This window comes from Lactuca serriola, chromosome 5 (genome assembly GCF_051521515.1).
Source record: "Lactuca serriola cultivar US96UC23 chromosome 5, Lser_US96UC23_V15, whole genome shotgun sequence".
NCBI lineage: Eukaryota > Viridiplantae > Streptophyta > Magnoliopsida > Asterales > Asteraceae > Lactuca > Lactuca serriola.
In genome coordinates, this window is record NC_136412.1 from 199657026 (window position 1) to 199729114 (window position 72089).

Genomic DNA, 72089 nt, shown 5'->3' on the forward strand with positions numbered 1-72089 from the left:
AACGGCAGAATCGTTCGAGGGCGGATGACTTAATGTAGTATCGTAACAATTGAATACATAGTAAAGAACGTAATACAACCATCATATATATAATTTAAAATTTTACATTGTTGAAAGGTACTTGTTTCAAAACAATTTACAATATGATGTCAAAATGAAACTAAACTGATGCCATAGCGTCACTTATTCAAAAGCTGTTTGTTTACCAGTTTTATTGAATTCCTGAGAAATACAAGTAGTTTTAAAAGAGCAGATCAACATTTAAGCTGGTGAGTTCATAAGTATTAATAACAATGTTTGTATGAAATAGAATGAAATGGTTTGTACATGTTTGAATGTTGCTAGAAAATCCCATATTTTCTACTATAGTAGATGATAGTTTAATTGTTCCAAAACTTGTAATGCAATAGTGCTTTTCATGCCTAATATAGTAGGTTTATGCATAATTCGCTAAGGCATTTGAAGAACCCCGTAAATCATTGTGTTTTTAATATTCCATGTGAGTCTTATAACCATGCTATTTGACCAGGATGCCTATAACAACGTTATTCAAGCATTAGAAAGTTATGACGTTTGTCACCCTAGGCCTGCCTGCCTAGCTGTTGCTAACAGCTCACGTGTGCGATTGTCAATCCCATATAGATCTATACACAAGTATCACACTCCGCCTACAAGGGATTTTAGTATATAATATAGGACTTAAAATACATACTCGAAAGTACGTGAAATGTCTCACAAAACTTAGTATAAAACAGATTTACATATGAAAATGTCCATTTGTTCTTGTGTATGAAAATATCTCTTTGATACAGTGTTTCTAGTATGTAAATGTTCATGATTTTCTCGTCAAGTATACCTATTATAGTTTTTCAAAGTGTGTGTTTCGTTTGTATAATAAACCCTAGTGTAATGCTCACTTGTTATGTAAAGTAAAATAGTTATAGTGACATAAGTGATCACATATACTTAAAGTATAAATAAAGTGCTTGATTCGTGTATATATATATAAACATGTTTTATTTCAAAAAGCCAAGATGTAATCGAGAATATATATAGCATACGAAAGTTCTCATGTAGTAGTTATGAATCACATATGACTTACTTGATAAAAAGAGTATATAGTGAAACTTTATGTTACACACGATAATAACCGTGTGTTTACTTGTATTCCCCCCTTAAAAGTGTATCAAAAGCATTGATAAAACATTTGAAAGTGTAGTTTATAGGGGTATGAATTCACTTGATCGATTGAAGAAGGTAAGACGAAAACCGAGTAGAACTCTGACTCGAGAAAGTGGATCTTTCTCAGGATTCTCAGGAATCTCGGGAGCATAAACTTCCTTTGGGGCTTGTATATGAAAACCGGGGCTTCGGGATATTTCTTGCATGCAAAACGGAGTAAAAACTCAAGAGAAAGAGAGTAAATGAGCAATTTTACCCGGAACCCTCACATCCCTTTTATAGGGGCTGAAGACCCTCGGTACGTTGGGCGTATGGGGTTATGCGGGGTGTACACGTAGATCATGCATAACCGCATCCTCGTCTGCTGGAGCTCGGATGGGACAGGACGTAGAGACGTAGAGGGTGGCGTGGACGTTCTGAGGCCTAGCACCTGAGTACGATGGGCGTACGAGGGTACACTGGGCGTAACTCGGATCAGTCCGGTGACTCCTCCTTCGGATAATATCGAATTTTGAATTAAATTTATATTTTAATTATTTAGTAAATTTCAAAAATTCATATCTTTTTCATACGAACTCCGTTTTCAAGGTTCTTTATATCCACGCATAGGTGAGACTACGCTCTACAACTTTCGTTTAGACTTCATCGGCAAATTTTGAAATTATTTTTATTATTTATTTTTAAAAGGCCGGGATAGGAACAAGTCCGTTAAAAATCCATAACTTCTTCATCTGATGTCTATTTTTGCCAGACTTTTTACCATTGAAATACCATTGTCGAGACCTTCGATTCTCACTTAGGTCATTCCAGCCAAAAGTTGCTCGATCTATGTTTCAAGTTTTTTGTTGTCTACCGCTATACCAAACTTCGAAAATTTATAACTTCCTCATATGAGGTCAGATTTGGGCGTTCTTTTTATGTATTTTCATGGTTTAATGATAACTATGAGCTTTATTTAAATACCTGAGGCTAATAAGTATTTTATTGAAATTTCTCGTTTTACGTTTAACTGTAATGATGGTTTTTGTTGTGAATCTTTGGTTTGTCATAACTTCTTCATTATGACTTGGGTTTCGGTGTTCTTTATATTTCTGAAAATCTTGACATGATAACTATTATTTTAGGTAACCCAATAGAGCCTTTTGTACATTTTATTTTCGAAGTTAATTTCATTATTTCAAAAGTGGTTACAATACATAACTTTTTAGGTCATTACATAGAGTCGAAATATCGGTTTGTCACATCATCCCCCCATTAGAGGGAATTTCGTCCCGAAATTTAACGTAAGAAAACACTTGTGGATTAGGGAAAAAATGTGGGTACTTGTGTTTCATCTGATCTTCGCGTTCCAAGGTGTATTCAGGTCCTCGCTTTGAATTCCAGCGGACCTTCACGATGGGTATGCGACTTTTTTTTGTTCTTTTAATTTCCCTATCCATGATTTCAATTGGTTCTTCTATAGAGTGGAGACTCTCGTTCATTTCGATTTCGTCTAAAGGGACGACGAGGGTCTCATCGGAGAAACATTTCTTCAAGTTTGACACATGAAAGGTAGGATCTCGAATGGTTTGTATGCTACCGGATCGATCCATGCAAGGATCTCGAATGGTCCGATATACCTTGGGTTTAGTTTCCCACGTTTTCCGAAACGTATTAACCCTTTCCAGGGTGAGACCTTTAATAGTACTCGGTCCCCAACCTGAAATTCTAAGGGCTTCTGTCTTTTCTCTACATAACTCATTTGTCTGTCTCTTGAAGCTTTTAGTTGTTCCCGAATCTGTACAATCTTTTCAGTTGTTTCTCTTATAATGTCCGGGCCGGTGAGAGTGTTGTCGGGTACTTGTCCCTTGGCGAGTTGCGTGTCACCCACTTCAGCCCAGCATAGTGGTGATCTGCACTTGCGGCCATATAGGGCTTCGAATGGAGCAACTGTAATCCTGGAGTGATACCTGATGTTGTATGAGAATTCAACTAGTGGTAAATGGGTATCCCATGCTTTACCAAAATCGATTACACAAGCCCTCAACATATCTTGCAAGGTTTGTATTGTCCTCTCACTTTGACTGTTGGTTTGTGGGTGGTAAGCGGTACTCATGTCTAGTTTCGTTCCAAGAGATATTTGTAGCGACTGCCAAAATCGTGAAGTGAACCTACTATCTTTGTTGTAGATAATGGATATTGGTACACCGTGTAGTCGTACAATCTCTCAGATGTATGTTCGAGCTAGCTCCATCTTGTCGGTTTCCTTTATGGGTAGGAAGTGTGCGGATTTTTGTTAATCTATCTATGATTACCCAGATGGTGTCTAGCCCACCTGCTGTCTTGGGTAATTTGGTTATGAAGTCGATAGTTATCTGTTCCCACTTCCACTCGGGTATTTCGGGTTGGTGTAGCAATCTCGATGGCTTTTGGTACTCTACCTTGACTTTGGCGCAAGTCAGACACTTGCCTACATAGGTAGCGATCTCTTCTTTCATGTTCGGCCACCAATACAGTTTCTTGAGGTCCAGATACATCTTATCCGAACCTGGGTGTACGGAGTATTGAGTCTTATGAGCCTTATTCATGACCACGTCTCTGAATCCCCCAAATTTCGGTGTCTAGATCCGATCTATGAAGTAACGAACTCTGTCACCCTTGACTTCAAGATTCTTATCCATTCCCCTTAAGGCTTCACCTGCCACGTTCTCTGATCTCAAGGCTTCCCTCTGAGCTTCCTTGATTTGTGTGGACAAGTGTGAATGGATCGTCATGGTTAATGATTTCACTCGGCGGCCCGATTATTCCTTTCGACTAAGAGCATCAGCTACTACATTCACTTTTCCTGGGTAATAGCGAATCTCACATTCGTAGTCATTCAGCAGTTCAACCCAACGACTTTTCCTCATGTTGAGTTCCTTTTGATTGAGAATGTGCTGAAGGCTCTTGGGATCGGTGAAAATTATGCATTTCGTGCCATAGAGACAGTGTCTCCAGATCTTTAATGCGAAAACGACTGCTCCTAGTTCAAGATCGTGTGTAGTGTAACTGACCTCGTACGTCTTGAGTTGTCTTGAGGCGTAGGCGATGAAATTTCGTCGTTGCATTAAAACACATCCAAGACCTTGATTAGATGCATCACAGTCGACAACGAAGTCTTTTGTTCCTTCTGGTAAGGACAATATAGGTGTGCTACATGGAGCTTGCTTCAGTGTTTGGAATGTTGCGTCTTGTCTTTCTTTTCAATTGAAAGTAACGCCCTTTTGGGTCAGGGTGGTAAGTGGTTTCGCAATCTTCGAGAAGTTCTGTATAAACCTTCGATAGTAGCCAGCAAGGCCCAAGAATTTTCGGATTTCCGTTGGGGTTTTGGGAGCTGACCAGTTCTCGATTGGCTTGATTTTGTAGGGGTCCATGTGTATCCCATCTTTGCTAACCACGTGACCTAGGAAATCTACTTTCCGAATCCAAAATTCGCACTATGAGAATTTTGCGTAAAGCTTTTCGTTTCTTAGAGTTTCCAAGATTTGTCGGAGGTGTTGACCATGTTCTTCTTTATTCTTTGAATAAATGAGTATATCGTCTATGAACACGATCACAAATTTGTCCAAGAATGAACAACACACTCGGTTCATTAAGTCCATGAACACCGACGGTGCATTTGTTAACCCAAAGGGCATCACTACAAACTCGTAGTGACCATAATGAGTTCAAAAGGCTATTTTGGGAACATCTCCTTCTGAGACTCGCAACTGATGATACCCAAATCTCAAATCGATCTTCGAGAAATAACTCGCTCCTTGGAGTTGGTCGAACAAATCGTCGATGCGTGGTAAGGGATATCGGTTCTTGATAGTGAGCTTGTTGAGTTCTCGGTAGTCGATGCACATGTGGAAAGATCCATCCATCTTCTTTATGAACAGCACTGGTGCTCCCCAAGGTGAGAAGCTTGGCCTGATGAATCCTTTATTGAGCAGTAAGTTTAATTGGCTGGATAATTCTTGCATCTCAGTTGGCACCAGACGATACGACGACTTAGCTAATGGCGTAGCTCCGGGAATTAAATCGTTCCTGAACTCGACTTGTCATTCTAGTGGGACTCCTAGGAGATCTTCAGGGAAGATATCGTGAAAATCGCAGACTTTCGGAATGTCTTTGATGGCCTTCGTTTCTTTTTCCTTATCTACCATGTGGGCTAAGAAGGCATGGTACTCCTTACGTAGGTATTTCTGGGATTTGAGGCAAGAGATGATTTGTAAATTGGTACCGGGTTTGTCACCATAAATGACAAGAGTTTCGCCGCTTGGCAGGTTTAGGTGAATGGCCCTTTGATGACAAAGAATATCGGCATGGTGTGGGCTTAACCAATCCATACCGATGATGACATCAAAGCTCTTTATAGTGATTGGCATTGGATCGATTTGAAATGAATGTTCGTTTAGAGTTAGTGTGCAGCCTATGTACATATCATTTGTGCTTTCTGTTCTACCATTTGCCATTTCTACTGTGAATATCTTATTGATGATTTAGTGTTCTGTTTTAGTATGTGATTGAATTTATGACTCACAAAACTCCTCTCCGCAACATAATCAAAGAGTATGCATGCATAAGCACTCTTCCCATGCTGCCAACATTCCTTGCCTTAGGGCAGTCTCTCTTGTTGTGTCCATCCTCACTGCATCCGTAACATGCCTGACCCACCCTAACTCCAGGGACTTGGGTGATTGGTCGTGCTGGTGCCTTATAGAAACGGGCAGTGTGCCCTTTCTTGTTGCAATTGTTGCAATGCATCTCCTGACAATTTCTGTTGTGATGGAAACTACATTTGCTGCACTTTGGTAGGTTCCCCGTATATTGCTTCGTTACTATAGGGGTAACTGTAGCAGCAGTGGGGGTAGTAGCAGCATGGACTGCCACTATTTGTTGCCTCTTGGAAGGTTCCTGTGAAGATTGACCCTTCTTCTTGTTCCAAAACTTCTTCTTGTCGTTGTTGTTGGTACTGATGTTGTTGCTGTTGTTGTTTCCTATGGTTTGCTCCAAGACAGCAGTTGCGAAGCCTTGAGAGATTCCATGGTCAACGAGAGCTTGTGCCAACTGTTTGGCGCTATCGAAAGTGACTGGTTTGGAAGCTAGCACACTTCCTCGAATCTGGTGTGATAGTCCCCAGATGTATCTTTCGATCTTCTTTTTCTCTAGAGCAACCATCCTTGGGCAAAGGATTGCCAAGTCACTAAACCTATTGGTATAGGTCGTGATGTCCGAGCCTACCATAGTAACGCCCCAAAGTTCCTGCTCTAGCTTTTGTACTTCGCCCCTTGGATAGTACTCTTGCATTAACAGTTGTTTTAGATTCTCCCAGCCCATATAATTTGCCACTACCAGGGTTAGTGACTTGACGTGTCCATTCCACCACGTCAAGGCTCTCTCGGAGAATATACAAGCGGAAAATTTTACCTTGCTCACTTCCAGGCATGCACAGATCTCGAAAAGTGCTTCTGTTTTCTCTATCCATTGTAATAGAGCCATTATCCCTCTAGGTCCGTTAAAAGTCATGGGCTTGCTATTGGTGAAGTCCTTGAAGGTACAATCCCCTGAACGACCTGGACGTTGGCCATTCGTAGAGCTATTCACTCCTCCTCCTGACCAATTATTACTCATCTGTGCCATTGCTGCTGTTACTGCAGCTGTTACAACAGCAATCAATGCGTCATTTTTCATTGATGGAGGTGGTGGTGGTGGAGGTATCATGCCCGATCTGGGTCTTAGGTTTGGACGAGGAGGCATCGTGCTGACAAGAAATAAAAATAAAAGATTATAAGTTTTGACGGTCGAGAGTTGAATGATAACGAGTTAACTATCTTTAGTAGTTCAAGAATTTGGTTTGACCAACACAGGGCTTTGAGTTTGATTCACCAATGGAGTTTGAATAACAATAAACAAACTCGTGAACTCGAATGAAATGCACAGAATTAACACACAAAAGAGGTATCCCTATATATATTAAACATATGGTTGTGTTACATCCGAAGTTAGAAGATTTTGACCTTTCTAAAGGTCTCTGATTTCAGAAAGTTAAAGAAGGTAAGACTTTTAGCCGATGGTCCTCCGCATCCGATTTCTTGGCTCCCATGAGACGCCTGTCAAAGGCAGCTTGTTGCTCCCTCAAATCTCTCATTTCGGAGAGAGCTGCGGCTATTTGTTCCTAGAGGGAGTTGGTGTGGACTTGAGCATTCCCTTGTAGCATGTCTAGGTGACGGATATCAGCTACGTTCTCTTCCATCCTTATGTCAACCTCGCGAATCCGGTTTGCTTGGACTCCGGATTGATAAGCCTGATTGGCAAGTTCGCCTACCACATCTGGGAGTGCTCGATCAGCTGAACTTCCTCCGCTAACATCGTAGAAGTCCCGACACATACCGCAAGGAGGATGCATTCCTTACTGCTGGCTCCAATGGTGGATGTGGGTTCCCTAAACGGGAGTCTGTCCTTGAAATCCCATCCTGAAAGGAGGTCAAACCGATGGAGGTCGGACGGTTGACCGATTGATTACCTTGGGCTCTGAAGCTGAGCTATCTGAATCTTCCTCTTCCTCGTCTTCCATGGGTTCCTCCTCAGGGTCGTCTCCAATCCATCCTTCATTACCTTGGTTGGTGTAGTAGGGGTTGTCGGGGTGATGAAATCCAGCCATTGAGTCTATACGTGAATAGGGTTAAGAATCGACTAAAAGCTAAAGCTCCTAAAATTTACCCCTAAGTTTGACGGTCGAAGATAGCCAAATACTCGCATATTATTCTTAATGATATGCTCTTGGTAAGTTTTAAATTTGTTGTCCACTGCAGACACTCCCTGGCATACGTTAGTCGGCTCTCGGACAAATATAGTTGATCAGGCTATATTCATCCCAGTTCCGATTACATATCCCAAGGCACACCTGCACTGGACAATTTATTTATAATACTTTTATATTGCTCTATGTATGAAAATAAATCGTTGTATGCATGTATTTGTGCTATTACGACTCAAATATTTTAAGTTAAAATGAAACACGGTTCAGGTGTAAAAATGTTTTGTCAAAGACTTTGAGTCCCTATGCATTTATAGTTTGTATATCTTATGTGGTTTGATATACTTAGTTTACTATAAAGAATGCTCTGATACCAATCTGTCACACCCCCAAACCAGAACGGCGGAATCGTTCGAGGGCGGATGACGTCATGTAGTATCGTAACAATTGAATACATTGTAAAGAAATTAATACAACCATCATATATATAATTTAAAAGTTAACATTGTTGAAATGTACTTGTTTCAAAAAAAGTTACTATATGATGTCAAAATGAAACTAAACTGACGCCACATCGTCCCTTCTTTAAAAGTTGTTTGTTTACCTGTTTTACTGAATTCATGAGAAATACATGTAGTTTTGAAAGAGTTGATCAGCATCTAAGCTGGTGAGTTCATAAGTATTTAGTAACAATGTTTGTATGAAATAGAATGAAATGGTTTGTACATGTTTGAATGTTCCTAGAAAATCCCATATTTTCTACTATAGTAGATGATAGTTTAATTGTTCCAAAACTTGTAATGCAATAGTGCTTTTCATGCCTAATATAGTAGTCTTACATACAATTCACTAAGGCATTTGAAGAACCCTGTAAATCAATGTGTTTTAATACTCCATGTGAGTCTTATAACCATGCTATTTTACCAGGATGCCTATAACAACGTTCTTCAAGCGTTGGAAAGTTATGACATTTGTCACCCAAGGCCTGCCGGCCTAGCTGTTGCTAACAACTTAGGTGTGGGATTGTCAATCCCGTATAGATCTATACACAAGAATCACGCTCCCCCTATAAGGGATTTTGGTATATAATACATGACTTAAAATGTATACTCGAAAGTACGTGAAATGTCTCACAAAACTTAGTTAAAAACATATTTACATATGAAAATGTCCATTTCTTCTTGTGTATGAAAATATCTCTTTGATATAGTGTTTCTAGTATGTAATTGTTCATGATTTTCTCGTAAACTATACCTATTATAGTTTTCAAAGTGTGTGTTTCCTTCGTATAATAAACCCTAGTGTAATGCTCACTTGTTATGTAATGTATAATAGCTATAGTGACTTAATTGATCACATATACTTAAAGTATAAGTAAAGTGTTTGATTCGTGTATATATAAAAACATGTTTTATTTCCAAAAGCCAAGATGTTATCAAGAATATATATCGCATACGAAAGTTCTCATGTAATAGTTATAAATCACATATGATTTACTTGATAAAAAGAGTCTATAGTGAAACTTTATGTTGCACACGATAATAACCGTGTGTTTACTTTTATCCCCCCCCTGAAAAGTGTACAAAAAGCTTTGATAAAATATTTTCAAGTGTATTTTATAGGGGTATGAAGTCACTTCATCGATTGAAGAAGGTGAGACGAAAACTGAGCAGAACTCTGACTCGAGAAAGTGGTTTTTCTCAGGATTCTCGGGAATCTCGGGAGTGTAAACTTCCTTCGGGGCTTGTGTATGAAAACCGGGGCTTCGGGATATTTCTTGCATGCACAAAGGAGTAAAAACGCAAGAGAAAGAGAGGAATTGAGCAATTTTACCTGGAACCCTCGCATCCGTCGGTACGCTGCGCGTACGCAGTTACGCACGGCGTACATATACGTCATGCATGACCGCATCCTCGTCTGCCGGAGCTCGGATGGGACGGGACGTAGAGGCGTAGTGGGGCGACATGGATGTTCCGAGGCCTAGCACCTGAGTACGCTGGGCGTAACTCGGATCGGTCCTGTAACTCCTCCTTCGGATAATACCGGATTTTGAATTAAATTTATATTTTAATTATTTAGTAAACTTCAAAAATTCATATCTTTTTCATACGAACTCCGTTTTCGGCGTTCTTTATACCCACGTGTAGGTGATACTACGCTCTACAACTTTCGTTTAGACTCCGTCGGAAAATTTTGAAATTATTTTTATTATTTATTTTTAAAAGGTCGGGGCAGGAAAAGGTCCGTTAAAAATCCATAACTTCTTCATCCGATGTTTGTTTTCGCCAGACTTTTTACCGTTGAAATACCATTGTCGAGACCTTCGATTCTCATTTAGGTCATTCTGGCCAAAAGTTGCTCGATCTCTGTTTCGAGTTTTTAGCTGTCTACCGCTATACCGAACTTCGGGAATTTATAACTTCCTCATATGAGGTCAGATTTGGGCATTCTTTTTATGTATGTTCATGGTTTAATGATAACTACGACCTTTATTTAAATACCTAAGGCTAATAAGTATCTTATTGAAATTTCTCGTTTTACGTTTAACCGTAATGACGGTTTTTGTTGTGAATCTTTGGTTGGTCATAACTTCGTCGTTATGACTCGGTTTTCAGTGTTCTTTTTATTTTTGAAAATCTTGACATGATAACTATCATTTTAGGTAACCCAATAGAGACTTTTGTACATTTTATTTTCAAAGTTAATTTCATTATTTCAAAAGTGGTTACAATACTTGACTTTTTAGGTCATGACATAGAGTCGAAATATCGGGTTGTCACATTAATCAATAATAATCAAGGTTGATTGGATTAAGTGAGTGATAACGGGCAACACCTCTAAGGATCGTTCGTAGTTTGTAGTTATAACTAGTCATTATCATGCATGGTTATAACGACTCACAACCATTAATTAATCCAATACCATCTGAGTAATCAAGGAAGAGTAATCAAAGTCATTCGTTGTGGCGGTATAGAAATTTGAAAAACAATTATATTTATGTATTCGGAAAACATCGGGTTTTTCGAGGAAATCAACACCACTCGCTTGTATTTTTCTATAACTATAATACAAAACTTACTTTTTATACACATTTTGAAATCATTCATGCATCGACTTATAGATCTTCACACTTTGGAAAACAAATGTCTTTTCAGAAAATATCGGATTTTCTGGGTTTTACAAATTACACAATTCATTTTATCACAACCCTGCTTATGAACTCACCAACATTTCATATGTTGATGTTTTTCAAAATAACTTGTATTCTCAGGTAACAGGTAAGCTGAAGGGTAATATCAAGTAATGTTAGGATGTTATGTTTCTTTTTGAAAATTCCCTAACAAATTATGATATGGATGTGTAATATTTAAAACAATGTATTGGATGTGAACAATATCAGTTGTAATGTATTGATGCAAGGTGATGTTTATGTTATGATTCATGTATATTCATTGTGATGATATTCAATTTAAGTCGCACGATCCCTCGAAAGTTTCAACCGTTTGGTTTCGGGGGTGTGACAATACCTGAAATTCTGGATGTTACACATAAAATATCTCATAAATGTCTCTTAATACAAAAGTAAGGTCATTTTGGGAAATCACCGTTCGGGCTCTGGCTGATTATACACACTGCTCCAACTTGTTTTCTCTTAAACTCTTTCTCATTTTTAGAAAATTTATCTCTTTTGAAAATTGTCACACCCCCAAACCAGAATGGCGGAAACACTCGGGGGTGGACGATGTAACACCAACAAAATTAGGTCAAAAATAAATTTGTTCACTAACCATAATTGAGTATACTAAGTGGTAGATGTCGTAACTAGGTTTCCAAAAATATAATGAACACTAAAATCCGAGTTATAACGAAGAAGTTATGACTCATCGAAGATACACAACAATACCGGTAAAACACTGTTAAGCATAAAATGAGAAATTTCAATAAAATACTTTTCAACCTTAGGTGTCTAAATGAAAGTCGTTGACAACCCAAAACCGTGAACATACATAAAAAGAACGCCTAAATCTGACTTCATATGAGGAAGTTATGACTTTTTGAAGTTTTAGACATAGCACTAGACAGCTAAAAACTCGAAATCGAGATCTAGCAACTTTTTGCCAACGTGACCTAAACGAGAATCGAAGATCTCATCAATGGTATTACAACTGTAAAAAGTCTGACGAAAACGGACATCGGACGAAGACGTTATGGATTTCTAACAGAGTTTTCCTGTCCCGACCTACTAAAAATAATATATTAATAATATATTTAAAATAAATTCAAAATTAGCCAACGGAGTCTAAACGAGAGTTGTAGAGCATAATCTCACGTACGCGTGGATACAAAGAACATCAAAAACGGAGTTCGTATTCGAAAGTTATGAATTTCTGAAATTCGGGTGCGAAACCCTAAAATTGTCAGTGTTCATGACGTGAAAATAGTGTTCACGACGTGAACTGACTTCTGACACCTTCTGGAGCCTGACAAACGCAAGTTGCGATGACGCACCTGATGATGATTGAACTCACGACATGAATATTTCAGATTCACGACGTGAGACCCCAAAAATGACCCTATAATTAGAAATTGAAGGTCTCGGGTTTAGGCTGCTCATATCTCTTCTTCTGGCCACTTTTACTCATTATTAAGCCTCCCGAGACAACCCCGAAGACCCGATAGCACCTCTAACACACGACGCAAGTCATGAAGTCCCTAAGATCCCGAGACACTTGCTTATTTTTAGTCGAAGTACTACTCGAGTTGAGTCTCTTCTTCTTCAACTCACCACTTCTATCAGGTGAGTTCATACCCCTATCACTAAGTTTTCAAATGATTTTTAAATGCTTTTAAACTCTTTTAGGGGGGGGGGGGGAATACAAGTAAACATTCAGTTAAACTCGTGTGAAACTCAAATCTTTTGCTATACTTTTCATACTGTTGTTTTACCTATCTTATGAAATTATAATCATGCAAAACATCATAGATCGCAACTTTACCCTCATGGGGTACAATATGTTTTATAGATAAAAATATGTTTTATTTATATATCTGCATACTACATCATACCTAAGGGTAACCTTTTCAACTACATCTTCATGGTTATTTAAGAAATCACAACTAGTTATTATGCCTTTCTTAACACTATAGAAAGGGTAATCATTTCATACAAAAGGTTTTTCATCATATTACTTGTGAACTTGTTGTTAGAAATCATGTGATGTCATATGGGTTTGATTGTACCAAACGAAAGTCCCCACCTATAACTAGAGTCACCTGGAGGGAGAGCGTGACAAGTGTGTATAGATCTATATGGGGCTGATGACTCCGCACCCTGACTGTTAGCTACAGTCCCCAGGGTGACAAATGTCAACACTAGGTACTGCGTCTAGTATGGTTATGAGGAACTCACAACACACGGAAACAATGACCCATGCACGTAGTAATACATAACCCAATCATTCTCAGGGGGTAATAACTATATTATAGGGTATGATCAGCTTGTTCAGAATTCAGGGTAAACACTTCCACAAATAGGTTGACTTAATAATAAAACTATACATCTTCATTTCTAAGCATGGCATATTTTCTTACAAAATCATAGTCTTGGACATTTGACACTACTCTCCACTGTTAGGAAAATATAGGATTTTCCTTGTTCAAAAATTCACTTTATACATCTTCATTTCTAAGCATGGCATATTTGCTTACAAAATCGTAGTCTTAGACATTTGAGACTACTCTCCACTATTACGAAAATATAGGATTTTCCTGGTTCAAACATTCACTTTATACATCTTCATTTCGAAGCATGGCATATTTGCCTACAAAATCATAGTCTTGGACATTGGAGACTACTCTCCAATATTAGGAAAATATAGGATTTCCCTGGTTCAAACATTCACTTTATACATCTTCATTTTTAAGCATGGCATATTTGTTTACAGGTTACAATCTTACTCATTTAAGATTGCATCTCATTTAGGAAAATATAGGATTTTCCTGGTTCAAACATTCACTTTATACAACAATGATCCACAACCCACTTTATTAAGAAAATATCGGATTTTCTGGAAAACATACACGAACTTTCGAATGGCATACATTTTATCAAAACACTACTTATGAACTCACCAACTTAAATGTTGACACTTTTTCTTTGAAATAACTTGTATTCTCAGGAAATCGCTAAACCAGGTTAGCAACTGCTTTTGAAGACTTATGCTTAGGCGTTAGTTTAATCTTTTGGATATCATATTGTAATTGACTTTTGCAAACATGTAATACTACAATCATGTAAACTTTTCAATTATGTATATGATGGTTGTGTGTACTTTCTTTACTATTCATTTGTTATAATAGTGAACATGACGTCCTCCGCCCCCGAACGTTTCTGCCGTTCAGGTTTGGGGTGTGACAGATTGGTATCAGAGCATTGTTTATAGTGAACTAAGTATATCAAAACCAGTTTTGATATACAACTATAAACACAATTGGGCAAAAACACTCTAAGTGAGAGTTATACTTTTAAAATGAAATTTTTATGAAGTATACATGCATACATTATATAACAGGGTCAGTATCATAATGAAAACAATATAGAAGTATTATAGATGAGTTGTACAATATAGGTATGCCTTGGGATATGTAATCGGGACTGGGATGAATATAGCATGATCAACTATATTTGTCTGAGAACTGAACTGCGTATGCCAAGGGATAGCTACAGTGGACAACAAGTCTAAAACTTACCAAACTTATACACTTTAGAATCAAACATAACATTTAGAATACTATAGGAGTATACTATGCATACCCTAGTTTAAATTTAATAATCAGCCTTATGTGCCTTTATTCTAGACAATTCTTATACTCCTATTCTCATACAGACACAATGGTCAGATTCCACTTACCAGGACAGCCCTACTACCCGATCCAAGACAGTGGAGAAAGGATAGAGAATGATCCAGAAGAAGAAATGCAAGAAGACTCAGACCCAAATCCCAAGGACAATAACCTAACCTTAGCGGCTCAAATTCAAAATCCTAATCCTCGACCGGAATTTCATGGCTCGACACCACTATGGGAAACCAACCTGAACAGGTGGAGTCGTGAACAGGGTCAACCCCTTCCATACAATGGAGACTGAAGCTTCTACAATCTGAGTGAAGGAGGCTCAGCAGATAGAGTCCTTCCTATATTGGTTCGCTGAATTGATCGCATTGATGAACGAGGAAGGACAACCATCCATCGAACTGAGGAGAATGATGCGAACGCTGGAGTCAATACAGTTCGCATCCGATAGTTAGGATTAGCTCATGGTAGAATAGTAAATCAAAATGAAGCTTGGTAGAGAGCGCTGACTGAAACTCCAACTGAAGTCTGGGAACTTAGAGCACGCCAGGCAAGGTATGAAATGCGTTTGCTCGAGATGGAACGTCAGTTAGCAGGCCAAAAGGCTTAGCAGAATAGTTCCCGCCACCAGTAGAGGATACTCTCCTTGCTCTTTCTGTGGTTGGTTTGTGGAATAACCTTAGTGTGTACTCTAGGTAGTACTTGCCCGACTCCCAAAATTTTGTTATAGAATAGGATCTCGGCTAAAAGTCTTACTTTTCTCTAACTTTTGTAATCGGAGACCTTTAGAAAGGTCAAAATTTTCCTGACTTTGGAATGTAACCAAATATATGTTTAATATATCAGGAAGTACTTCTTTTGTGTTTTAAATATTTGCATACCACTCAAATTCATAAGTTTATCTATAAACTCTTATTATGAATCAAAATCGAGAACCTTGTTTAGGTCGAACCTAATTCATGAAATGTTGAAAATAGCTGACTCATTAACACATGACTATCAATCAATCAAAGACTTATGGTCTTCATTGTTATTTCTTCGGCAGCTAGATGCCTCCTCATAGGTCAGCACGCCAAGGTACGACACGAACACCGCCACCACCACCTCCAAGTTACGACCTCGCTATGGTTCAGGCTACCATCACCACAGCAGTAGTAGCTGCGCTATCCCAAATAAAATCTAATAGAGCTGGAGGGAGCGGGAGTAGTACCAACCATCAGAACCATGGCCCTAGTCATGGTCATGTTAGGGAATGCACCTAAAATGAATTCTCAAACGCCAAGCCAAAAATGTTCAACGACACTGGAGGAGTCATTGCTGTTATGCAATGGTTAGAAAAGACCGAGACGGTCTTTGAAATCTGTTCATGCCAAGAAACAAGAAAGGTCAAGTTTGCTGCTTGTACCTTCACAAACCGAGCCCTCATGTGGTGGAAGGGCCATGTGAAATCTGTTTCTCTTCCAGTCTCCAATTCCATGAGCTGGGAGGACTTGAATGTCCTACTATTGGAAGAATACTGCCCGAGGGGCGAAATTCAAAAACTGGAGTAGGAGCTATGGAACCTGAAAATGGTTGGTTCTGACCTAGCCGCCTACACGGCCAGGTTCAGTGATTTGTCAGCCCTTTGCTCGGGAATGGTCAATCCAGAGTCGAAGAAAGTGGAAAGATACATCTGGGGGTTGTCACCCCAGATTCAAGGACATGTCTAGGCTCCAACCCAATTACATTCAACAGCGTGAAGCGCTTGGCTCAACGATTGATTGATCACAGTGTTAAACAGGGTAATATTACCACTGTCTCGGAGCCACCAAAGGATATAGAGGACCGAAGGAAACCCTTGAATAAGAGAAAGGGGGAAACCATGCAGGAGAACTCCAAGAGGCAACAGTTAGTGATAGCTCATGTTGTTACTGTCCCTACCACCCCCACCCACAAGGTCGTACAACGGCAACCAACCTAAGTGCAACCGATGCAACTTTCATCATCACGGACCCTGTCGTGAAATGCATTGCACTAGGTGTAATAATAAGGCATGCACCATCCGCTACTGCAGGGAACCAACCCAACTAGCCGCTCCAGCCGCAAATATGGGAGTAGACCGTACTTGTTATGAGTACGGAGCAGCGGGGCACTTCCGAAGGGATTGCCCGAGAACAAACAACGGGAATGCTGGTGGAGGAGGCTGAGTATTCACAATGGGCCAAGAGGAGGCTATTGCAGACCCCACGGTTATTCCGGGTACATTTCTCCTCGATAACGCATTTACATGCATTCCATTTGATAATAAGAGTGGAGAGGAGTTCCGTGAGTCACAAATTTAAAAATCTACTCAAACAAACACCCCAATCATTAAGCAAAACCTTCATAGTAGTAATAATAAAGATAGACTAAAAGCACTGAAAACACATATCTAGAATGCACTATCGCACTAACGAACACTTGTCCTGATTGACTTCACAATTATTACGATAAGAAGTTCCCAAATAGCTACTAGAAATGGATTGGCTTGGTATTCACCATGCCAATTGCGTGTGCTATGAAAAGACCCTTCACTTTCACCGTTGGCTAACGAAACTCTATCGATTTATAACGACAAACCCGACACAACTCACAAATTGTTTCTAGTTTCAAAATCCCGTGACAATCATATGAGGAGTACTATATCCTTTACGACCTTCCCGAAGTATTACCGGCAGACTATTTAGGAATAGCACACGCATGACGAGTCAAGCTCAAACGAAGAGGCTAGGAATGATTACGGTTAACCTATCACTACAAAGTGTGTGTGTGTGTGAATGGTATACACAAAGCAATGATAGACAGACCAGGTATGAATTCAACTATGAAGTTCAACACAAATCCGACCTGTATTACGAGTAATCAGTACTAACATTTAGATGAACATACACAAATAAACCCAAATCCACACGACCTCTGCCGGTCGACACAATAGACGGAGTAATAAAGGTCCGCAGGAACACCCACGCTATAATCTAGATTCACTAGAGAACAAGAAAAGAAAATGGAACATAAATGCCCACATCTTTCCTCAACGATTGAATTCCCAGTCAAAATGCAAATTTCGGGACAAAATTCACTCTAACAGGGGGGATAATGTAACACCAACAAAATTAGGTCAAAAATAAATTTGTTCAGTAACCATAATTGAGTATCCTAAGTGGTATATATCATTACTAGGTTTCCAAAAATATAAAGAACACTAAAATCCGAGTTATAACGAAGAAGTTATGACTGATCGAAGATACACGACAATACCTGTAAAACACTGTTAAGCATAAAACGAGAAATTTCAATAAAATACTTTTCAACCTTAGGTTTCTAAATGAAAGTCGTAATATCCCAAAACCGTGAACATACATAAAAAGAATGCCCAAATCTGACTTCATATGAGGAAGTTATGATTTTTCAAAGTTTCAGACATAGCAGTAGACAGCTAAAAACTCGAAATCGAGATCGAGCGGTTATTTGCCAACATGATCTAAACGAGAATCGAAGATCTCATCAATGGTATTACAACGGTAAAAAGTCTGACGAAAACGGACATTGGACGAAGAAGTTATGGATTTCTAACAGAGTTTTTCATGTCCCGACCTACTAAAAATAATATATTAATAATATATTAAAAATAAAGTCAAAATTAGCCAACGGAGTCTAAATGAGAGTTGTAGAGCATAATCTCACCTACGCGTGGATACAAAGAACGTCGAAAACGGAGTTCGTATCCAAAAGTTATTTATTTTTGAAGTTCGGGCGTGAAACCCCAAAACTGTCAGTGTTCACGACGTGAACTGACTTCTGACACCTTCTGGAGCCTGACAGACGCAAGTTACGATGACGCACCTGATGACGACTGAACTCACGACATGAATATTTGAGATTCACGACGTGAGACCCCAAAAATGACCCTATAAATAGAAATTGAAGGTCTCGGGTTTAGGCTGCTCATAGTCCCGAAGATCCCGAGATCCCGAAGTCCCGAAGATCCCGAGAAACTTGCTTATTTTCAGTCGAAGTACTGCCCGAGTTGAGTCTCGTCTTCTTCAACTCACCACTTCTATCAGGTGAGTTCATACCCTATCACTAAGTTTTCAAATGCTTTTTAAATGCTTTTAAATGCTTTTAAGGGGAGGAGGTGGGGGAATACAAGTAAACACATGGTTAAACTCGTGTGAAACTCAAACCTTTTGCTATACTTTTCATACTGTTGTTTTACCTATCTTATGAAATTATTATCATGCAAAACATCATACAATGCAACTTTACCCTCATGGGGTACAATATGTTTATAGATAAAAATATGTTTTATTTATATATCTGCATACTACATCATACCAAGGGTAACCTTTTCAGCTACATCTTCATGGTTATTTAATATATATCTACATACTACATCATACCAAGGGTAACCTTTCCAACTACATCTTCATGGTTATTTAAGAAATCACAACTAGTTATTATGCCTTTGTTAACACTGTAGAAAGGGTAATCATTTCATACAAAAGGTTTTTCATCATATTACTCGTGAACTCGTTGTTAGCAGTCATGTGATGTCATATGGCTTTCTTTTTACCAAACGAAAGTCCCCACCTATAACCAGAGTCTCCTGGAGGGAGAGCGTGACAAGTGTATATAGATCTATACGGGGCTGGCGACTCCGCACCCTGACTGGTAGCTAGAGTTCCCGGGGTGACAAATGTCAACATTAGGTACTACGTCTAGTACGGTTATGAGGAACTCACAACACACGGAAACAATGACTCATGCACGTAGTAACACATAACTCAATCATGCTCGGGGGGTAATAACTATATTATAGAGTATTATCAGCATGTTTAGAATTCAGGATAGACACTTCCACAAATTGTAACAACGTAAAATTTTCAAAATAATTTTTCATTTTTAAAACATTCATTCATTCATAAAATAATGTCAAACACATTGTATCAAATGTTATTGTCACAAAACATCTCCCCAGAATCTCTACAAAAACTCCAATGCGTGTGTGTACGAATCATGTCGGTGCCTTCCCGCGCTCATCACTAGTACCTGAAACACATAACACAACAACTGTAAGCATAAATGCTTAGTGAGTTCCCCAAAATACCACATACAACACATACGCCACTCGAGGCTATAATACGACCCTCCGGTCAATGTGTCTCAGCCGGACCCTCCAGTCCCGTAGCTCGTTGGACCCTCTGGTCCGGTCATAGCTCGTTGGACCCTCTGGTCCGGTCATAGCTCGTTAGACCCTCCGTTATGGTCTATATCATCATACAACATACAAATATCACATAGCACATAATCTCGTACATAACACATAAGACCATCTGGTCATCGCATAGTACCACTCTAGGTAACGTATAGTGGGAAGACTCACCACGATGTCTCGGTAAATATCTGACTCGGAAGAAGTGTGATCTAGCCTCCGCCTAATCACATAAAGTAATACTCTCATACAACTGTACTCAACCCTAAAAGTCAACAAGGTCAACGGTAAAACTTTGACCCGACTCGTCGAGTGCACTAGGGCGACTCGGCGAGTCTACACGTGTCCACTGACTCTCTTAGACGCTCTCTTGGCACGTCGAGTACTCCCCTTGACTCGACGAGTTCCACCTGGCATGAATCGCGGGGCCACCCCGACTCAACTCGCCTAGTCTCAAGAACAACTTGGCGAGTTCCAACTTGAACTCGGACCCCTAAATCTCCCTGACTCACCGAGTCATTCCCCCAACTCGACAAGTCCACTCACTGAGTGATTAACGGGCAACCTTCATACTACTCGCCGAGTCTGTTCTTCGGACTCGGCGAGTTCATGCCATGTACAAACTCAAAACAACTTCCGAGGTAAGATACGTTCCATAGAATCATACATCTGGCCTCCCGAAGCATGATAGTCACGTAAAGTTCAGACCTTGACACACATATAACATCTAAATGGTCCAAAATGGTGATTTAGACCCAAAAATGACATTCCAAGCTCATGACTCCCAAAATGACTCATAAAGCTCCAAGGGTTAACGTCTCTGGACCTCTTTGGGTCCAGATCCAGAACACAAACTCGAGAAGGGACCAAATACTCCACTTAATCAACCTCTAAAAGGGTTAGAAAACCCTAACACTAAGAATCAACACCAAAAACGGAAGAAGGTCCGAGAATAATACCTCCTTCAGCCTCCTCCTTCCGCCTCCTCTTGCCTTGAACACTTCCTTCTTTCAAAAACACCCACAAAAGGTTCAAGATTGGCCTCTCCAACCTCACAAACGCTCTAGATCGCTTTAGGGTTTCTCTCTGGGGGTTGATGGCCGCCAATGATGGCCCTAAGATCCTTTAAATAGGTCTCAAACCATGGAAATTAGGGTTTCATTAAACAGCATGGACTCGTCGATTCCACTCATGAACTCGCCAAGTCCAGCTGTGAACTCGCATACAAATCCGGGACCATACTCGGCGAGTCTAGAAACCAACTCGCCGAGTCTCCCCTCAACACCAAAAATAAAAGAACAAAACATCATACCTGGGAATCCGGGTGTTACAATTCTCCCCCACTAGAATCAGACTTCGCCCTCGAAGTCTCACTCTGCAAAGAACTTCGGATGCTGCTCCTGCATCTCTCACTCCGGCTCCCAAGTCAACTCTAATGGCTGAAGCTTACCATGTAGACGCTGGTGCTCAGCCTTCACCCTACGACAGGTCAACCACCTCTCTACAAACCATGGGACATCCCTCTTCATACAGGGCCACCAATAATCCTTTTTCAGGTCCAAGTACATCTTAGTGGCCCCGAGATGGATCGAGAATTTCGATCGATGATCCTCTTCCATCAAAATGGTACGCGTGCCGCCCACGGACGGTACCCAAATCCGACCCTAAAATGTCATAAGCCCCCGGCTATCGGTAACTAATTCCGATACTAACCCAACAACTCGCTCTCTCTTCTGGCTTTCTGGCTTCACAGCCTCAGCCTGGGCCCCACAAATAGCATCCAACACCAGGGTCATCACTGTCAATCTCAAACAGACATCTCGAAATGGGGCGCCCTCCGCCCTACGACTCAATGCATCGGCTACAACATTATCCATGCCCGGGTGGTATAGGATCTCACAATCATAATCCTTGACCACGTCCAGCCACCTCCTCTGGCACATATTCAGGTTGGGCTGGTCCATCAAATACTTCAAGCTCTTTTGGTCCGTGTATATCGTACACCGAACCCCATACAGATAATGTCGTCAGATCTTGAGAGGGAACACTACCGCTCCCAACTCCAAATCATGAGTGGGATATCTCGACTCATGAGGCTTAAGCTGCCTCGATGCATATGCAATCACATGCCCCTCTACATAAGCACCGCTCCCAATCCGGATATCGATGCATCACAGTATGCCACAAAATCTTCCATCCCTTCCAAAAGGGCTAACAGTGGGGCTTCGCATAATATCTGGCGAAGTGTCTCGAACGAGGTCTGCTGCTCCGGACCCCTGACTCTCCCTGACTCATCGAGTCATTCCCCCAACTCTACAAGTCCACTCACTGAGTGATTAACGGGAAACCTTCATACTACTCGCCGAGTCTGTTCTTCGGACTTGACGAGTTCATGCCATGCACAAACTCAAAACAACTTCTGAGGTCCGATTTGCTCCATACAATCATACATCTGGCCTCCCCAAGCATGATAATCATGTAAAGTTCGGACCTTGACACACATATAACATCTAAATGGTCCAAAATGGTGATTTAGACCCAAAAATGACATTCCAAGCTCATGACTCCCAAAATGACTCATAAATCTCCAAGGGTTTAGGTCTCTAGACCTCTTTGGGTCCAGATCCAGAACACAAACTTGAGAAGGGACCAAATACTCCACTTAATCAACCTCTAAAAGGGTTAGAAAACCCTAACACTAAGAATCAACACCAAAAACTGAAGAAGGTCCGAGAATAATACCTCAATACAATCTCTATGAGCTCAAAAACCACCAAAATCACACCTCCTTCCGCCTCCTCTTGCCTTGAACACTTCCTTCTTTAAAAAACACCCATAAAAGGATCAAGATTGGCCTCTCCTACCTCACAAACGCTCTAGATCGCTTTAGGGTTTCTCTCTGGGGGTTGGTGGCCGCCAATGACGGCCCTAAGATCCTTTAAATACGTCTCAAACCATGGAAATTAGGGTTTCATTAAACAGCATGGACTCGTCGAATCCACTCATGAACTTGCCGAGTCAAGCTGTGCACTCGCATACAAATCCGGGACCATACTCGGCGAGTCTAGAAACCAACTCGCCGAGTCTCCCCTCAACACCCAAAAATAAAAGAACAAAACATCATACCTGGGAATCTGGGTGTTACAATTCTCCCCCACTAGAATCAGACTTCGCCCTCGAAGTCTCACTCTGCAAAGAACTTCGGATGCTGCTCCTACATCTCTCACTCCGGCTCCCAAGTCAACTTTGAACCTTTCCGATGTTGCCAATGGACCTGCACCAGAGGCACTTCCTTATTCCTCAAAACCTTGATCTTCCGATTCCTGATCGCCACCGGTCTTTTAGCATAATTCAGGCTCGCATCCACCTGAATATCTTCTAATGGCACCACTGCCGACTCGTCGGCTATACACTTTCGCAACTGCGACATGTGGAAAGTGTCATGAATCTGACCTAACTCTGCTGGCAACTCCAAACGATAGGCTACCCTACCTACCCTCGTCATCACCCTGAAAGGACCAATATATCGGGGCCCCAACATGCCCCTCTTCCTGAATCAGATCAGTCCTTTCCAAGGAGAGACCCTCAGGAGCACGAAGTCGCCGACCTGAAACTCGAGCTCGGACCGGCGTCTGTCCGCATAACTCTTCTGACGACTCTGAGTGGTCAACAACCTCTGTCTGACCTACTGGATCTGCTCTGTCGTCTGAAGCACAATCTCGGTGATGCCCATCACACGCTGCCCTACTTCTCCCCAGCAAATAGGGGTTCGACACCTCCTCCCATAGAACAGCTCAAAGGGCGGCATGCCAATGCTCGAATGATGGCTGTTGTTATAAGAAAACTCCGCCAAGGGAAAATATGTGTCCCAACTCCCACCAAAATCCAACACACATGCCCGGAGCATGTCCTCAAGCATCTGAATCGTCCGCTCACTCTGCCCATCAGTATTTAGGTAGTATGCGGTACTAAAATGCAGTTTCGTACCCAATTCCTCATGAAAGTTCTTCCAGAATCTGGAAGTGAAACGTACATCTCGATATGAGATGATCGAGATCGGCACTCCATGCTGCGATACCACCTCTCTCACGTACATCTCTGCCAACTTCTCTGTGGAAGAGCTCTCACTGATGGCCAGGAAGTGAGCACTCTTCGTCAATCTGTCCATAATCACCCAAATTGCATCGACACCCCTCGCGGTCCTAGGAAATTTGGTGATGAAATCCATGGTAATCTGTTCCCATTTCCATTCGGGAATCTCTAATGGCTGCCGCTTACCATGTAGACGCTGGTGCTCGGCCTTCACCCTACGACAGGTCAACCACCTCTCTACAAACCATGGGACATCCCTCTTCATACAGGGCCACCAATAATCCTTTTTCAGGTCCAAGTACATCTTAGTGGCCCCGAGATGGATCGAGAATTTCGATCGATGAGCCTCTTCCATCAAAATGGTACGCGTGCCGCCCACGGACGGTACCCAAATCCGACCCTAAAATGTCATAAGCCCCCGGCTATCGGTAACTAATTCCGATACTAACCCAACAGCTCGCTCTCTCTTCTGGCTTTCTGGCTTCACCGCCTCAGCCTGGGCCCCACAAATAGCATCCAACACCTGGGTCATCACTGTCAATCTCAAACAGACATCTCGAAATGCAGCGCCCTCCGCCCTACGGCTCAATGCATCGGCTACAACATTAGCCATGCCCGGGTGGTATAGGATCTCACAATCATAATCCTTGCCCACATCCAACCACCTCCTCTGGCGCATATTCAGGCTGGGCTGGTCCATCAAATACTTCAAGCTCTTGTGGTCCGTGTATATCATACACTGAACCCCATACAGATAATGTCGCCAGATCTTGAGAGCGAACACTACCGCTCCCAACTCCAAATCATTAGTGGGATATCTCGACTGATGAGGCTTAAGCTGCCTCGATGCATATGCAATCACATGCCCCTCTACATAAGCACCGCTCCCAATTCGGATATCGATGCATCACAATATGCCACAAAATCTTCCATCCCTTCCAGGAGGGCTAACAGTGGGGCTTCGCATAATATCTAGCGAAGTGTCTCGAACGAGGTCTACTGCTCCGGACCCCTGACTCTCCCTGACACATCGAGTCATTCCCCCAACTCGACAAGTCCACTCACCGAGTGATTAACGGGAAACCTTCATACTACTCGCCGAGTCTGTTCTTCGGACTTGACGAGTTCATGCCATGCACAAACTCAAAACAACTTCTAAGGTCCGATCTGTTCCATACAATCATACATCTGGCCTCCCCAAGCATGATAATCATGTAAATTTCGTACCTTGACACACATATAACATCTAAATGGTCCAAAATGGTGATTTAGCCCCAAAAATGACATTCCAAGCTCATGACTCCCAAAATGAATCATAAAGCTCCAAGGGTTAAGGTCTCTGGACCTCTTTGGGTCCAGATCCAGAACACAAACTCGAGAAGGGACCAAATACTCCACTTAATCAACCTCTAAAAGGGTTAGAAAACCCTAACACTAAGAATCAACACCAAAAACTAAAGAAGGTCCGAGAATAATACCTCAATACAATCTCTATGAGCTCAAAAACCACCAAAATCGCACCTCCTTCAGCCTCCTCTTGCCTTGAACACTTCCTTCTTGAAAAAACACCCACAAAAGGTTCAAGATTGGCGTCTCCTACCTCACAAACGCTCTAGATCTCTTTATGGTTTCTCTCTGGGGGTTGGTGGCCGCAAATGACGGCCCGGAGACCCTTTAAATAGGTGTCAAACCCTGGAAATTAGGGTTTCCTTAAACAGCGTGGACTCGCCGAGTCCACTCATGAACTCGCCGAGTCCAGCTGTGAACTCGCATACAAATCCGCGACCATACTCAGCGAGTCTAGACGCCAACTCGTCGAGTCTCCCCTCAACACCCAAAAATAAAAGAACAAAACATCATACCTAGGAATCCGGGTGTTACAAAAATAGTTTTACTTAATAATAAAACTATACATCTTCATTTCTAAGCATGGCATATTTGCTTACAAAATCATTGTCTTGGACAGTTGAGACTACTTTCCACTGTTAGGAGAAATATAGGATTTTCTTGGTTCAAACATTCACTTTATACATCTTCATTTCTAAGCATGGCATATTTGCTTACAAAATCATAGTCTTGGACATTTGAGACTACTCTCCATTGTTAGGAAAATATAGGATTTTCCTGGTTCAAACATTCACTTTATACATTTTCATTTCTAAGCATGGCATATTTGCTTACAAAATCATAGTCTTGGACACTTGAGACTACTCTCCACTGTTAGGAAAATATAGGATTTTCCTGGTTCAAAAATTCACTTTATACATCTTCATTTCTAAGCATGGCATATTTGTTTACAGGTTACAGTCTTGGTCATTTAAGACTGCATCTCATTTAGGAAAATATAGGATTTTCCTGGTTCAAACATTCACTTTATACAACCATGATCCACAACCCACTTTATTAAGAAAATATCGGATTTTCAGGAAAACATACACGAACTTTCGACTCGCATACATTTTATCAAAACACTACTTATGAACTCACCAACTTAAATGTTGACACTTTTTATTTGAAATAACTTGTATTCTTAGGAAATCGCTAAACCAGGTTAGCAACTGCTTTTGAAGACTTACGCTCAGGCGTTAATTTAATCTTTTGGATATCATATTGTAATTGACTTTTGCGAACATGTAATACTACAATCATGTAAACTTTTCAATTATGTATATGATGGTCGTGTGTACTTTCTGTAATATTCATTTGTTATGATACTGAACATGACGTCCTCCGCCCGCGAACGTTTCCGCCGTTTAGGTTTGGTGGTGTTACAGATGACTTCACGTAGTATCATAACAATTGAATATTTGTAAAGAAAGTAAACACAACCATCATAAATATAATTTAAAAGATACATTGTTCAATATAATACATTTCTCAAAGTATATTACAAAATGATGATTCAATAAGTTTTAAGACTGACGTCTTTGCGTCCCTTTTCCAAAAGCTAATAATTCACCTGTATTACTGAATCCCTGAGAAATACAAGTAGTTTTGAAAAAGTGTCAAAAATAAAGTTGGTAAGTTCATAAGCATTTTTGTATAAGAATAGTATCATTTTTAGTGTAAAATAACCGAGTTTGATCCTAGAAAGTCCAATATTTTCCTTATATGTGTGGTAGTTTGAAAAAGTTCCAAAGACTAAATGCATAAGTGTTTTCCATACTTTAAATAGTATAAGTAGATTTATATAAACATATATAATCACTAAGGTGTTTAAGAGCCCTGTAAACCGAGATGTATTAATACGCCATCTGAATTTTTATAGTCGTGCTATTGACCCAGACTGCCTGTAACAACGTTCTTCAGGTGTTGGAATGATACGACGTTTGTCACCCAAGACCTGACGGTCTAACTGTAGCTAACATTTTAGGTACGAGATTGTTAGTCTCATATAGATCTATACACAAATATCACGCTCTCCCTACAAGAGATTATGGCTTATAAAACAGGACTTAATCTGGGAACTTAATGGTTCGATGAATTCAGATATCTCACAAAATTTGGTATCAACAGGTTTACGTATGAAAAGTCCATTTTCCTTGTGAATATAAGTTTTTCCTCTTTTGTTTACAGTATGTAAAAATATCATGAATATCTCGTAACTATACCTATTATAGTTTTAAAAAGGGTGTTCTGTTAGGATGAAAAACCTTGGTGTATTACCAATCTTGCATGAAAAGTAGTCTTTAACTTTAGTAGTTATGTTATTTTATGTATTTAACATTTTCTACATAAGATGTAGGTAAAACATTTGAACTTATAAGTATTTCAACGTAAGTTTTTCTTGTGTTTCACTTGTATTCCCCCCCCCCCCCCCCTAAAACATAGAAAAGACGTGAAAATATAGGGGTATGAACTCACTTGGTAAGTGGTGATTCGGGCAGCATTTCGTTTCAAGGAATGATCTTTCTTGATGCAACTGTGGGTTTCTGGTGAAGAAACGAGCTTCACGCGGGCAATACTTCGACTAGAAAGAATGTTTTGCTTTGGAACTTCGGGGCGTCGGGACTCGCGTCGTGCTATACGGGTGTTACCGGGGCTTCGGGTTCTATCAGGGCTTCCACACATAATTGGTGCATCGGGGTAGTCTCGGGATGCTTAACACAGAGTAAAAGTGGAAAAGGAAATTTAGTTGAGCAGCCTAAACCCGAGACCTTTCATTTCAATTTATAGGGCCATTTTTCTGGATTCACGTCGTGAATCTCAAATATTCACGTCGTAAGTTCAGTAGTCATTAGGTGCGTCATCGCAACATGCGCCTTTCAGGCTCCAGAAGTCGTTAATACTGAGTTCATGTCGTGAACACTGTATTCACGTCGTGAACTTTGACACAGTGTCGGGTTTGCACCGCTAACTTCAAAAATTCATATCTTTCGCATATGAACACCGTTTTCGACCTTCTTTATATGCACGCGTAGGCGAGATTATGCTCTACAACTTTCGCTTAGACTCCGTCAGCTAATTCTGATTCTAATTTTTATTAGAATATTTTTAGTAGGCAATGACAGGAAAACTCCGTTATAAACTCATAACTTCTTCATTTGACATCCATTTTCGTCTGTCTTTTTACCGTTGAACAACTATCGACGAGATCTTCGATTCTCATTTAGATTGTTTCGGCTAGAAATCCCTCGATCGCATATTCGAACTTCAAGCTGCATACTACTAAGCTGAAACTTAGAAAAATCATAGCTTCCTCATACGAAGTCAGATTTGGACGTTCTTTTTATGTATGTTTACGGTTTAATGAGATCTACGACTTTCATTTAGATACCTAAGGCCAAAAACTATTTTCTTCAGATTTCACTTTTTACGCTTAACAGTGTTTTACCGGTTTTGACACGGATCTTTGATTGGTCATAACTTCTTCGTTATAACTCGGATTTGAGTGTTCTTTATATTTTTGAAAACCTTGAAACGATATATATCATTTTATGCAACCTAATTGAGACTTTTGAACATTTCATTTTTGACGCTATATTTATTATATCAAAAATAGATTACCATACTTGACTTTAGGTCATTATATGGACTTGAAATACCGGGTTGTCACAAAAATCTTTCTCAAATCCGCAGTTTGAGTTCAAACACACCCGAAGGTGCATCCGAATCCCTCAAACCAAGGATTTGATACCAACTTGAAATACCGAAAATTTTCAAAATAAAATTTTCATTTTTAAATCACATATTTCTCATAGCACAATTTATAAATTCTCATTTATGTAAATTACAAAACGCAATCCCATGTTTGTTTGATTAATAATCCATGATCCTCAAAACATAACTCTTTCTCTGGTGTGTACAATCAAGTCGGCATCTTCCCGCAATCCTGAGAAAAACCTGAAACACATAACACATAACACAATAAGCATGGAGCTTAGTGAGTTCCCTAAAATACCACATACTACAAATGAGCCACTCAAGGCTATAACTCTGTAACACCCTCCGATCAATGTGTCTCAGTGGGACCCTCCGGTCCCACAACTCTGATGGACCCTCCGGTCCTAACTCTGGGACCCTCCGGTCATAACTCTATGGACCCTTCGGTCCTAACTCCGTAAGGGTCAACATAATATACAACATAAATCACAAAGACATAATGCAGGATATTACAATACACAATATAAGCACATGATATACTCTATCACACAACTATTGTTACCACTCTAGGTAAAGTATAGTGATAAGACTCACCTCGCAAGCAGGTGAGCAGATAACCTCGCGCTCGGATCTCGAACTAGCCTCCGCCTAATATAAAGGATCAATATCTCTAATTAATACTCTTTTCACGAATCAAGTAACCGAAGACTACTCTTTCTCTCTCTAACTCTTTGAAGTGGATAAATGACCATTTTAGCCCTCCACGGTCTCTATTACTCATGTTGACAAAAACCCCAAAGTCAACTCGAGTCAACAGTCCATGTTTGACCAGACTCGTCGAGTGCACTCGTACGACTCATTGAGTCTCCTCGTATCCTCAGAAGCCTCAAAAAGTCCAGCTCAACTCGTCGAGTTGACCCTTAAATCGCTGAGTTATCGCACAATCACCCATCAGGAGAAACCCTCACCGACTCGTCAAGTCAATCCATGGACTCGGCGAGTCCCTTCGATCCGATTCCTCATTCAGACAATTTAAGGCAGATCCATCACTCCAAATATTAGATCTACCATCCTAAGGATCGATTGTCGCGTAAAGCTGCAAGCTTTACGCTTAAACACGGCATATAAGACTCATAATGCCAAAACATGCTCCCACAAGGGCTAGATGCACAAAACCTAGACTCTAGCTCAATAAAGCTTGGATCTTTGGTCTCTCAAGTCCTTCTACAGTCCAGATCTGTGGTTCAACCCTATGAATGAGCATGAAACACTCAATGCCCTCATATTTGGTCGGAGAAACCCTAGATTCACAAAATCATGAGATCTATACAAAATAAGGAGAAAGGTACAAGCTTTATACCTTTCCTAGAAGCTTTGAAGTGAGACAACCCCAAATCTAGTTGCACCCTCTTGACCCTTCGCTTCGAAATCTTCTATTCTCTTCACAAGATGCACCAAACACTCATAAATAGCAAGGCACTCCCTCTCTAAGATCAGAGGTCGTTTAGGGTTTGCTCTCAAGGAAAGGTAGCTGCAAATCAGGCTATAAATGCCTTTAAATAGGTCCCAATCCCGGAAGATTTGGGTTTCTTTGCCCAACACCTACTCGGACAGTCCTTCCTCTGAGTCGTCGAGTCCGCTCATTAAATCCACGCGAGCAACTCGATTCGACTCAACGAGTTGGATCCTCAACTCATCAAGTCTATCATTCAATCTCAAGATTAACTTACACAATAATATCCCAAAAAATCTGGATGTTACACTCTGTTCTACAGCGAGTGCAAGGCGCCAGCTTTAGCAGGGTTCCGCAGGATAGGTCGCCTACGTCATGGCTACCCGAGATAAGGGTAAGGAGACATTTGATGATGTATTGGTAGTGCGAGAGTACCCAGACGTATTCCCGGAGGATTTGCTTAGGGTACCTCCGGAGAGACTGGTTGAGTTTAGGATTGACCTGGTCCCTGGTACGGCTCCAATAGCTAAGGCACCATATCAGTTGGCTCCTCTCGAGATGCAGGAGTTGTGTACGCTGCTGCAACAGCTACTAGATAAGGGTTTTATCATGTCAAGTAATTCAACATGGGGAGCCCCGATCCTGTTTGTGAAGAAGAAGGACGGGTCACATCGCATGTCCATAGACTACCTGGAGCTGAAAAGAGTGACGGTGAAGAACCGTTACCCACTCCCGAGGATAGATGATTTGTTTGACCAGCTTCAGGGAGCATCTTGGTTCTCCAAGATTTATCTACGGTCCGGGTATCACCAGATGTGAGTCAGGGATGATGATGTGCAGAAGAAAACTTTTAGGACTCACTATGGTCATTATGAGTTTGTGGTGATGCCGGTTGGGCTCACCAATTCTCCCGCTGTGTTCATGGACCTCATGAACCGAGTGTGCAAACCGATGTTGGATTGGTCTGTAATAGTTTTCATTCATGACATCTGTGTTTACTCCATGCCTCAAGAGCAGCATGATGAGTACCTGAGAGAGGTGCTGGAGATGCTGAGGAGGGAGAGACTTTTGGCGAAGTTCTCTAAGTGTGAGTTCTAGTTGCACGAGGTGCAGTTTCTTGGGCACCTTGTCAACCAGAAGGGTATTCTGGTCGATCCGGCCAAGATAGAGGTCGTGATGTAGTAGGAGAAATACAAGTAGTTTTGAAAAAGTGTCAATAAGAAAGTTGGTGAGTTCATAAGCGTTTTTGTATAAGAAAAGTATCCTTTTTAGTGTAAAATAACTGAGTTTGTTCCTAGAATATGTGTCGTAGTTTATAAAAGTTCCAAAGATTGAATGCATAAGTGTTTTCCATACTTCAAATAGTATAAGTAGATTTATATAAATATATAATCACTAAGGCGTTTAAGAGCCCCGTAAACCGAGACGTATTAATACCCCATGTGAGTTTTTATAACCGTGCTATTGACCCAGACTGCCTATAACAACGTTCTTTGGGCGTTGGAATGATATGACGTTTGTAACCCCATACTTGCCGGTCTAACTTTAGCTAACAGTTTAGGTGCGGGATTGTTAGGCCCATATATATCTATACACAAATATCATGCTCTCCCTACAAGAGATTATGGCTTATAAAACAGGACTTAATCTGCGAACTGAACAGTTCGATGAATTCAGATATCTCACAAAATTTGGTATCAACAGGTTTACCTATGAAAAGTCCATTTTCCTTGTGAATATGAGTATTTCCTCTTTTGTTTATAGTATGTAAAAATATCATGAATATCTCGTAACTATACCTATTATATTTTTAAAAAGGGTGTTCCGTTAGGATGAAAAACCTTGGTGTATTACCAATCTTGCATGAAAAGTAGTCTTTAACTTTAGCAGTTACGTTAGTTTATGTATTTAACATTTTCTACATAAGATGTAGGTAAAACATTTGAACTTATAAGTATTTCAACGTATGTTTTTCTTGTGTTTCACTTGTATTCCCTCCCCCCCCCCCCACCTAAAACATAGAAAAGACGTGAAAATGTAGGGGTATGAACTCACTTGATAAGTGGTGAATCGGGCGGCGTGTCGTTTCTAGGAATGATCTTTCTTAATGTAACCACAAGTTTCTGGTGAAGAAAAGAGCTTCACGCGGGCAGTACTTCGACTGGAAAGAATGTTTTTCTCTAAAACTTCGAGGTGTCGGGACTCGTGTCGTGCTTTAGGGTTATTACCGGGGCTTCAGGGTTCCGTCAGGGCTTCCACACATAACCGGGTGTCGGGGTAGTCTTGGGATGCTTAACACAGAGTAAAAGTGGAAAGGGACGTTGAGTTGTGCAACCTAAACCCGAGACCTTCGATTTCTATTTATAGGTCCATTTTTCTGGATTCACGTCGTGAATCTCAAATATTCACATAATGAGTTCAGTAGTCATCAGGTGCGTCATCGCAACTTGCGTATGTCAGGCTCCAGAAGTCATTAATACTGAGTTCACGTCGTGAACACTATATTCACGTCGTGAACTCTGACACAGTGTCGAGGTTTGCGCCGTGAACTTTAAAAATTCATATCTTTCGCATACGAACACAGTTTTCAACGTTCTTTATATCCACGCGTAGGTGAGATTATGCTCTACAACTTTCGCTTAGACTCCGTCAGCTATTTTTGAATCTAATTTTTATTATAATATTTTTAGTAGGCCGTGACAGGAAAACTCTGTTATAAACTCATAACTTCTTCATCCGATGTCCATTTTCGTCTGCCTTTTTACTGTTGAACTACTATCGACGAGATCTTCGATTCTCGTTTAGATTGTTTCGGCTAGAAATCCCTCGATCGCATATTCGAACTTCGGGCTGCATAATACTAAGTTGAAACTTAGAAAAATCATAACTTCCTCATACAAAGTCAAATTTGGACGTTCTTTTTATGTATGTTTACAGTTTAATGAGATCTACGACTTTATTTAGATACCTAAGGCCAAAAATTATTTTCTTCAGATTTCGCTTTTTACGCTTAACAGTGTTTTACCGGTTTTGACACGGATCTTTGATTGGTCATAACTTCTTCGTTATAACTCGGATTTGAGTGTTCTTTATATTTTTGAAAACCTTGAAACGATATATATCATTTTATGCAACCTAATTGAGACTTTTGAACATTTCATTTTTGACGCTATATTTATTATATCAAAAATGGATTACCATACTTGACTTTAGGTCATTATATGGACTTGAAATATCGGGTTGTCACATCATTCCCCCATTAGAGGGAATTTCGTCCCAAAATTAATTCTTCTTTAAGTATTTATGGACTAGGGAAAAGATGCGGGTATTTTTGTTTCATTTGATCTTCGCGCTCCCAGGTGTCTTTAGGTCCTCTCTTGGCATTCCAACGGACCTTCACAATGGGTATGCGACTTTTTTTTGTTCTTTTTATTTCCCTATCCTCTATTTCTACCGGTTCTCCTACGAAATGGAGACTCTCGTTGATTTTGATTTCGTCAAGAGGGACAACGAGGGTCTCATCGGGTAAGCATTTCTTTAAGTTTGACGCATGAAAGGTAGGATGTACGTTATTGAGCTCCAGTGGTAATCAAAGTTTGTATGCTACCAGGCCAATCCTAGAAAGGATTTCGAATGGTCCGATATACCTTAGATTTAGTTTCCCACATTTTCCAAACTGTATTAATCCCTTCCAGGGTGAGACTTTGAATAGTACTCGGTCCCCAACCTGAAATTCCAAGGGTTTCCATCTTTTGTCCGCATAACTTATTTGTCTATCTTCTTGAAGCCTTTAATCATTCTCAGATGTGAGCAACCTTCTCGGTAGTTCCCTTTATGACTTAGTGAGAGTGCTATTAGGTACTTGTCATCTAGCTAGTTGTGTGTTATCCACTTCACCCCAGCACAGAGGTGATCTACACTTGCGGCCATAGAGGGCTTCAGATCGAGCAACTTTGATGCTAGTGTGGTAGGTGTTGTTGTACGAGAACTCGACCAATGGTAAATGGGTATCCCATACCTTACCAAGATCGATCACACAAGTCCTTAGCATATTTTTCCAAGGTTTGAATGGTCCTCTCACTCTGTCCGTCTGTTTGTGGGTGGTAGGCGATACTCTTGTCTAGTCTCGTTCCTAGGGATTTTTGTAGTGACTTCCAGAACCAGGAGGTGAATCTACTATCCATGTCTGAGATAATGGATATTGGTACACCATGCAGTCGCACAATCTCCCTGATGTATGTTCTAGTCAGTTTCTCTAGCTTGTCTGTTCCTTTGTTGGTAGGAAGTGTGCGGATTTGGTTAACCTGCCGACGATCACCCAAAGTGGCATCAAGTCCACTTGTTGCCTTGGTAACTTGATTTTTTTTAAGCCCATTGCAATCTACTACCACTCCCAATCTAGTATCTCTGATTGTTATAGTAAGCATGCTGGCTTTTGCTCTGAATTTCATGATACGACTCATCCTTGGCTCATCCATCCTTACCTTGTGTATACGAGTTGTATATAATTTAAATCTACAAAACCTTCGGTTCTGTGGCTCTTCCCCAAGTCCACAACTAGACAGGGAACAGGAAGTAGGGCGGAATCACACATCCTAAATCTTGTTGAGTCTAAATTATATGCCACTCTTGCATATACAACTAGCAGCGACAGATTAACCTAATGAGTTCTTATTCTCTATTCTTGAACTTGACCTGCAGTACAAGTGGTCTTCCACGGAGATCTCTTGGGTATGCTACGGGTGGTTACTGACTTCTGAGACTTCTTTGATGCTTTCTGTTTCAAGTTTTCTATCTATTGAGCAGGCTAGAAGGTGTGGTACCCGTCGCATGGGTACTTATGATGTTTTGAAGTGATAGACGATATAAAGGTTTACGTTATGGATTGGAAGAATTTCATCTGACAGTTGATTAAGGAAAAAAGTTCTTTTACACGGCATAAAAAAATTGCATGGTAAGGATCAAGCCAAACCATGTCGGATGAGGATGTCGGAACTTCTCAATGAAGTAGATATTAAGTTATTCTGGAAGAGATGATTACTAGGATAATGAACATTTCTATGTACATAAGTTTTCAGCGCCTTCAGTTTTATTCTGTTATTTTGCTACGACTCCCCTTTTTAATTCAAAATTGGCGGATACTACTAATACGAGGGTTATGATAATTTTTAACTATGAATTTTCAAGGGATGATTGCTACTAGGTCTCTCTATCATCTCTTGGTGTACACAAGTCATGTATAATTAAGATTGGTAAGATAGTTGGCTGAGCAACCCTGCCTTAAATCCATAACCAAACGAGGAACAGGAAATGAGGCATGATTACTCACCTTAAATCTACAAATCTTAATTATAAATGACCCTAGTTGTGACATCCCTGATTTCACGTCCAGAAAAGACCGATTTTTTTATGCTTTGTTTTAAAAATCAGAGTCATCTTTTAAAGAAAACAGTTGCGGAATTTGTTCCAAAATTATGATAAAGATTTATCAAAGAATTTCTTTAAAGAAATGTATTTTCATTATATAACAAAATCTCGGGATGTGATGTTCCGATACAGGCACATAGGTATAAACAGAACTTACATTATTTACACTAAATATTTTACATCTCCTTTAATCTTTCCGTAAAATATATCTACGTATCGATACCTGTGATACAAAGAAAACTGAGTGGGTCAGGCTTGGGAGCTTGGTGAGCATATAGGGTTTTCAACCCACAATAATATAATAATTATATTCAATTATCAAACAATTAGTTCAAATACCCACCCCCATTATCTCCATTTATGTCATAGAGATTTACCCTAAGAACCTATTACCCTTCTCCCATTCATTCCTAAGAATTGTGCTAAGGAGTTGGCACAAAGTCTAGTGCTGTCATGGTTCTTAGATTACTATGGTGAACATGCAGTTCAAAATAATTAATGAACACCTAGTTCAAGAACACCTATTGAACACCCTCCGTTCAATAATACCTAATGAACACCAAGTTCAAAAACACCTAATGAACACTTAGTTCAAATATCCCTGGCGAACTTAATCACCTAAGGAACACAGAATATGAAAGCTCTAAGTTCAAACCACGTGATAATAATGTATATCTCGATCCTGCAAAACCACTAATAGTATTAACAAATATAAATCATATTTCTAAAACAATCTATCCCATCCCATCGATCCCCACATACTGACCTTATACTATGATCTTACGAGATCTAGGCTAAGGAATTGAAATAAACAACAAACTGACGAAGTTGGTTTGGAAATTCCTTAGCCGCAAACGAGGATCAATAAAAACATCAAATGAGGGGAATGGAATAAGTTTCACCACGAACCTTTGTTCGAAAAAGAAAGAACAACAAGACAATTAAGTCAAGGGTAGTTATCAATGCCTAGGTTGTGGTCTGAATATCGTGAGGTATGTAGCCCCCAGACGCACCCTATTCGGAAATGGAAATGCTGACTAATGCCTAGGCTGTGGTCTGAACCCCCAGACTCACCCTATCCAGCATCAGAAATGGAAACACTGACTAATGCCTAGGCTGTGGTCTGAATACATGAGGTATTTCACCCCCATACGCACCCTATCCAGCAATATAACAACAGACATACCTAGCAGTGGTCTATTACCGACACACTTTATTAGGCAGTCTACGAAGTTCCCTTAATTACTTCGTGAAAGAAAACGCTGACATATGAAGCTCGGTCGATCATTTCATAAAAGAAACGCTGACTCCAAAGCTCTCTCAAAATAAAAGTATGGGGAAATACTAATAGACTATTCCCGTACACTCCCGTAACCGACACACAAAAATCTCAAAAGACTTTGTACATGATAGTTCTTATGGCACAAGCAGCACCGAAGACAAAGAGCTTTGAAAAGGACTTCGTACATAAAATGTATTTTTGTACGTAGGACGTACTCCACCGATCTCACAACACACGTAATCTTAATAAGAGGCTACCCAATGTCTAAACTTAATGAAACTACACATCCCTATTTAAGTCTTAACCGATCGATCACTAGGCAAGCCTACGATGCCCATAATCAATTTTTGATACTATCTCCATTTGGAAACGCTAACTACGAGTATACTTAACACAAAGTTCTAAGTAATATATACACATCTTAACACATATGGGACCATAACTGGTACGTACGTTGTATATGAACCATTATATATATAACATGTATTTCAAGCAATAACAAATACTTCACATACATATATAATTAACACTTTAATCAATACTTGTATTAAAATTATGTCCATGAAAGGGACTATGCACATGATACCCTGTCGGATGAACACTTAGTTCAAAAATACATAATCCATACTCCCGGATCTAAAATTTTACCTCATTACCTAATCCATATTCCCGAATCTAAAAATAACCTTGATCTAATCCATACTCCCGAATCTATAAAAGGTTTATCTCTTTACCCTTATATCTTGTGATCCAAATCATCTTTTATCCCATACCAAGAATCTCATCTACCCATGTTCTACCCAACATATTCGTAGATACAAAATACGTATACGGTTTAACTAATTAAAACCTATATAATTTATCCATTCCATAATTATCTCAAATAAACAACAAATACATATGCACATAATACGTATTTCATAGCAAATACTTAATATTTATGTGTAAGAAGAAAGTGACCACACAGTCACTTCATTAGAAGATGATCGGACAGCACTACTACTTGTAGAAGTAGTATTCTTGGGTAGATCTAGAAGATCTACACAAAAACCAGGCTCCTAGCGGGCAGAGCTTCGGCTCGGGAATCTCACTTCTCGGGATCTTCGGGACTTCAGAACTTGCTTCGAGGCTCGGGAATGATATCGGGGCTTCAGGATATAATTGGCACGCAAATCGAGGCAAAAACTAGAGAGAAAGGAAGAAAAATGGCAAAAGAATCGTCTGATCTCGGTTTCTATTTATAGGCCGCTGGGTCTGGGATTACGCTGAGCGTAATTTTGGAGTACGCTCGGCGTAATCAGTAGCTGGGCGTACATAGAGTACGTTGGGCGTAATCTTCGGATAAGCTTTGGTATGCGTGCCACGATCTTCAAAAATTCATAACTTTCGCATACGAGCTCCGTTTTCGACGTTCTTTATATCCACGCGTAGGTGAGATTATGCTCTACAACTTTAATTTAGACTCTGTTGGCTAATTTTGATTTTATTTTTATTATATAATTTTTGGTAGGCCGGGACAGGAAAACTCCGTTATAAATTCATAACTTCTTCATCTGACGTCCGTTTTCGCCTATCTTTTTATCGTTTCACTACAATTGACAAGATCTTCAATTCTCGTTTAGATTGTTTCGGCTAAAAACCGCTCGATCTCAAATCGAGTATTCGGGTTGCATACCGTTAAGTCGAAACTTAGAAAAATCATAACTTCCTCATACGAAGTCAGATTCGGATGTTCTTTTTATGCACGCTCATGGTTTAACGAACTCTATGAGTTTTGTTTAGATTGCTAATGCTAAATATCAATCTAACGTAAATTCACTTTTTACGTCATTCAGCGTCGTGCCAGTTCTATCGCGAAACTACGACAGGTCGTAACTTCTTCGTTATAACTCGGATTTTAGCGTTCTTTATATGTATGGAATCTGTGTAACATATACTAAAATTTAGTTAAGATTAACCATTCTAAATAATCTTTCATCAAAAAGTCATTTTTGATGCTTATCATCTCTAGATTGACTAGCGCGGATCTACGGGCGTTACAATTATCTCCCCCTTAGGATGATTACGTCCCGGAATCATCAACAAAATAGGACTTGCATAATGATTCCACACGTTATTTCTTCATCCTAGGAAATAACTGTAACTTCTATGTTTACTTGAAAGAGTATTTAACTTTGTGTCTTTCTTGACCGCAGACGATGCCTAATCTTGCATCTGCTTATCGTACTATGTTGTACTTTCAATTGTAATCTTCAAGTTACCAAATAAGTCCTTATTGTGGACTCCTTCTTTTTCTTAGGATAAATACTTTCATTTATCTATTGCAACAGATCGATGGGTCATTCTCTATTGACCTCTCATCACATGATGCTACGCTTAGACTCGTTCTTTTAGAGTTAAATTCCAAAATGGAATATGCCTTCCTCCATATTCTAATGTGGCATAATCACATTTCAGCATGTATCATTTCTACCTGCAAATTTATTTTAACAACGAGCGCGATACTATCGATCGCATTAATTTCAACTGTAACAACGAAAATTTCCAAAACAATTTTTTCGCACTTTATAAAAACATAATTCATTCATTATTCATAAAAGCATCATTGTTTGAAAACTCAATTCATAACATGTTTCAATCCCAATATCTCATAGCATAAAAATCCCGTGAGTGTACTGATCAAGCCAGCGCCTTTCCGCGATCCTCACAAGTACCTGAAACACATAACATAAAACACTGTAAGCACAAAGTTTTATGAGTTCCCCAAAATAGCACATATAACACATATTAGCCACTCGAGGCTATAACTTTGTGGGTCCATGCACCCAAACTCTGTGAACCCTCAGGTTCTAACTCTGCAAACATGCACAGCATAAATCACATAGAAGAATGCAGTGCAACACATAACACATATATAGTATACAAATACGGTATCACATAACTCTATTTACCTACTCAATGTAAAGTATAGTGAGAAGACTCACCTCGGATATCTCAGTAAATCTCTGACTCGGTAACTCTAGTCTAGCCCCTGCCTAATCACATGAAATAAATACTCTAATTAACACAACCCTCAGGGCTAGGCTAATCTCTTCCTCTCAATACATCCTCTAGGAAGGGTAAAAGACTATCCTACCCTTCCGATGACTCTAAGGTCCAAATATTGACTAACCCTAAAAGTCAATGAAGTCAATGGTCAACCTTGACCAAACTCGCCGAGTGCGCAACTATGACTCGGCGAGTCCACACATGCTCTTCACTCTCCTGGTCCTCATTCGACTCACTGAGTCAACCTCAACTCTGCAAATCATCACTGATCTCAAACTGTGAAATGTCCCGACCCAACTCGCCGAGTCCGGCTCCTGACTCGGCGAGTACCATCGTGCACTCTGTCCTCTAGATTCCCTCTGACTCACCGAGTCGCTTCCCCAACCCAGTGAGTCACCAACTGTGTGATTATCGGGAAAAACCTTGTCCTACTCGCCGAGTCGGCTATTGGACTCGACAAGTTCATGCCATGCTCAAGCTGAACTGACCTTTTGAGGTTAGATCTGCTATGCTACACCATAGATCCAGCTTCCCAAAGCATTATAATCACGTAAAGCTAACATCTTGGTGCACATGCAAAGGCTCAAAGGCCTTATTTGAAGATATGGCCTTTAAAATGACATCCTAAGTTCATAACCTCCATTAATACCCATAAAGCTCAAGGGAAAAGGGTCTCTGGACCTCTTTGGGTCCAGATCTACAGCACCAACATGAGAAGGGACCAATTACTCCATATAACCATCCTCTAATGGAGCTAAAAAGCCCTAACTCTAAAAATTACACCATAAACTGAAGAAGGGTCGAATGAATACCTCAAAATGAAGTCTTTGAGCCCTGGAATCACTGGATTAGCACCCTCTTCAGCCTCCTCTTGTCTTGGTCCTCTTCTATTTTCAAAAACGCCAACAAAGGATCAAGAAATGACTCCTTTCCTCTCACAAACGCTCTAGCTCACTTAGGGTTTCTCTCTGGCGTCTAGTAGCCGAAAATGACGGCCATAAGGCCCTTTAAATAGGCCCCAAACCCGAGGAATTAGGGTTTCATTAAACAGCGTGGACTCGTCGAGTCCTTGGGGCGACTCGTCGAGTCCAGCCATCCACCCGAATAATGATCCGCATCTCTACTCGGCGTCTACGCATCAACTCGCCGAGTTCTTCCACAAAACTCGAAATTCAAACGAATAAATATAATACCTGAAATTCCGGATGTTACAAATTTCCCCCACTTGAATCAGACTTCGCCCTCGAAGTCTCATCCCTGAAATAGCTCCGGATGCTGCTCACGCATCTCCCATTCTGGCTCCCAAGTCAACTCGGATCCTCTCCGATGTTGCCATTGAACCTGCACCAGAGGCACCTCCTTGTTCCTCAGAACCTTGATCTTCTGATCCACAATCGCAACTGGTCTCTCCACGTAGTTCAGGCTCACATCCACCTGAATTTCCTCTAACGGCACTACCGCCGACTCGTCGGCTATAAACTTCCTTAGCTAAGACACGTGGAAGGTATTTTGAATCTGCTCCAACTCCGCAGGTAGCTCCAAGCGATATGCTACCCTGCCCACCCTCGCGATCACTCTGAATGGCCCAATATACCGGGGCCCTAGTGTCACACCCCGCTAAAGCGGAAACACGAGGTGTGGCAGTACAAAGGGTTTCATAGCAAAAGTTTAAAGACAACACCAACCATAGTATTAAAAACCATTACAAATTTACAACGGCTTTGAACAACTTTTAAAAGGAATTACATTGTAAATTGAAATAAAACACATGCGAATACTCCTAAAATTGAAGTATCCCTTAGTGCCACTTACTCGATGATTCCTGAAAAAGCATGTAAAACGAGCGTCAACTATAGAAATAGTTGGTGAGTACTCACAGATACACAAAATAATATTGGTTCCATGAACTGAAATCAAAGTTTTGATAAAAGTTTCCAATAATAAAAGTATATTGTTAAAATGAGTAAATAAGTTTGTAAAAACAAAGTTATTTGTCATCATGAGAGATAAAGTATGTTGCCCAAATAAGATGCAACATTCATATTCTCATGGAAGATAAAGTTCGTTACTCAAACGAGTAAACAAGTTTCATTGCTAAAATGAGCAATCAATTTCGTTGCTACAAGGAGCAAACAATTTCATTGCTAAAACAAGTATATAAGTTTTCAGTAATAAAAGTTTGTTGCTATAATGAGAAACAAAGTTCGTTGCTATAATAAGCATAAAGGTTTCGTTGCTAAAATAAGTATACAAGTTTCATTGCTAAAATAAGTATACAAGTGTCGTTGCTAACATGAGAGTACAAGTTTCATGTGCGCATAAAGATTCGTATGTGCCTCAAGTTTCCATTCATGAGTTCACAACCCAAGCCTAATGACCGAATCGTGCCCTATTGACTACTATGTGTATCGCAAACATAATGTAGAAAATGGTAAAATGCACTCAAGCGAATCGTGCGAGTGAGGAGTTGTCTACCTCCTGATAGCGCTATCCATAATAACCATAGGCTCAAAAGAGTTAATGAGTTGTGTCTAGAGATTCCAGGGACTTAACCGCGATACAATCCTCATGAATTAAAGTAACATACACATACATACGAAATATAGCAACCAAGTTTCATACAAGTCAAAATAAATACAACGAACATAAAAATAGTCTAGGACATGCTTTTCCACCCCGAAACATTTAAAAACCAAAAATATGGGAGTGTGTGAATACTCACAATACGCAAAATATAGTAATCAAGTTTATACGAGTCAATTAAATACAACGAACATAAATAGTTTTTTGGACATGCTTTTCCACCCCAAAACATTTAAAAACCGAAAATAAGGGAGTGGTGAATACTCACAATATGCATTGAGATGATACAAATGGTGCCTTGACCTACGCTCCACTCGTACCACTATCATTTTCCTACAACAATGTTACACACTAATGAGTCTCTAATTGTAATCTAATACTAGTATACTTACTACTACAATAGAATTATGCCAATAATGTGTCAAAATTTAATATTGATAAGTTACAAACATTTTTCTGAAATGGTGAAGTTTTATAACCCATGTGATTAAGACAATTTTGGATATTGATTTCCAGATTTTTGTAATATTAATTGAGGGTATTTCAACACATTTAAATGTGTTTTAAGCTCTTAAAAAGCCAAAATATTATCAATCAGTTAATAAAAATTACCAAACTTCAGATTTTGGTTCTAAATGTAGTAAAAGACTTCCAGATAAATTTTCATGGATTATGAATATGTATAACCATTTTTCATATATTTAATCTTCTAAATAGATACAAATTCATGAAAAATAGAAATCAATTTCCAAAATTACCCAAAGTTTTTGTATTACTGTTATTAAATATTATTAAGCTGGGAAAAATATAAAAATGGATTTATAAACTGTTTAACCCAATTTTATGATTTTTGTACATTTAAGTGTATTAAATAATGGGAAAATAGAAGAAAAATAGCATACAGAAGATAAAAATCATCAAAAATTTTATTTATCATCCTAACATATTATAAGAGCTTCTGGTAAATTTTTATTAATTTTGGATTAGTAAAACTATTTTTCCTGTTTTTAATCCATTATAAAAACAAAAATCATGTAAAAATAGATATACATTATAACAAATTCCCAAATTATTTTTCTGAGTCTTCCACATAGGGTAGAAGCTGCAAAAATTATTAGATGCTCTTTTTATATTCCCTAATGTGGTTTTATGATTTATTAGATCTAAACAAAAAGAAAATTCAAAACCATATTAAACAGTAGCAAAAGTCGTTTAAACTTCATGGGAGATGTTTATTAACTTACAGAATCATCCAAGAATTTTGCCCAGCATTTATTTACGAGTGTAAGTATTTTATATGATTTAACACTCTATTTTCTTATTATTTTTATATAAAAATAAAGAAAACATATATTGAGCTGAAAATTTCCAGAATACATCTTCATACAATTTAATAACAATGAAAATTTGTTTTCTTATTTTTGATGCAGAAAAACATGCCTAAAGGCTCAATAAATTATAGAGAAAACTTGGTCTTGTGATTTATGTGAAGATTATTGATGTTACTTTGAGAATATTTGCAACATGTTACAAAGACTTTTGAATCAAGATCTTTTTGTACCTATTAATACATGATATTAAGAGTTCAAAATAATTTTTGAATGATTTTTAGTGATGAATAAGTCCTTTGAACATGCAACACAAAAAAAATGTTCATAAGGAAAGTGCTGTTTGAGCAACAGTTTTGTAAAAATTAGTAAAAATCGAAATATTGGAATTTTCCAGTGAGGTAAGATGGGTTTGAAAGCTAACTCAAAATATTATATTCCAAAAAAAGAATCACGAATTTTGCTAAGAAATGTGTGAGATATAACAGTTTAAAGTCGGGTAAAGAAATCTGGCAGATTGCATGCATGATTATTGGTTAGAAAAGTGGGTTTTCATCATTTCCTTGAGTAAATCTTTTCAAGTATTTTAAATATATCATGATAAACTCATATTTTCGTCATGTTTCCAGAGATCAAAAGATTAAAACTTATCAAAATGTATACATGCATTTATGAACAAAATTTTGTTTCTAAAAAACTCTTAACTTGAGTTTGATGTTTTAATCCTTAAAATCGATTTTTGCAGTAAGATCATGAACATGAAACCTTGTTTATCATACATGCATGGTGTTAAATCAAATCCATCATGTTGTAAAAACCATTTTAACAAAAAGAAAACAAGTTTGAAGAAGATGAAGAAGGAGAAAGTATAAGAAAAGAGCAAAACTTGAAGGAAAAGTGAAGTAGAAATCGATTTTACCTTCAAGAATACCACAAGATGATGAAGATTTCGAGTTTGAGGAGTGTTCTTGGGTTTGTTTTCTGGAAAATTTCCTGGTTCTTAGAGGGAGGAAGAGAGAATGGAGTGGTGTTTGGAGAGAAAAAGTATAGAGAAGGTAGAGAGAGTTTTCTAGAGAGAGAAAGAAGAGAGATGTGTGTGTGTTGGAGAATGAGAGTGTGAGAGAGATGGGGAGAGAGTGATCCGATTTTAGGGGAGGAGAGGCTCTCTCTCTCTCTCTCTTGTTTCTTTTATAAAAATTCAAATCTTTTATAAAAATATCCAACTTTTTATAAAATGTGCACCTTAACCTAGTTTTTATGCATAAAACTCTTGATTATTGACTTATAAGTTAAGGGTAAATGCTAATGAGTTAAATTTCATTTTCCTTGAATGCATTTTCATAATTTTAATTATTATAAGATCATATTATAAGGTTGATAATTATTTTTATAGAATTTTTAAGGTTAAAGTTTGTAAATTTGAGTTTTTAGGGCATTTAGGGTTTTTGAGAGTTTGTAAACTTTGAATATCAAAATAAATAGAATATTTGAGACTTTAAATTATCTTATGGTATTATAACTCTTTTATAGTAATAAATAATGCTTGTAATTTATTTTTATCGGTTTATTGGCATTCTATGTAGTGATTATGACATTCAAGCAAAATTGAGGAATCGAGTATACTAGTCCTAGTCTTCAACTTTGACTTAAGTTCCTACGAGACTCGGACCTAATTTATACCACTAGGTCAAGTGCATGATGTGTGTATATGATTCATAAAAAGGTGTTCGATTCAAAGAGCGACCCGAATATGGATAGTCACTACAGTTAAGTAGTTGTAGAATTCACATATCAATGTGAAATCTAAGTACACTATCCATTGATTCTAATTGTTTCCAAGTTTCTAGAAGGTTATAACTTAGCTTCTAGTTACTAAGTCTAGTATGTGTAGTGCCTATATGTGCAACTAAGTCTAGTCAAATCTAGAACCGACTTGAATTTTGACGGTTGTCACAGTCTCCCCCGGTTGAATAAATTTCGTCCCGAAATTCAATTCGTGACGTATTCTATTAGAACTCAGCCAAATACAATTGCATAGTTGGAGAGGTGGTGACTTGAAGAGCTATTTGATTATTTTGGGTTAATTCTCCAAGGTTAGAGCCCAGTTCTTTATCTATAATCAAAGTAATGTTTCCTTAACTCGAGTTCTACAGTCTAGGATGCAAGAAATTAGGATCATGGAAATCATGATCTGACCATGGCGACCTAGTTGAAAAGATTATCTAGTTAGATATTATCTGAATTAAGAGAGCGATAAAAGTTTTGCTGAATCACCAACTGCACTGAGCGTTAAATCCGCATTGATGCTTTAGTCACATTCTAAATCGACACTAAGTGTAACTTTATCGCCTGTTAAAGAAGAGATTAGGAACAATTTGTTCACTTCCGGGTTGGCTATTACATTTGGAAAAGATATATTCCGAAATAAGAAGGTGTAGCACGAATGAAAGGGAAGCGATCGAGGGTAAGTTACTAAAAATACGCATTAAGGGTAGGCAACGAAGTTTTGGTACATCTCAAATATAAAGGCTATTTTAAGTGTCGTCTATAAGATAAGTTACGAAACGATCGAGGATTTCCGAAGCAACATTTACTACCACGGTTACTCTTACTATAATAAAACAATATTCGAAGAATATATATATTTAGAGAGTCATTATCGCAAATGGAGGCGATGCAAGTTTATGATAAATTAAATCACCTTGTCTAGATAACAATTAGAGTGATTAGAAATGATAGGTAATCTCACTATTATCAAAATGTATAATAATTCAAAGATAATGAAAATACATGTTTGGCAATCCAAAAAAGTAGTAAAATAGTATAAAAATTAATTAAGGTTAAAGGTTTAAGTCATCAATAAAGGAATTTGTATAGAAATATTTGTATTAAATTTTTGAGAAATTGTCCAATTGTCTAAGTCGGGACAAATTCAAGCTTACGAGTCAAAATATTTATGTGAACAAAGTTGAGAGTTTAGGAACTCAATGAAAAGTACAAAGTAGAATGCTATTTCAAGAAATGTGTAAAAATATCTATCATTGAAAATAGTGGATTCTTAATTTAGTGTTTCTACAAAAAAAAAACAATCATTTAGAGAATATATAATAAAAATTTAAGACTTTTGATGTATTTAAATAAAATAAGAAACATAAGGAAACATATCCTTCATATATAATTTCCGAATATAGAAAAATGATAAGCATAAGAGTATTCATATTGTGTATTAATTATAAGGAGAAATATAATGGAAATTGCATTTTATATCAAGTCTCTGAATTTAGAACGAAAGAAAAAATGTAAATAAGGATTACTTGTTTATAGAGATTTCAAAATAAAAACAAGATGGATATGATTAGAGGCGTAATTGAATATATCAGAGTTAACATAATCAAAATTATGCCTCACGACTATACACGTATTAATCGCTCAAAACGAAAGGGTAGACTTCTAGTCTTTATGTGTACGAACATGATACCACAAGAAGCAAAGTAGACAGAAACAAAGTTAGACAATGTATTATGTTAATATTATGGCGTGCGAGATCTAAAATCAGAAGGAGAGCGAGAAACCAAGTTCAGGGAAAAGAAAAAGGAAGGTAGCGGCGACAATGATTGTTATTGTTAAAGTTATATGAACAATATATATAGGTAGATTTAAAACTAGGTTGGGATATATTTCAAACTTCAATATTTGATGTATATTGATGGTTAAATGAACAAATGCAAGTTTTAAAGTGTTTGCTAAGGATTGCCAAAAATTCACAAGTTATCTATTAAGTTCAACTCCAATTGTAAGAAAAAAAAAAAGAAGCACTACAACTGGTAATTGAAAATATGACAGTCTTGACCCTTTTAGGCTTGAGTCCAACAATGGTTAAAATAGATAAGGTAAAACTCGGTATATTTAAAACAATAATTTCGCGTTGTCGAAAGTGCATCACTAGGAATTTAAAAGTGAACACTAAGCTTTCAAATGCTATAATTTTTAAAAACTTCATAGATTATAAAACTATATTGAAGCGAAGCACACAAATAATGTGTGTTTTGAAATACAAGCATTAGAGATGTCTTATAAATATGTTTGAAGTAGAAATTTGCATAAACATCATGTTGGGTTTCGAGAAACACATTAAACTAAATTACAATGTCTAAATGAGAAAACTATTAAAAATGTCAAACAAAAGTGTTTTGAAGATTCAATGAAGCTTTTACACATAAAATGAACTTCAATGTCATAGGTTTGTGTTTTGTAGCAAAGATTTTAAACACGATTATAAAAGAAAATGTTTCTAAGTTTTTCGAAAACATGCTAAAATGGTAAGCAAGGTTTAAAATGGTTTATATGCCCTTAAAAGCATATCTATCCATTGAAATGGATTTGAATTGAAATTGAAATAGCAATGTTAAAAACCAATATTGGTTAAATTGTGTTTTGAAGAAAAGCGTTAATTTAAAGCAAGTTGTCAAAAGAGTTTTAGCGAGAATATGACTTAAATTGTTAAGAAATGTATACTAAGTTGAATGAAGTGGGTATAAAATTTTTTATCGATGATAAATAAAAACGATGAAGCGAAATAATTTTTTCGATGGAAAATTAAGAAGTAAGGAATAAGTATGTTTGTGTAGCTGATCGTACCTAAATACTAAGGCGGGTAGATGGCGAGTATAAGACAAGTACGAATGTCTTTTTCCCAAAGATAAAGGACAAGAAAAATTGTTTGAAAAACGTTTTATGGTGTCAATACAGTTTACGACCTTTAATAGAGGTCAAAGGGACATCCTATGTTAAGTTTTAAGCTCAAGGTGGAAACAACTTAGAGCTAAATCGTAGCGTAGTAATAAGGTCTCACGTATGCGTTAAACCTCCGTGTCTCCTCGTGAGTCGAATTGGGAATGCTCACCAATGGTATACAAGTGATTACTTAGAAACGACTCATCTACCTCCTTATGCGATGCTCCAATTATCATTCGTATCGATATCGAAACGCTTTTTCCTAGTTGTAACTCTAATACGAAGACGATGAAGAGGTATTAAGGAATAATTTGTATAGGTTTTGACTTAAGATTATTACTAGTGCATATCTAGCTACTAACCTTACATCTAAATTTAATAGCTACTGAGGAATACCCATTCTTAGTACTATGTGCATTGCTCCTAGAGCGGCTAGTGATACAACCTAAGTGGTTAACCTAGCACTTGATAGGGGTAAGAATATTTCTAAATAAAGGCATTTTTATAAAAATGCACTTAGTTTCTAAGTGTATCTAGATGAATGCCTATAATATGAAATGCCCGTACACACACCGAAAAATTTTGTTTTTCAAAAGTTTAAGTTGAAAATTGTTTGAACATAATTCTACTATAACCGTTTCCAGCCTCGCATTAACGTTCCTTAATTAAGCATAGATGGCCAGGCTATACTTAATTAAAGTCCAATAATGCGTACTCGAATTAGTTATACTAGTAGTATGTTCAGTATTTTAAAAAAATGTTTTGAAGGTTTTTGGCTATAGTTGTGGTTCTCCAAAGGAAAACCGGTATTCTCTATAACCTTCAGCTCTGATACCATTTCCTGTCACACCCCGCTAAAGCGGAAACACAAGGCGTGGCAGTACAAAGGGTTTCATAGCAAAAGTTTAAAGACAACACCAACCATGGTATTAAAAACCATTACAAATTTACAACGGCTTTGAACAACTTTTAAAAGGAATTACATTGTAAATTGAAATAAAACACATGCGAATACTCCTAAAATTGAAGTATCCCTTAGTGCCACTTACTCGATGATTCCTGAAAAAGCATGTAAAACGAGCGTCAACTATAGAAATAGTTGGTGAGTACTCACAGATAAACAAAATAATATTGGTTCCATGAACTGAAATCAAAGTTTTGACAAAAGTTTCCAATAATAAAAGTATATTGTTAAAATGAGTAAATAAGTTTGTAAAAACAAAGTTATTTGTCATCATGAGAGATAAAGTATGTTGCCCAAATAAGATGCAACATTCATATTCTCATGGAAGATAAAGTTCGTTACTCAAACGAGTAAACAAGTTTCATTGCTAAAATGAGCAATCAATTTCGTTGCTACAAGGAGCAAACAATTTCATTGCTAAAACAAGTATATAAGTTTTCAGTAATAAAAGTTTGTTGCTATAATGAGAAACAAAGTTCGTTGCTATAATAAGCATAAAGGTTTCGTTGCTAAAATAAGTATACAAGTTTCATTGCTAAAATAAGTATACAAGTGTCGTTGCTAACATGAGAGTACAAGTTTCATGTGCGCATAAAGATTCGTATGTGCCTCAAGTTTCCATTCATGAGTTCACAACCCAAGCCTAATGACCGCATCGTGCCCTATTGACTACTATGTGTATCGCAAACATAGTGTAGAAAATGGTAAAATGCACTTAAGCGAATCGTGCGAGTGAGGAGTTGTCTACCTCCTGATAGTGCTATCGATAATAACCATAGGCTCAAAAGAGTTAATGAGTTGTGTCTAGAGATTCCAGGGACTTAAGCGCGATACAGTCCTCATGAATTAAAGTAACATACACATACATACGAAATATAGCAACCAAGTTTCATACAAATCAAAATAAATACAACGAACATAAAAATAGTTTAGGACATGCTTTTCCACCCCAAAACATTTAAAATCCGAAAATAGGGGAGTGCGTGAATACTCACAATACACAAAATATAGTAATCAAGTTTATACGAGTCAATTAAATACAACGAACATAAATAGTTTTTCGGACATGCTTTTCCATCCCAAAACATATAAAAACCGAAAATAACAGAGTGATGAATACTCACAATATGCATTGAGATGATGCAAATGGTTCCTTGAACTACGCTCCACTCGTACCACTATCATTTTCCTACAACGATGTTACACACTAATGAGTCTCTAATTGTAATCTAATACTAGTATAGTTACTACTACAATAGAATTATGCCAATAATGTGTCAAAATTTAATATTGATAAGTTACAAACATTTTTCTGAAATGGTAAAGTTTTATAACTCATGTGATTAAGACAATTTTGGATATTGATTTCCAGATTTTTGTAATATTAATTGAGGGTATTTCAACACATTTAAATGAGTTGTAAGCTTTCAAAAAGCCAAAATATTATCAATCAGTTAGTAAAAATTACCAAACTTCAGATTTTTGTTCTAAATGTAGTAAAAGACTTCTAGATAAATTTTCATGGATTATGAATATGTATAACCATTTTTCATATATTTAATCTTCTAAATAGATACAAATTCATGAAAAATAGAAATCAATTTCCAAAATTACCCAAAGTTTTTGTATTACTGTTATTAAATATTATTAAACTGGGAAAAATATAAAAATGGATTTATAAACTGTTTAACCGAATTTTATGATTTTTGTACATTTAAGTGTATTAAATCATGGGAAAATAGAAGAAAAATAGCATACAGAAAATAAAAATCATCAAAATTTTTATTTATCATTCTAACATATTATAAGAGCTTCTGGTAAATTTTTATTAATTTTGGATTAGTAAAACTATTTTTCCTGTTTTTAATCCATTATAAAAACAAAAATCATGTAAAAATAGATATACATTATAACAAATTCCCAAAATATTTTTCTGAGTCTTCCACATAGGGTAGAAGCTGCGAAAATTATTATATGCTCTTTTTATATTCCCTAATGTGGTTTTATGATTTATTATAGCTAAACAAAAAGAAAATTCAAAACCATATTAAACTTTAGCAAAAGTCATTGAAACTTCATGGCAGATGTTTATTAGCTTACAGAATCATCCAAGAATTTGTCCAGAATTTATTTACGAGTGTAAGTATTTTATATGATTTAACACTCTATTTTCTTATTATTTTCATATAAAAATAAAGAAAATATATATTGAGCTGAAAATTTCCAGAATACATCTTCATACAATTTAATAACAATGAATTTTTTTTTCTTATTTTTGATGTTGAAAACCATGCCTAAAGGCTCAATAAATTATAGAGAAAACTTGGTCCTTGTGATTTATGTGAAGATTATTGATGTTACTTTGAGAATATTTGCAACATGTTACAAAGACTTTTGAATCAAGATACTTTTGTACCTAGTAATACATGATATTAAGAGTTCAAAATAATTTTCGAATGATTTTTAGTGATGAATAAGTCCTTTGAACATGCAACACAAAACAAATGTTCATAAGGAAAGTGCTGTTTGAGCAACAGTTTTGTAAAAATTAGTAAAAATCGAAATATTGGAATTTTCCAGTGAGGTTAGATGGGTTTGAAAGCTAACTCAAAATATTATATTCCAAAAAACGAATCACGAATTTTGGCTAAGAAATGAGTGAGATATGACAGCTTAAATTCAGGTAAAGAAATCTGGCAGATTCCATGCATGATTATTGGTTAGAAAAGTGGGTTTTCATCATTTCCTTGAGTAAATCTTTTCAAGTATTTTAAATATATCGTGATAAACTCATATTTTCGTCATGTTTCCAGAGATCAAAAGATCAAAACTTATCAAAATGTATACATGCATTTATGAACAAAATTTTGTTTCTAAAAAACTCTTAACTTGAGTTTGATGTTTTAATCCTTAAAATCGATTTTTGCAGTAAGATCATGAACATGCAACCTTGTTTATCATACATGCATGGTGTTAAAACAAATCCATCATGTTGTAAAAACCATTTTAACAAAAAGAAAACAAGTTTGAAGAAGATGAAGAAGGAGAAAGTATAAGAAAAGAGCAAAACTTGAAGGAAAAGTGAAGTAGAAATCGATTTTACCTTCAAGAATACCACAAGATGATGAATATTTCGAGTTTGAGGAGTGTTCTTGGGTTTGTTTTCTGGAAAATTTCCTGGTTCTTAGAGGGAGGAAGAGAGAATGGAGTGGTGCTTGGAGAGAAAAAGTATAGAGAAGGTAGAGAGAGTTTTCTAGAGAAAGAAAGAAGAGAGATGTGTGTGTGTTGGAGAATGAGAGTGTGAGAGAGATGGGGAGAGAGGGATCCGATTTTAGGGGAGAGAGTCTCTCTCTCTCTTGTTTCTTTTATAAAAATTCAAATCTTTTATAAAATCCAACTTTTTATAAAATGTGCACCTTAACCTAGTTTTTATGTATAAAACTCTTGATTTTTGACTTATAAATTAAGGGTAAATGCTAATGAGTTAAATTTCATTTTCCTTGAATGCATTTTCATAATTTTAATTATTATAAGATCATATTATAAGGTTCATAATTATTTTTATAGAATTTTTAAGGTTAAAGTTTATAAATGTGAGTTTTTAGGGCATTTAGGGTTTTTGAGAGTTTGTAAACTTTGAATATCAAAATAAATAGAATATTTGAGACTTTAAATTATCTTATGGTATTAGAACTCTTTTATAGTGATAAATAATGCTTGTAATGTATTTTTATCGGTTTATTGGCATTCTATGTAGTGATTCCGAGATTCAAGCGAAATTGAGGAATCGAGTATACTAGTCCTAGTCTTCAACTTTGACTTAAGTTCCTACGAGACTCGGACCTAATTTATACGACTAGGTCAAGTGAATGATGTGTGTATATGATTCATAAAAAGGTGTTCGATTCAAAGAGCGACCCGAATATGGATAGTCACTACAGTTAAGTAGTTGTAGAATTCACATATCAATGTGAAATCTAAGTATACTATCCATTGATTCTAATTGTTTCCAAGTTTCTAGGAGGTTATAACTTAGCTTCTAGTTACTAATTCTACTATGTGTAGTGCCTATATGTGCAACTAAGTCTAGTCAAATCTAGAACCGACTTGAATTTTGACGGTTGTCACACCTAACTTGCCCTCTTCCTGAATCGAATCACTCCCTTCCAAGGAGATACCTTCAAGAGAACATAATCTCCGACCTGGAACTCAAGCTCGGATCGTTGCCTATCCGCATAACTCTTCTGGCGACTCTGAGCGGTCAACAGCCTCTGCCTGACCTGATGTATCAGCTCTGTCGTCTGAAGCACGATCTCCATGCTACACATCACTCGTTTCCCTACCTCTCCCCAACAATTGGGAGCCTGACACCTCCTCCCATACAACAGATCAAAGGGTGGCATACCAATGCTCGAATGATGGTTGTTGTTGTAGGAGAATTCCGCTAAGGGCAAATACGTGTCCCAACTTCTGCCAAAATCCAACACACATGCTCGGAGCATGTGCTCGATCGTCTGAATCGTCCGCTCTCTCTGACCGTGATTCTGTGGGTGGTATGCGGTACTAAAATGCAGCCTCGTACCCAACTCCTCATGGAATTTCTTCCAAAATCTGGAAGTCAAACGTACATCTCGATCTGACACAATCGAGATCGGCACCCCATGCCGCGATACCACCTCTCTCACATATATCTCTGCTAACTTCTCCGCAGAGGAACTCTCACTAATGGCAAGAAAGGGAGGGCTCTTTGTCAAGCGGTCTACTATCACCCAAATTGCATCGACACCCCTCGCTGTTCTTGGCAATTTGGTGATAAAATCCATGGATAACTGTTCCCATTTCCACTCTGGGACTTCCAGTGGCTGCAACTTACCATGCGGTCTCTGATGTTCGGCCTTAACCCTATGAAAGCTTAGGCACCTCTCAACAAACCACGCTACATCTCTCTTCATACAGGGCCACCAATACTCCCTTTTAAGATCCAGAAACATCTTAGTGGCCCCGGGATGGATCGAGAATCTCGATCTATGCACCTCCTCCATCAAGATGGTACGCGTTCCTCCAACAAACGGTACCCAAATCCGATCCTGGAAGGTCATAAGCACTCTACTATTGGTCACAAACTCTGACACCTGTCCGATAACTCGCTCTCTCTTGCGGTTCTCCGGTTTAACTGCCTCAGCCTAAGCCCCTCTGATGGTGTCCAACACCGGAGTCATCACCGTTAATCTCATACAAATATCCCGAATCGGGGCGCTCTCTGCTGTACGACTCAGGGCGTCGGCTACCACATTAGCCTTGCCCGGGTGGTACAGGATCTCGCAATCATAATCCTTTACCACATCCAATCACCTCCTCTGACGCATGTTCAGGTTTGGCTGATCCATCAAATACTTCAAACTCTTGTGGTTCGTGTATATCGTACACCGAACCCCATACAAATAATGGCGCCAAATCTTGAGGGCGAACACCACAGCCCCCAACTCTAGATCATGGGTGGGATACCTTGCCTCATGGGGCTTCAGTTGCCTTGATGCATATGCGATCACATGCCCCCTCTGCATCAACACCGCGCCCAACCCAGATATCGATGCGTCACAATACACCACAAAGTCCTCCATCCCCTCTGGAAGAGTCAACACTGGGGCTTCGCACAATCTCTGGCGAAGAGTCTCAAATGAGGCCTGCTGCTCTGGACCCCAGCTGAACACCACACCCTTCCGGGTCAACCTGGTGAGAGGAACAACAATCTTGGAGAAATCCCTGATGAACCTCCGATAATAGCCGACCAACCCTAGAAAACTCCTGATCTCAGAAGGAGATTTCGGCACCTCCCAACTCATCACCACCTCAATCTTGGCCGAATCGACCAAAATCCCCTTTTGGTTAACGAGGTGACCAAGAAACTGCACCTCTCGTAACCAAAAATCGCACTTGGAGAATTTGGCGTAATGCCTCTCCGATCTCAGCATGCTGAGGATCTCTCATAAATGCTTCTCATGCTACTCCTTGGACTTCGAATACACCAAAATGTCATCAATGAACACAATCACTGATCGATCCAGCATCGGTCTGCATACCCTGTTCATGAGATCCGTGAACGCCGCAGGCGCATTGGTGAGCCCGAATGGCATCACCACGAACTCTTAATGCCCATAACGAGTCCTGAATGCGGTCTTATGGATATCCTCCTTGCGCACCCTCATCTGATGATATCCAGATCTCAGATCAATCTTGGAAAACCAAGATGCTCCCTGCAGCTAATCAAACAAATCGTTGATCCTCGGCAAAGGATAACGGTTCTTGACCATTAACTTATTCAGCTCTCGATAATCTATGCAAATGCGGTGCGAACCATCCTTTTTCTTCACAAAAAGGATCAGTGCTCCCCATGGCGAGCTGTTCGGCCGTATAAACCCCTTCCCCAGCTGCTCTTGAAGCTGCGAGGATAACTCCTACATCTCGGGAGGTGCAAGGCGATAGGACGCCTTAGAAATAGGTGCTGCCTCCAGAATCAAATCAATGTGAAACTCAACCTTCCTCTCGGGAGGCACGCCCGGTAACTCCTCGGGAAAAACATCTGGGAATTCACGCACTATCGGGACCTCCTCAACCATACTCGGTCTCTCTGCACCAACTCTCGTATCCATCACATACGCTACAAAACCACTACATCCCTGCTGTAGACACTGCCTCGCTCTAGCAGCCGAACAAAACGCTGAATCGGGATGGGTACCCTCGCCGTACACCGTCAGAACTCCCCCACTTGGGTCTCATATAGTCACCAGCTGCCGCTCGCAGTGATAACTGCTCCAAATCTGCTCAACCAATCCATGCCTACGATGACACAGACGTCCCCCATCGCAATAGGGTCCAAATCAATAGGAAACTCTACACCGAAAATCTCGAGTACACATGCTCGAATCACCTTTGTGGCATATACTACTCTCTCGTCGGCGATGGAGACTCTCAGAGGTCAACTCAACGCCTCTTGACTAATACTGATGTGCTGACTAAAAGCCAACAATATAAAAGATCGACTCGCACCCGAGTCAAATAACACCAAAGCAGGTACAGAACTCACAAGAAAAGTACCTATGCATATCATAAAATAAGCACAAAATCTCAAACATTAAAAATAAATACATGAAATAATACATACCAACCACAACATCAGGCGCTGTGCGGACCTCTTCCGCAGTCAACTGGAAGGCTCTCCCCCGAGCCTTCGGCGTCTCGGTCTTCACCGGCCGACTATCAGAAGCTCTAACAGCAGCAGGGGCAGACCCCTGAGAAGCTCCCTGTGCTATCCCTTGCAGCAGTGGACACTCGGCCTTCCGGTGTCCGGTCTAGTTGCAGTGAAAATACACTGCAAACCCCTTGGGGCAGTCCTTGTCCATATGCCCCTCCTTGCCACACTTGTAGCAAGATCCCACTCTACAAACTCCATCATGACCCTTGCTGCACTTTCCACAAGTGCGGCCCTTCTGGCTCCCTGCTCTAGAATCAGCGGGCTTGGCCCGCTTGGCTGCCGGCTGGGACTGTGCCGGCCGCCGATCCCGCCCATGAGACTCCGCCTCTTCCCTAGCCTGAGTCTCTAGCTCGATCTCCCTCTTCCGGGCATTTGCCTGAAGCTCTGAAAATGTCTGGTAGGAGGAGTTCGCCACGAACTCCCAAATGTCTCTCCTCAAAATACTCAAATAACGGCTCATACGTGCTTGCTCAGTAGACACCTAGTCAGGGCAGAACATCGGCCTCTCATGAAACATCCTAGTAATAACCGTAACAGACTCCGTACCCTGCTTAAGGGTCAAAAACTCCTGTGCCAAACGATCTCGTTCCACCGAGGGAACGTACTCATCACAAAACATGGTGGTGACCCTCTCCCAGGTCACCACAGCAAGCTCTACTGGAGAATAGTGTGCTGTCGCGAACTTCCACCCGTCCTTCGCCCCCAGGTGACGCTGGTTCAGCGAAACCGAACCCTCAAGTGCTCCGGGCACGAGCATGTATAGAAACACCCCTCAATGTCAGATACCCATCTCATCGCTGCAATCGGATCCTGCGTCCCATCAAACTCTGGTAGCTTCATGTTGCTGAACTCCCTGAACAACAACGAGTCACCCCCTTGCGGCCTAGCAGCAGCGACGACTGCGGTGGTCACTGCAACAGCAGCCTCCGAAAGAGCGGCATAACGCTCGTCAAAAGTCTCAATCAACGTGGTCTTAATAGACCCGAACATCTCTGGTATCTCTGTCCTGATGGCCGCAGTCACCTCCTCATGGATGATCCGGCGGATCTCCTCGTCACTAGTCCCGCTTTTCTCTGGCATATGACGTGTCCTCACCATGATCCTTGGCATACTAAAAACTCACTCGAGCATACTCGCACTCGATAACTCATCCCTCCTTGATCCTTGGCATCCGGAAGATTCTTACTTGAACTATACACCGCCCCGGTGTTTTCAGTAGTACGGGCCCAATACTACTGTCCGCACCGTATCAGTATACACCCCAAGTCCTCCTCCTAGGATCCCAAGTCCCAAGTACTCTATTATGATTAATCCACTTTATAACAAATCTCTCGTAAGCTCCTCACTGCTACATACTCACTCTCAAGCATCTCATAGCAGCTCATCTCCCCCTAGGCTAAGGCATCACAAATCAGGCCACTCTAGTCCTAATAGGAATACCTAGCCCACTCTAGCACGAGAATACATCATATCAATCTCATAAACATATAACATAAGGGTATTTTGGGAAATCACCGTTCGGGCGCTGACTGGTCGTACACACAACTCTGCTTTGCATTTCCTAAAAATCTTTTACTCTTTTTAGAAAACTTGTCCTCTTTTGAAAATATTTTTCCAATCCTCAGTTTGAGTTCAAATACGCCTGAAGGTGTACTCGAATCCCTCAAACCAAGGTTCTGATACCAACTTGTAACAACGAAAATTTCCAAAACCATTTTTTCACATTTTAAAAAAACATAATTCATTCATTATTCAAAAAAGCATCATTGTTTGAAAACTCAATTCATAACATGTTTCAATCCCAAGATCTCAGACCATAAAAATCCCGTGTGTGTACTGATCAAGCCGGCGCCTTTCCGCGATCCTCACTAGTACCTGAAACACATAACATACAACACTGTAAGCACAAAGCTTAGTGAGTTCCCCAAAATACCACATATAACACATATTAGCCACTCGAGGCTATAACTCTGTGGGTCTGTGCACCCAAACTCTGTGAACCCTCAGGTTCTAACTCTGCAAACATGCACAACATAAATCACATAGAAGAATGCAGTGCAACACATAACACATATATAGTATACAAGCACTGTATCACATAACTCTATTTACCTACTCAAGGTAAAGTATAGTGAGAAGACTCACGTCGGATATCTCAGTAAATCTCTGACTCGGTAACTCTAGTCTAGCCCCTGCCTAATCACATGAAATAAATACTCTAATTAATACAACCCTCAGGGCTAGGCTAATCTCTTCCTTTCAATACATCCTCTAGGAAGGGCAAAAGACTATCCTACCCTTCTGTTGACTCTAAGGTCCAAACATTGACTAATCCTAAAAGTCAACAAAGTCAATGGTCAACCTTGACCAAACTCGCCGAGTGCGCAACTATGACTCGACGAGTCCACACATGCTCTTCACTCTCCTAGTCCTCATTCGACTCGCTGAGTCAACCTCAACTCTGCAAATCATCACTGATTTCAAACTGTGAAATGTCCCGACCCAACTCGCCGAGTCCGGCTCCTGACTCGGCGAGTACCATCGTGCACTCTGTCCTCTAGATTCCCTCTGACTCACCGAGTCGCTTCCCCAACCCATTGAGTCACCAACTGTGTGATTATCGGGAAAACCCTTGTCCTACTCGCCGATTCGGCTATTGGACTCAGCGAGTTCATGCCATGCATAAGCTGAACTGACCTCTTGAGGTCAGATCCGCTCCTTTAAACCATAGATCCAGCTTCCCAAAGAATTATAATCACGTAAAGCTAACATCTTGGTGCACATGCAAAGGCTCAAAGGCCTTATTTGAAGATATGGCCTCTAAAATTTCATCCTATGTTCATAACCTCCATTAATACCCATAAAGCTCAAGGGAAAAAGGGTCTCTGGACCTCTTTGGGTCCAGATCTACAGCACCAACACGAGAAGGGACCAATTACTCCATATAACCATCCTCTAATAGGGCTATAAAACCCTAACTCTAAAAATTACACCATAAAATGTAGAATGGTCGAATGAATACCTCAAAATGAAGTCTCTGAGCCCTGGAATCACTGGATTAGCACCCTCTTCAGCCTCGTCTTGTCTTGGTCCTCTTCTATTTGCAAAAACACCAACAAAGGATCAAGAAATGACTTATTTCCTCTCACAAACGCTCTAGCTCACTTAGGGTTTCTCTCTGGGGTCTGGTAGCCGCAAATGACGGCCATAAGGCCCTTTAAATTGGCCCAAAACCCGAGGAATTAGGGTTTTATTAAACAGCGTGGACTCACCGAGTCCAACCATCCACCCGGATAATGATCCACGTCTCAACTCGGCGAGTCTACGCATCAACTCGCCGAGTTCTTCCACAAAACTCGAAATTCAAACGAATAAATATAATACCTAAAATTCGGGATGTTACATCAACCTTCTGACTTAAGTCGGATGTTACATCTAACTTGGTCCTCTAGACCACGTAACATACTCACCGCAGTCAAACTCAAATTTATATCACCACTAGGGTTGGAATAACAACCATCTCACTAGTCATTACTGAAACAAGGGTGATGACATACTCGAATAAAACGGAATCAATCACTAGCTTCTTGGTAACCTTGTGACTTTTCCTGATCCAAGTGCGAGTCCTGTGCTTCCGGTAGTATATGCATCTACTACCTTTCACACCTACTCATACTCGTCCCAAGTATTGTCCCGCGGTCGACCAAGTCACCATACAAGAAAATCACAAAACAATTTTACACATATGAATGTGTCCAAATAATCATAAACAATTTCCCTAGACTCTACTAGGACTTCTTCATTTCTCAATATTCAATCATCAACTCTACTTCAACTCAATTGGTGATGGAAATACCAGACGATGAAACAACTTCAAGAATTTCACCAATCGTTCCATCATCCTGCCAATTGAAGGTGTACTCTAGACGTATCGTACTCCTTTAAACGTACTGTTATCTTATAAGACTTTCAGAAGGCAAGATACCACTCTTACTATATCTTACGATAGATGTCATTCACTATCATAAGCCTTTTCATTTCTTCCATTTACTTAATTCCCTACGTGTCTTCACCGTTACGTTTCGTACACCCAAGCAGACGTTCGGTGTACCAAGCGAGAATTTAAGATAAGAAAGATTTAATTACGATAAACGTATAAATCTCTTTATCACCCCGAAACATTTACATGCTAGTTCTAATATCGTAGTCATACGCTTAGAATCCTAAACACATAAGGTTTCCAGATCCGGTCGACAACAGACCATAGATCCGAACAAATAATAGCATCAAAATAGCTATCACACAAAACATTTAGCACATTAAAGCATTTTAGGCATCATTCCTAAAATCAACTAGTGCTTGTGTCAATTTAGGTGTACTACCTAACATATTTTAGACACACCCCTCACAATCATTACATAGCATTCTAAGTTGAAGTCTAGAAATTTCCTACAAATTCCTGGTTCGCTTAAACTAATCCTCTGATACGAACTGTGACATCCCTAATTTCACGGCCAGAAAAGACCGATTTGTTTATGCTTTGTTTTAAAAATCAGAGTCATCTTTTAAAGAAAACAGTTGCAGAATTTGTTCCCAAATTATGATAAAGATTTATCAAAAAATTTCTTTAAAGAAATGTATTTTCATTATATAACAAAATCTCGGGATGTCATGTTCTGATACAAACACGTAAGCATAAACAAAACTTACATTATTTACACTAAAGATTTTACTTCTCCTTTAATGTCTCCGTGAATTATATCTTCGTATCGATACCTGTGATACAAAGAAAACTGAGTGGGCTACGCTTGGGAGCTTGGTGAGCATATAGGGTTTTTAACCCACAATAATATAATTATTATATTCAATTAGCAAACAGTCAGTTCAAATACCCACCCCCATTATCTCTATTTATTTCATAGAGATTTACCCTAAGAACCGATTACCCTTCTCGCATTCATTCCTAAGAATTGCACTAAGGAGTTGGCACAAAGTCTAGTGCTGTCATGGTTCTTAGATTACTATGGTGAACATGCAGTTCAAAATAATTAATGAACACCTAGTTCAAGAACACCCATTGAACACCCTCCGTTCAATTATTCCTAATGAACACCAAGTTCAAAAACACCTAATGAACACTTAGTTCAAATATCCCTGGCGAACTCAATCACCTAAGGAACACAGAGTATGAAAGCTCTTAGTTCAAACCACGTGATAATAATGTATATCTCGATCCTGAAAAACCACTAATAGTATTAACACATATAAATCATATTTCTAAAACAATCTATCCCATCCCATCAATCTCCACATACTGACCCTATACTATGATCTTACGAGATCTAGCCTAAGGAATTGATATGAACAACAAACTAATGAAGCTGCTTGGGAAATTCCCTAGTAGCAAACGAGGATCAATAAAGACATTAAATGGGGGGAATGGAATAAGTTTCACCATGAACCTTCGTTCGTAAAAGAAAGAACAACAAGACAATTAAGTCAAGGGTAGTTATCAATGCCTAGGCTGTGGTCTGAATATCGTGAGGTATGTAGCCCGAAGACGCACCTTATCCAGCAATGGAAACGCTGACTAATGCCTAGGCTATGATCTGAACCCCCAGACTCACCCTATCCAGCATCAGAAATGCAAACACCGACTAATGCCTAGGCTGTGGTCTAAATACATGAGGTATTTCACCCCCATACACACCCTATCCAGCAATATAACACCAGACATACCTAGCTGTGGTCTATTACCGACACACTTTATTAGGCAGTCTATGAAGTTCCCTTAATTACTTCGTGAAAGAAAACACTGACATATGAGGCTCGGTCGATCACTTCATAAAAGAAACGCTGACTCCAAAGCTCTCTCAAAATAAAAGTATGGGGAAATACTAATAGAGTATTCTCGTACGCTCCCGCAACCGACACACATAATTCTCAAAAGACTTTGTACATGATAGTACTTCTGGCACAAGCAGCACCCAAGACACAGAGCTTTGAAAAGGACTTCGTACATAAAATGTATTTCTGTACGTAGGACGTACTCCACCGATCATCAATCTCACAACATACGTACTCTTAATAAGAGGCTACCAAATGTCCAAACTTAATGGAACTAAACATCCTTATTTAAGTCTTAACCCATCACTAGGCAAGCCTATGATGCCTATATTCAATTTTCGATACTATCTCCATTTGGAAACGCAAACTACAAGTATACTTAACACAAAGTTGTAAGTAATATATACACATCTTAACACATATGGGACTATAACTCGTACGTACGTTGTATATCATCAATTATATATATAACACGTATTTCGGGCAATAACAAATACTTCACATACATATATAATTAACACTTTAATCAATACTTGTATTAAAATTATGTCCATGAAAGGGACTATGCACATGATAACCTGTCAGATTAACACTTAGTTCAAAAATACATAATCCGTACTCACGGATCTAAAATTTACCTCATTACCTAATCCATATTCCCGAATCTAAAAATAACCGCCTGATCTAATCCATACTTCCTAATCTATAACAAGTTTATCTCTTTACCCTTATATCTCATGATCCAAATCATCTTTTATCTCATACCAAGAATCTCATCTACCCATGCTCTACCCAACATATTCGTAGATACAAAATACGTATACGGCTTAACTCATTAAAACCTATATAATGTTGGATTAGTTTCTAAGTCCATAACTATTTTGGTATGTACTTGACCCGATTGTGCATGGTCCTTTTGGGTTGCCTTCACACTGGTGACTAGACAGGATGATTGTTGAGGAGAGAGACTGGTTTATTGTTAAGAATAATAAACTAGGATATAAATATGATTTGTTAATATATTATATGAATAATATATTAATTTGTAATCATATTATTAATTAGTATTTAATCAGAAACTAATTTAGAATTAATTTTGGGATTAAAGGAACTGACTGAAAGTGTAGGGGCTATTTTGTAATTATTCAATAGTTGAGGCTTTGGGCCATTGGATCACCTTTATTAAGGCTTGAACGAAAATCCTAGAAGGATCTAGGAGTTTTCGTCCAAGGGCTTAAGGAAAGGAGTCCATGGAATTGCTTAGGCCCTAAGCTAAGGGATTAGGGTTTACACCTTGAAACCCTAGTTAGCCTTAAGTATAAATAGCACCCTAAGGCACTAAGATTTCGTCCAAGCCTTGGGAAACCCTAAAAGGGACGAAATCTAGGGCAAGATACCCTTCTCTCCTCTCTCCTATATTCATCCTTTCACCTAGTGCGTTTGTGAGCCATTAGAGGTACTACACTTGTGGTACTTGCTTTCCAAGCTAAGGAGATTCAAGGAACTAGTTGTTATTACTATATAAAAACAAAAGGTATGTATTCTATCCTTCTATGTGGATTTCGAAAATAGTACTAGCGTGCCAGGTTTCTTTTTGTGTTCATAAAGTTGTATAACTAATAGTGAAAACATAGATCCAACTCTAGGGTTGCATGCACACATAGGATTATCTGTTTGAAAGTCATCAGTGGTATCAGAGCCATTGGTTTTTGTTTTCAATTAGCTTTATTCAAATGTATGAACCTGACATATTAGGGTTTATGCCTAATAAGCCCTGGAGGCTTGATTTTCGAAATTAGGGTTTCTAAATCCTAGATTTCGAAATTTTTGGTAAGATTTCCTAAACCTTTTTCTTTGGCCCCAAGATTTCGATTTTAGGGTTGTTTAACCCTAGAATTTCGAAATTGCCTCTTTGCCCATGATTAGATCCTAAATTTTAAGGATTTGGATATTGCCATATCTTGTAATTATCCTTTAAATGTTTAAATTTGGTAATTAAAGATTTGAATATCCCATCCCATAATTTCGGATTCTAGGGGATTTAAGGGATTAGGTCAAATTAATTGTTTAATTTAAAATATATCCTTACCAAACTAAAAGATAACTGTCAAATTAATTAGATAATCATTTCCTTATGTGATAAACTTGATTTATTTGAATTATTTGATAGATTATCTTGCAAGAAATTGAATTAGGTTATATTTACATAATTACTAATTAATTGGTTAATTATTATTATTATTTGTAATTTGATCTAGAATGTTCTTGCTTATGTTTTGAAAAGTTTCAAAACTTGCCCTCAAGTTTTGGAATTTAAATTGTTTGATTAAAAGGTTTCATTTTGAAAAAGTCTAAATTCTAAAACCCTAATTTTGAAAAGTTCAAATTACACCCTTATGGTTTTATTAAATTAATTAAGTGTATAATTAAAAGAGAGTTAATAAATCCATAATGATATTGTTTATATTTAATTAAATTAAAAGTGTAATTTATAAAATTAAACCACCTAGTATTTTAAAAGTGTAAAATACACCCTTATACTATGTATAACATTAAAAGTCTAATATTATATATGTATAACTTAAATGCTAGTCTTACCGTTAGTAGGCCTCATTCACGAAGGCGATCTATAAGGGGGTATAAGGTTATGGCCTATAAAATGGTCGTTTAATGGGTGTCCACTCTCACCCACCGCTTCCTTGATTGGTGGAGGGTCGTTAGGCGAACGGGTAGGATAGGGCAAACCCTTTCCATTAAAAGTATAATGAAGTATAAAGTAACTAAATGTTTTTACAAAATTCCCAATCTTAGTTACTTTAGGCAAAAGTGAATTGATGCAATTCCATGAAATTACACTTTGTGCCCTTGCAAAGACGTTAGTGGAGCGCGTGTGGTTAACCGACACACTAAATGGTTCTAAGCAAAGGTAGCAAAGGGTGACTCAATGTTTGTCATAGTTTGGTGGCGCGTGTGTGGTTAACCAGCACGTCGAATAGGTGACTATAACATTGGGGGCACCATGTAAATTTGTATGGTTATTCACACCCTGTTTTGTGATCCTCGGCATCCCAGTCAGAAATCGATGGGCATATCGAGATTTAAACATGCCATTGAAAAGCTCAATGAATCTCAAAAGATCTAGGAGTTTTCAATACATTTGAAACTTAAGTTTCCTTTTTGTTTTTCTTGGTGGATATTGGTAAATCGTCATTTACCTACCTTCAAATATTCTGCAACTAGATTACGACATCCCTCTTCTAGGTTGTAGAGTATTGTGTTGGATCCTAGCCTCGATGTTTCATTTGGGTGTCACATCGAGGATTCTAATCAACTTAACTTGAATTTTCTCCTGTAGATGTCTAGTTATGACAATCATGGTCTTCCCAAATTCCATGGAACAAGCTTTCCAAATGAAGATGATGATCCACGATTCGATCGGCGAACAAGAGATCATGTTTCACTTCCTTCACCTCCTCCAATTATTCTCCCTAACCCACAAGTTCGAAGGCTTGAAAAGTTCAAGCTAACTCAATCCCTTTTGGCAAGTAATCATGGGAAACCTATGTGTGTACACGTCTTAGAGATGAAGTCACACATTGATAGGTTAAGGATGTTCGGTGTCGAGATTTCAGGTAAGTTGGCCATTGACTGGGTTCTTCAGTCGCTTCCTGAATCATATAGTGAGTTCGTTAGAGAGTACTATATGATGCATCACAACGTGACCCTCATTGATCTCACCTATTTCCTTATAGCTTCTGAATCAGCAATGATTTGGCGTGCTGGTCAAGCAAATTTGCCTGGTGAGTCAAACTCCCAAACTGCAATGGGCACTGGCAACATCAGAAGCTTAGAAAGAACTAAGTCTATGATTGTCCGATGTGCTGTGCCAAATGAGTCCATTTGCTTTTATTGCCAAGAGAAAGGGGCATTGGAGATGAAGCTGCCTAACTACCTGAGAAATCTAAGAGATGGGAGAGTCAAGAGGCATGGCTCTACTTTAGGTAAAATCCATTAACTAACTCTTTTAAGTTCCTATACTAGATTCTTAATACATGATGTAATAAAATTACATTTTGATGTTTTATAGGATCGAAGAAAAGAGAGGAAGCTTAAGGGAAGAAGTGAGCTGAATCTAATCGTGAGGAAATGGATTTCGATCGCATTGCTTTAAGATTAGAATTTTGAGCTACTACTTGGAGTTAGAATAGATTGCTATAAAATATGTAACAACATAGTTTTTCAGTTGAATCTCATTGTAAGGACAAATTTTTCCGCAATAAAATAAATTTTGATTTTATATTATTTATTTATCCTTGAAGAAAAATTGATGTTTGTAAGTTTCTATTATTAGCAATAATGGATTTCATTCTTAATTATGTTATTTGTGGAAAGGTCAAGAATTTACCAGATAGGGAAAGTTTCTCATCGCCCAAGTTTCAATTGGACAGAAACTTGGAATCATACAACTTGGTTGCATGATGAATGAGAAATTTCATATTTGGAAATTAGACTACTTCGCTGTCAAAGTGTCAATTGAAGGACTAGGAGATCGAGTACACTAGGTCGTACGTTGATCAAGTCCACCACAAGAGTGACAAAGATATTTGTCATGATTTACTAAAGGTTTAGTAAATATGATTATACTTATAAGATTAAGTGTAATTCTGAGTTGATTGAAAGAGTTTCAATCAATAGCAGAACGGATAAGAAGAATCAAGTAGGCAGAAAGATAAAAGTTTCTCTATTCTAAGAAGAAGGGGGAGTACCTTTTATTATGTTTTATGATAGGTCTTAATGATTAAGAACCATATCTAAATTGATCCTCTAAATGAGTCTTAGTACAATTGCATGTCTGAGAAGAGGAATCAATAATTGAAGAAATGGTTAAATCAAGAAGTCAATCATACTTCGTTCTAAAAACAAGTCTTAGAGTTAAGATTGTGACATTGAGTGACAAGTCTTAAGATGGTTTATAACGTTCATCAAATGTGGAAAGTTGTGATGTCTTGGATAAGACAAAGACCAACTAGGACCAATTTTGTGAAGTGTTTTGTCTTGATAAAAACTACACTAACTCTTGAATATTTGTCTGTCAAGAAATGTTTATTGACAAGAGAATCTTATATGTCAAGGAGTCAGTGGGAGTCTTAATGGTCTTGAAAAGTTCAAGAACTAATCAAGAATAAACCTTATCGATCATCACTAGCACATGGCTTGAAGTTCACAACCTATCGTGTTGACACTATCTTGTTTCTGTGCAGTTTCAATTGAGTTAGTTATGCATGTAAGTTCTATGAATTCTCATTTGAACGCATAAAAGGCAAACACCTTGATAGGAAAGGATGAGCTGCTTAACTACTTGGAAGACATGGTGGGCACTCGTGTTACCATAAGGCAAGAAATCAAGATTGAGAAAGTTCGGTCCATATGAGTTTGGATTTGTCGCAAACTTTGGTTTTGACAAATTCGCATGGATAGGAACACATACACCATTAAAATCTAAGTTTCATAAGATTCCATCCTTCATGAAAATGACTGTGAGGAAATGCTTTCACTAAGAGAGATTTTAAGATGATAGTGATTGTGAAAATTGTATTCTCAAATTCGATTATGGTTACAGTATCCCTTTCCATGATTCGAATTGTGAGATTTGGCAATTAATCTGAATTGTTTAGACACACATATGAGCTATCTAAGGCAAAGGTGTATAAGTTTAAGAATCTTAGATAAAGGATTATCAAAGCATTAGGTATTAGAAATATGAACTTAAGAAACTCAATAGGTATTGTTTCTGGAAGTTAAGCTGTTTTCAGAATACATGTCAAAGCTAGTGGGAGCATAAGTGTTATGCTTATATGATAATAATCATCATGATAGTGGGAGCATAAATGTTATGCTTGTATGATTATTATGGCAAGTATTGCAAGTTAGCAATATTAATTATAGAAAACAAGAGTTATACTTTGCAAAGTCGTAAGGGTTGAAAAGTTGTTTTGCTATAATTAAGGGAGAGAATATTATGCTTCATTTAAAATCTAAAGGCTTAGGTTGTGGAATGTTAACAAATATAGTCAAGGATACATAGTGTGTTCTTAAATTTCGATTATGATTACGGTATCCTTCTTCATAGTTCGAATTGTAAGAACGTGACACATAAAATATTATGGCAGAAGATTGATAAAGTATCACATCTTTATGTAAGACATTATGCATCATGTCCCATACGCTTCGGGTATAGGATCGATTGAAAATGATATAATATTTGACCATTATAAAATTTTCCAAATGTCTAGCACATTAAGAGGGAAAAATGACCAGAATCGGTTTTGACTAAAATAATTAAACAACTATCAATGGACGATCCAAAGTTCGCTGAAGATTGGTTGCTTATGAGTAGTTGGAAGTATGGTATTGGATGGACCATATCGACATTATTATGAATAGATAAGATTCTATTAAGAATGAGTTGTCATATGGCAAATATGGAAATGTTTCCATATTGGGAGTTGGATATTGAGAATCTATGTCTAGATTAGAAACTTTTATGCAAGAAGGATGTACAAAGGAATGTACTTTGAGTGAGAGACATCATATCTATAGAATTGTTTCTGATAGAGATTGGCCAAGTCTTGATGATTTTGAGCTATGACTTTACGAAAGGATCATTGCATAAAATGTTAGAATCTAGCATATTCTATAAGTGACAAGAATTTGATATTCTTATACTTATGATAAGAATTGGGAGTTGTGAAATGAGTATGATTGGAAATGTGTTTATTTGATCTATTTCACAAAGTAAGGACCATAAGTAAACATTGTGTGCATGCTAAGAGCATGGGACAATTGTAGTAATAATTCAAGTAATATGTTAATTAACCGAAACAACAAATAATGAGTAATCGATATGGTGATAAATAAAAGGTGTTTTATTTATACTCAAAGGTTTGGGACCATATAGGATTAGTATTATTCTTGTGTTTCACTTTGCATGTTTGGACTTCTTGAATAATTAATTATTTCAGAATTATCAAATTATTCGAATGGTCCACAGTCGTTCGTATGTTGGAAGTAGGTATGAATGAAGACTGTCATGAATTGGTTTGTATATTGTCTAAAAGTGTATTAGACATAGCAAAGGTTTGCTGCAACGTTCATGAGTACTTATGAATATGATTTTGAGCACTGGATTAAACCCACGCTCACAAGAATCACTTCATGGAGTTTATCACGAGTGATTGGTGAGACAATAATATCTTATATTCTTGAAACCGAGATGTGTGAGTTATATCTTGCGATTCAGTTACACATTGATAATATGTAAACGCGCCAGTAACTTGGTGTCATAAAACATATTGTTGTGTGTGATTCGGTGAGTGAGTGCAAGCAAGCATTGAATCAAAGTTTATCCGCTCCTTTTATCCAAAGTAGGATGAAAGCGATATATGTGGGCCCCTAGATGATTTAGTGATGGCACATAAGCGCTTGGACAAGCCGGGACTAATTTGATGTGTTCAATTGTAGTCTGTTGTAAGTCGTCATAAATCGGAAATCGAGAAAAAGAACATAGACTGAGAGAATGATCAAAATCAATGTCTTAAGTCTATACTATATCAAGAATGGAGGAATATATGATCCCTTATCTAAAGGGCACGCTTCTGATAAGATCAGAGTTGACAACGCTTTTGAAAGCTACGATAGCTAATTAGGATCTAAGGTTATACGCAGAATAGTTATTAGACTTATCCATGTGGGAGACTGTTGGATTAGTGTCTAAATCCATAACTATTTTGGTATGTACTTGACCCGATTGTGCATGGTCCTTTTGCATTGCCTTCACACTGGTGACTAGACAGGATGATTGTTGAGGAGAGAGGCTGGTTTATTGTTAACAATAATAAACTAGGATATAAATATGATTTGTTAATATATTATATGAATAATATATTAATTTGTAATCATATTATTAATTAGTATTTAATCAGAAACAAATTTAGAATTAATTTTGGGATTAAAGGAACTGACTGAAAGTGTAGGGGCTATTTTGTAATTATTCAATAGTTGAGGCTTTGGGCCATTGGAACACCTTTATTAAGGCTTGAACGAAAATCCTAGAAGGATTTAGGAGTTTTCGTCCAAGGGCTTAAGGAAAGGAGTCCATGGAATTGCTTAGGCCCTAAGCTAAGGGATTAGGGTTTACACTTTGAAACCCTAGTTAGCCTTAAGTATAAATAGCACCCTAAGGCACTAAGATTTCATCCAAGCCTTGGGAAACTCTAAAAGGGACGAAATCTAGGGCAAGATACCCTTTTCTCCTCTCTCATATATTCATCCTTTCACCTAGTGTGTTTTTGAGCCATTAGAGGTACTACACTTGTGGTACTTGCTTTCAAAGCTAAGGAGATTCAAGGAACTAGTTGTTATTACTATATAACAACAAAAGGTATGTATTCTATTCTTCTATGTGGATTTCCAAAATAGTACTAGCACACCAGGTTTCTTTTTGTGCTCATAAAGTTGTATAACTAATAGTGAAAACATAGATCCAACTCTAGGGTTGCATGCACACATAGGATTGTCTGTTTAAAACCCATCATATAATTTATCCATTCCACAATTATCTCAAATAAAAAAAATATATATATACACACATAATACGTATTTCATAGCAAATACTTAATATTTATGTGTAAGAAGAAAGTGACCACACACTCACTTGATTAGAAGATGATCGGACAACACTACGACTTGTAGAAGTAGTATTCTTGGGTAGATTTGGAAGATCTTCACAAAAACCGGGCTCCTCGCAGGTAGGGCTTCGGCTCGGGAATCTCACTTCTCGGGATCTTCGGGACTTCAGAACTTGCTTTGGGGCTCGGGAATGATACCGAGGCTTTGTGATATAATTGGCACGCAAATCGAGGCAAAAACTAGAGAGAAAGGAAGAAAAATGGC